Source organism: Vigna umbellata, chromosome 5, assembly GCF_029865625.1.
Source record: "Vigna umbellata cultivar VRB3 chromosome 5, Vumbellata_1.0, whole genome shotgun sequence".
NCBI classification, from domain to species: domain Eukaryota; kingdom Viridiplantae; phylum Streptophyta; class Magnoliopsida; order Fabales; family Fabaceae; genus Vigna; species Vigna umbellata.
This window is the reverse complement of record NC_142169.1, coordinates 55,124,628-55,196,716: the sequence shown is the minus strand read 5'-3', so window position 1 is coordinate 55,196,716 and position 72,089 is coordinate 55,124,628. Positions and strand designations below refer to the sequence as shown.

The 72,089-nt window shown below is 31.8% G+C and overlaps 2 protein-coding genes, 1 long non-coding RNA gene and 1 pseudogene across 4 annotated transcripts; 2 read left to right on the top strand and 2 right to left on the bottom strand.

Moving 5' to 3' along the window:
- The first annotated feature begins 14,894 nt into the window (after positions 1–14,894).
- On the top strand, positions 14,895–19,260 carry LOC148198657 (uncharacterized; annotated as a pseudogene). Its single transcript, XR_015786780.1, has 6 exons — positions 14,895–14,960; positions 15,193–15,441; positions 15,555–16,890; positions 17,563–18,307; positions 18,645–18,731; positions 19,145–19,260. The product of XR_015786780.1 is annotated as an uncharacterized LOC148198657 (transcript).
- Positions 19,261–41,004: 21,744 nt separating this feature from the next.
- Positions 41,005–46,025, bottom strand: LOC148198656 (uncharacterized). Its single transcript, XR_015786733.1, has 3 exons — positions 45,811–46,025; positions 44,943–45,051; positions 41,005–41,053 (listed from the first exon to the last, which is right to left on the bottom strand). It is a non-coding gene; the product is annotated as an uncharacterized LOC148198656 (long non-coding RNA).
- A 10,483-nt stretch (positions 46,026–56,508) lies between these two features.
- Positions 56,509–57,726, bottom strand: LOC124840925 (uncharacterized). The gene has a single exon (XM_047317065.2). The coding sequence runs from the start codon at positions 57,724–57,726 to the stop codon at positions 56,509–56,511; it is 1,218 nt and encodes a 405-aa protein (XP_047173021.2).
- A 4,651-nt stretch (positions 57,727–62,377) lies between these two features.
- On the top strand, positions 62,378–69,648 carry LOC148198655 (uncharacterized). Its single transcript, XM_088091830.1, has 9 exons — positions 62,378–62,485; positions 62,678–62,724; positions 63,754–63,819; positions 64,066–64,317; positions 64,431–65,705; positions 66,390–67,134; positions 67,458–67,546; positions 67,965–68,031; positions 69,433–69,648. Exons 2-7 carry the CDS (start codon positions 62,704–62,706, stop codon positions 67,520–67,522), a joined length of 2,424 nt encoding a protein of 807 aa, XP_087947956.1. The 5' UTR covers positions 62,378–62,485; positions 62,678–62,703; the 3' UTR covers positions 67,523–67,546; positions 67,965–68,031; positions 69,433–69,648.
- The last annotated feature ends 2,441 nt before the right edge of the window (positions 69,649–72,089 follow it).

Below are 72,089 nucleotides of genomic sequence, written 5' to 3'. Positions count from 1 at the left end.
ACTTAAGCATGTGAAGTTTGAGATGGTCCATTGTTGCATGTGTTTCACCCATACGATGCATGACCGTCATATATTGACATTATGTTGTCTCAACTGATATCTTGGCACACTCCAATTATTGTAAAGCTACATTGTTTTGTTGAACTAATGAAACATTTTGTTGCTACATTACTACCATAAAAAATTCCATCACCCTAACCAAATTGGGCACATTTATTTTTAATATTAAAATAACATAATCTCATTATTTAAATATTTTATCAATTCTTAAGACTTTATTTTCTAAATTTTTACATTATTTCTACAACAATATATACAATTATTTTTACTAATATAATTTAAGAGTGTGTTGGACATTATGCAATAGACCATATTCCACATCCTATGAATTTATTTGAATATTTAAAATTTTAATAAAAAAAAGTGTTTTATTCGAAATCAATTAACGAATGGTGTGGTACCTCTATATTCAAACATTAATTATTTAAAAGTTATGGCTACTGTTTAGGCATGGCATACATGATATTCGAGAGTGGTCATTCTATTGCATTGCATCCACTTTCAAAGTCTTCTCTAAAGCAATTTTCATGGTGGTCCACTTTTTCTTTTTTCCTTTCTCTTTTCTCATAAACTCCATCTTCACCACTACAAAAAAAGTCTTCACATGGACCTTCTGTGGTGCATATTATTCCATAATTTTAATAAATGTGAGGATGAATATACATTTATCGTATTTATAATCTTTAAATACTTATTTACCTTAATAAGTCCTCGTAATTAAATGTTTCAATCTATATATAATAATATTATTTACTAATTTACTAATCATAAGTATATTAGTCTCTTCTAAATTGAGATATTAATTCATTTTATGCTGAGATTTTAATAATATCACCTCAGTCATTTTAATATTTTGTGTAGAGAGAGACCACTATGTAACATAAAGGACATCAATAAAAAGAATAATAACATTTTAATATTATGTGTATAAGTTGTACTACTCAAGCCATTGGTTGAATCATGTGTGATAAAAAAATTTGTTTTGATTTTATGGGAATGTAAGTTTTTTTTTTAGAGGAGAGTAAAAAAAATCCCATCATAATGATATTCATTTAAGAACATTTTTTATAAACATAATTAGCATGACTAAATTTCTAATAAAATATAAAGAAGAAAATATCTCTCAATCATGTTCTACTATATTCTTTTGCAAAAAGTTTTACCATTCATATAATTTTATAATGTATTTGAATAAGATAATTTGAGAGAGCAATTTTTTTTTTGGTGAATTTAAAATTTTTTGGAGTAAAATGAATAGTTTAGATGAAAAAAGTTAAAAGAAAATTTAAATTTAGAAATTTATAAAAACTATTTTAAATAACTAAAATAAAAAATTTATTTTAGAATCGGAGATTAAAATTTTACAACTAGTTACTTTCTCTTTATATACACATATATATTGAAAATAATTAAATTGCTAAATATTATTTGAACATTAAATTTACTAATATTTTTTATTTAATTTTAAAAATAAAATTTATCTTAAAATCAATTCATTAAGATAAAAAAAACATACAAAATATTTTAATTATTTTATTAAAAAAAATATAAAGATATAATTATATAACTATTCAAATATCATACTTTTTAATTTTTTATCCAACCAAAAAAATATTAACTAAATTCAAACTCGTGTTTGGGTGGTTGAGCCTGAAAAATATTATTTTCCAACAACTCTTTTTACTTGATGAACTTTACAAGAAATTGTTAAAAAAAGAAAAAAGAGAGACCTAAATTTCACAAAAGATGCCACCAAGAACTTCACCAAAACAATATTTTAAGAAAGAAGGTATTATTTTCCATTTACTCTTAGGTCAAACCACAAAAAGTGTGACAACAATTTTTGACTGATAAGTAAGAAGCCAAACCTAGTTGACTTAAGAAAAATTATTTATTATGTATGCAGTGTGCTAATGTTGACCTTTGACAATGAAATTATTGTTGGACCCAATCTATTCAGTGTGGGTTGGGTCAGTCTTCTTCGAACATGACAAAATAACAAGGGCCCAATCTTTCCATCCAGTCCTTTATCCCTTCTATAATTGCTCTAATAAACCTTGCTTTATCATTTTTGTTTCATATTATTCAATGCAAAACTTTTATTGATACGTAAAATCAATAATGTATATATATATACCAATTTTTCTGACAAAAACCTGTAAAACCATTATATATATATTTTTTAATTGAAAATTACAAATTCTTCAATAACATATAACTATTTAAATGTCTTATGAATCCAAGAGATTTATTGAGTTAATTTGACAATTTTTAAATTAAATTTTTTTTCATTACTTTTCTACTTTTTTTTATTCATTTTATTGGATGTAAGACTTCCATAAATACTTTCTTTATATTTTATAAATCTATTATTTGTAAAATGAAAAGTACAAAACTTTATTTAGCTAAATGAGCATTTTGTACTATTCTTGTCTTTGATGCGATTAAATGTGGTTGATATCCCTGGCATGAGACAAATTCATGTGCAGGGTTGGCATTGGCAAAGGGTAAGTATATAAGGAAAGTTGTATCCAGATGAATGAGACCTAATAGAAAAGAAACAAAAATATTGGGAAGGACCATAGCTTTTAATTTCAGCTCACTTCTATAATCTTTACATTGTTTTTGACTCAAAGGGTCAATGTTGTCACTTAATGATGTCATGTTTTGGAACTTCAAATCACAAATTCTAATGTTGTAGATCAATATTGACTACAAGATTTTAGTGTTGTTCGTGTTCGCGTAGGTTCTAGGATTTGATAGGATTGAAAACTTGAATGAGAAGATAAGGTGCGTGTCGGTTTGGTGTTTGTAGTATTGGATTTATGTTTTCAAAATGAAAATATGTAAATTATTTGAAGTTGTTTTAGCTTGTACATTATGAATTCGTGTTTAACTTTATTATAATACTACACAAACAACATAATTAGTTTACACGAAAGATTTAAGTTATACTTACGGAAAATTAACAGCTTTTTTCTCTCTTTATCTAGTGATGGGTTTGGGTCTTGGTTGTTCAATCTGAAAATGTTCTTAGGAGGTTGAAATTTTAACATACTTTTATTAAAATAATGAACAAGTGATAAGCCTTTTTGAGACAACGAAAAAAGACAAAGAAAATGAGTTTGGACCTTTTTTTTTTTGTGATTGGAATTTTTTCTAACCGTTGAAAGTTTAAGACGTTTTTTCTATTAAAAAAATATAAAACTGACAATCTTGTTTTAGATAATAAAAAAGAAAAGGTATGTCGAAAGTAATTTCGATGTAGTTCACGGCGAGATTTCAAAGACAGAGACTGAATTCAAAGTCGGAGAAAGCATTTAGTGTTAAAATCCAACAAAGTGAAAAGCAACGTTTGACTATTCTTTCAAAAACTGAATATAATTTTCTATGCACTATATAATTGGTTGACACATACAGTGAAGGAAGTTTTAATTTTAAGAATGTTTATTTATTTTATATTGATTAATAATAATATAACTCTAAGTGAGACATTACACCATAAGTTAATTTTATCTTAAGAAAACTTATTTTATATAATTTATTCTTCTTTTCAAATAATGTTTTAGAAAAGTTTATACAATCCACTTGAGTTTCATTGCAGTGTACCCATGAATTTCTTATAGAACTATGATGTATTTTTATGTGAAATAAATTTACAATGACTGAATTTGTATCTCAAATTTGATTAGTATGGTTTGCATCGAGTATTTTAAGAAAAGAAATTAATTTCTATGGTAAGGGAACAACAAAATTTTCACATCCTCATTTCAGAATACTAAGTATACAATGTAAGACGAAGAGTTAGAAATAATGCCTAAGTTTCAAAAGGTTGATAGTTTAAGTCCATTGGATGTCACATTATCTAGTCAATAATAACACAAAACGAGGTCAAGAAATGTGAAGGAAATGATATTTCACAAGCTAAACTTTCAAAGCACTATTTAAAGTCTATTTTATTAAGTAGTTATTCTCTTTAATAATATAAACTTGATATCTATTAGATAAAATAGAATTTCAAATCTGAATTTACAATCCACAAGTCATTCTTGAAATCACTTTTAGATTGTACGATTATTTTTTTTTTAAATTGACTTTTAATTTATGCAATATGAAATAGACTTTTGGATTTCAAAATCATTCACAAATTTCTATTATGGATTGTATAGTTGAAAAATCATTTTATACATACTTATTTTGTTTAACACGTTTGAGGATATCTAATTGTGTTTTGGTATATAAACAATAACTTTTATCTCTACATAAGATAATTTTAGTTTTATACAAAGTTATATTTTTCAGTGAATGTTAATCCTACGTTTAAACACACTTAAATACTTTAGAGATTGTAAATCTAAAATCTAATTCAATTTTATAAAATTAATTTATAAGATGAAGTTTATATTCATTTATATATTATAAATTTATATATTATAAATTTACAAAAGCACGTTTGAAACAAATTTATAAAATGATTAAATTCACATTTTATAAAATTATGATATTAAATTGAATCATAATTTTAAAGATTGATTAATTTTAATTTTTATTAATTTTGATACTAAGAATATATTTAACTCAAATTTTAAATTATTGAAACTCGAAATAGTAAAAAATTAAATTATTAGAAAATAAAAATTTTGAAAAATTAAAGACTAGAGATGGAAAATTTCTATATTTTATAAAGGAAAAATTAATGATACAATACAAAAAATTTTATTTCCATTTACATTTTTATTTACTAGAGAGATAATTCTTTTTCTTGACTTCTCCTCCTTCAGCCTTTCTAGCCATTGGTCCAGAGGTTGGATGGTTTTCCATTTGTAATAGTGAATCAAACATGTGTAAGAATGCTTTTACATATTTTCTCTATTATTCAAATTGAAAAATCTTACGAAAATCACTTAATTTTCTAATAGATTCTCAACAAATTTCTCATAATTTATATTGGAAAAAAAAAACCTTCAATATTGACTTTAATTACTACCTACACCTATAATTTTTAAAATGACCAGTCTTCTTTTCATGTTCCATTTCAATGCTAACTTTTGGATTACCAATTTTGCGAATATTTTGGAACAAGCTTTTTGAAACAAACATCCTTGAATAAGCTTTCCAAAACATATGATGCTTTATGGGTTATCCAATGTTTCTAGAACCATTAATCTGGAACACTACATACACATCCTGCTAAAGGAAGGTGGCTAGCTTATCACTTTTTATATTTTATTTTAATTTATATATATATATATATATATATATATATTAAAGGCACGTCTAATTATATAGAGTTTTCTCAATTTATAATTAATTAATTAATATTTCTAATTAGATAAACTAAAATAATTATTACTTTTACTTGTTAAAGTATAATTAGTAATTGAAACTTAATTCATAAATTTAAATTATAGTTCCTTTAAATAAATAATAAAAAATTAATATTTTCAAATAATTTTCATTTAATTTTTAATTTAAAATAAAGTGGACTGATAACAACTACTAGCAAATTGAAAATATCAACATTGCACGATTCAAAAATAAATTTTTGCTTTGTGCTCCCCAACATTACTAAACGCACCTATATTAAAAGAAAATTCTTCTTCACTGTACTCATTGTTGTTTTCGACACTGTTGCCGCAATCATCATTATCACCGCTGCAGAGGAAGAAGATGAGAGAGAATGTGTTGAAAAAAAAAAAAAAACTCTTTCCAGAACATGTTTCAGAAAATTTATTGGAAAGCTTGTACCGGAATTTTTACTTCATAAAAGCTTGTTTCATAATTTATTTCTCGCATTTAAAAAATTCCGTTTCAAAAATCTTATTCCAAAATTCTAGCTCTAGAAATCATATTCCAGGTATTTTAAAATCCCTGTTCTGGAAATTTTCGGTAGCAGATAATCTGGAAGTTACTTTTAGAACAATAAAATAGTCCACTCTAAGTAAAAGCTTAGAAATACCATGTTAGCCCGGGATTTGAGTGGGGCTGCCGGACCTAAGGTTATTTCTTCCTGCGCCTCCATATTATCTTTCAGAACTCCCATAGTCCATTCTAAATGACTTAAATACCCTTGAATAAAAAATTATTGAAAATCCTAATTGAAAGTTACCTAACTCTATGTTTCTAAACTTAGCTGCCGCACCTCCATAAACTTATGCACCTCCATACCCATAGCTTGTGTACCTGTCGAAAGACTGCAATAGTTATCATCTTATGGAAATTAGAACTCTCCACACTTCCATTATTAAAACTTGAATGTTTTACACCTTTATAGCTTCAACGCTCCACCGCACGTCCATTGCTCAAAGTTCGCGGAGAAGAAAGTGGTTCATCCTTGTTGCATGGTGCATCTTGAAAAGTGAGAGACAATTGGTATGAGTGTTTGGTTGATGTGATATTGAACCCCATAGTTTAGTTAATGGAAGCAATTTGACTATGATATATTATAGATACATAGATAGAGAGAAATGAGTTAAATCGAGAGATATTCTCGGTGTGTTCAAGAATAGGAAGTGGTATAGAATGTGATACCCTTAATATTAAGGTCTCGTGTTTAAAAAAAATTCTTCAGACTGTGTGTGGGTAGTAATAATGGGTTTGCGTATCATGCTTTCTGGTCTTTGTTTAAAATAAGGAAAGTTGTTGACTTTTAAGGGGAACAAGTCCTTAATTGTGTGTGTAGGACTATTTAACCGTCTTGTAGGGTTGTTAGTCTGTGTGGCTGGAAATAGTCTATGTGATAAAGATTTGTTTGTGTGATAGTAAATTACCCTGAGGAGTCTATGTGATTTTAGTCTGTGTCACAAGAGATCAATGAGAGGAGGATGTGTGTTATTAGTCTGTATGACCTTAGACCTTTCTGAGTGACATTTGGGTGACATGAGACTAGGTGTTATATGATCACTAAGATGAATATGATATGAGTGGATATTGTTATATTGTTTTGATAATGTTATTATTTTTGCGTTTGATTCATTATTTTACCCATGCTTTTTGTGTGTACAGGTGTAGAAAGGAAAGTCGAAGCCAATGGATTGGAGATGAAACGAGAGGGATATGATTTTGAGAGCTTAAAGTTTAATTTAAGTTTTATGAAAGAATTTTATTTATAAGTTATAGTTTGACGTTTTAATCTATTTGAATTTATAGATATTTAAGCTTTTATTTGGAATGAAATTCAGTTCTTTTAGAGTTTTTAACTTTGTATTTACGAAATTTTCGACTTTGATGCGCTGAAGTGACTTTTGAAATTGGGATATTACATGAATCCTATTGTGAAGGACGTTGAAAACCTACTCGATGAACGACATTCTCTCTTTGTGAATCCTATTGAAGGATGTCGAAGCCACACCTTATTGCATGATGACTCACCCAATGCGAATCCTGTTGAGAAAACCTCCAAAGTCACATTTATCATAGTACTCTCAAAACATTCTGGACTCTTAATAGGATTTCACCTACTAGAGTCTAGGGGGCTAATGTACCACTCGTTTTTTCTACCCATATTCTCAACCTTGCCTTCTTGACAACCATTCTTAGCCTTGCCTTCTAGACCTTGCATTAAGGAAAAAACTTGTTGGCCTCGTCTTCTTGGTACAACTTCTTAGTTGTGCCTTCTCAGTATAGCTTCTTGACCTTGTCTTCTCGACATAACTTCATGACCTTGCCTTCTTGCCCTTGACTTCTTGACCTTGCATTCACGGTCTTGCCTTTTCGACCTTGCATTCTAAACCTTACCTTCTCAGCCTTTCCCTCTCGACCTTCTCTTCTCGGCTTTGCTTTCTTGGCCTTACTTTCTTGACCTTCTCAAACTTTCTACACTCTCGGTCCTCTTAGTCGAGAAACCAACTTGCACTTAACATAATCAAATGGAGATTAAATATAAAGCAAAGCTTGGTTAAACTTTGATTGGACTTTCTTTAATCACTTAAAGGGAAAAAGACAATAAGCAATGCTCTAAACTAGTAAACACTCAAGATAAAAGGAAAAAAAATTTGTAAACTATATTTGTCTGTTTGAAAACAAATTATGAAAAAAAAATACTAACTTGATCGTCAAAAAATGTTTGCAAAAAGGTATTTGCACTGCCTGTGATTAACACTTTCCAAAATTGACAACCAAAACTAAATTTAAAGATTAAAGAAAAAACCACATTTTATTGATTTTGTGGAGTCCATATGTTGTAAGAATACAATAATTTTGTTCTTATTTGAAAATGAAAAGCTATACTTTTAACATGTTCTTTTTTTTATAAAGAAAATGATAATTTCTAGAGTAATTTTGAATATATGTCCCAAAAATATATACAGAAATTTGATTAATAAGGAAACCTTGAAATATATGGTATAGGTTTTAAGCAAAGAATTACTACGTTAGCTAAAACAAAAGCAAAGAATTACTACGTTAGTCAAAACAAAAGCAAAGAATACGTGAAAGTTGATGCTGAGGAAAGAATTTAGAAAACTTGCAGAATCTATTTTAGAGGAAAACGAAATGAAAAAACAGAACCTTTCAATATTCTAATTGGAGATCTATAGAACCTCCATTTTCTTCCACAATTCCAATATCAGCGCAATTCCAACTTCAGCATAATACAACCTAAACACAGTCTCAAACAGGTACTATTTAAAATTATCAATTGGGTGAGTTAGTTGAAGTTTTATTTAGCTTCTTTATCTCACTGATCATGTGCTGCTAGACATATTAGGATTATGATTTGTTTAGATTATTTAAAAGGATTTTTAGAAGATAAAAATAAAGTATTTTTTTTATAAGTTATAAAAAGAAATTTATTCATAAAAGTATTATTTCAGGTTGCTGACGTTTTCCCTACTACTACATATATCTCGGCCTCCGAATCCGCTTGGGTTGAAGAGAGAGGTGAGAACTTTCAATTATAAAAAATTTAATGAATTACTTTACCTTTTTAAAGACAAATTTTTAAATACTTCATTGTTGTGTTATTTTTAGTATAGGATAGGTCCTTATTTAGGATGAGAATCTCAAATTATTCATTCTCTTTTTCGCTGTCTCAATTGGATTTTCATTTTTTATGAAAATTGTAACAATTACATCTTTGTCTTTAAATTGGATCAAACAGTGTTAATGTAAGGTTGATGTAGCATGTTGATCTTTGCTTTTAAATTACGTGGAGTTTCTTATTTGATATATGTGATTCTGACGTGTCTTTTTATTTTTTTAATAAAAAAAATTGGTAAAAATGAACTAAACATTAAACTGCATACTTTGTTCGAATGAAGGATTGGAAAAAAGGAAGTTTGATTTTAGGGTTCATACAAATTGGAAATTAATTTCAGAAGTTGTTCTAATTGATGCTCTGCCTTCGACTCAACTTTTGATGTTGGTTCATACAAGATCATCTTTTTCTTTTCTTCTTTAGAGGAAGATGATGCAGGATTTATATTTGAAATCATAATAAAGAGAAACACTTTTTGGTTGATTTTACATGGAATCGTTGAAATTTGTTCTTAGAAAGTGAACATATGACTAAAACAAAAGTCCATAACCTGCACAAAGGATAAAGTATATGCCAGAATTTCATCATCTTTGAAGGCATCGATGCCTTTTGTACAGAGAGCATAAAGAGAAATCAGTGAAGTTGTTGCGTGTTTCACCATGGAAGCTCACAAATACATTGTATCTGTTAATTGCATGAGATGAAGAAGCGATGTATTGGATGATGGCATTAAAAGACATTACTAAAAGGTTTGTTGAGAGAGAAGAGTATTATTGGAATGACAGTGAAACTGGAAAGAAAACATTGAAGAGATATAAATCCACCCAAATCTTTGTGGGAGACTCCAACTCATTTTCTTAACCTATCTTGAAAAATCGATTCAACTTTTTCTCCATCATAACTACAATTCAGTTCAAACCCATTTCAATTTATGTTTTTCCATCAAAACCTTTTACTTCTTTGCCGTCTTTATCGCCATCTTCTCCCTTTGTGTCCTCCCCCGCCTTTGACAGCTAATGATGTTGTCTCGACGATTCTCTAGGTGTCGTTCCAGGCCATTGGTGACGAAGGACAAAAAATATGTTGCTGGGTAGTGCCATCAATCTCCAATTTTTGAAATTGATTCCTAATTTGTATAAATCGTACAAAGAAGTAAAATGAAATTTTCTCAATCCCTAATTCGAACAAATTGAATTCCCAATGTTTAATTCTTTTTTCTCAATTTTTTTAAAAATAAAATAAAATAGACATGTTAGTATACACCAAAAAAGTCCACGTCATTTAAAAACCGACATCAATGTGCCACATCAACCTAACACTAACGTCGTTGGACCTAATTTAATGGCAGTGGTCTAATTATTGTAATTTTCACAAAATAAGAACCCAATTGAGACACAAAAAAAGAAATAGACCAATTTGAGATTCCACCCCAAATAAGGACCTCGCAAATGATTAAACCTTTCAGTATATTAACCTCTCTCTCCCTCTCTCTATTTGCACACACTCATTCTCTCTATGTATGTCTCTCTATTTCTCACACACTCTATCTATGTATGTCTTTAAAGTTTATTTGTAGTCTATTCTTTTGAAGAAAAAAAAGACACCTAATCAATGACCTATTAAGAAAATGTATATAAATTTTAGATGCTATTATATTTTTGTCTATACTTTTTTAATCATGTTTATTATTTATATCTTATATTTTCCTATTATCAATTAAAAGTAAGAGTTAATATTAAAAAATATGTTTTTTTCCTTTTAATGTGTTTTCATCTTTAATTTTATTATTATTAACTAGCATAAACACATATATTATCACATATGTACGTAATTTCAAAGGTCATAAAGCATAAATAAAAGTATTGAAAATGGTCAAAGAGTATAATATCCTTTAAAAAAAACGTTCAATTATTATTATGCTCCTATTTTCTCATCCAAAAATGAGGTCAGAGACAAATCAGAGAAGACAAAACAAAATGTAACAACCCCCATGCACCCTCCCCCTCCCACACACACCTTCTTTCCTTTTCCTTTTCCTTCCTAGACTCATATAACCACCCTCACCTCACACATAATCTTTCATACATACATTGGGCCTTCTAATCCCTACACTTTTTGGTTACTCACAATTGTAGGATTACTTGACATTTGTCCATTCTTCCTAACAAAATTATTCTCCTCTATTTTCCTGAATTGCCCTTATGTTATTACCACTTGTGGCAATACCTTCTCCATTAAAATCAACCTTTCCCTCAAGGTTGAAGTTAGCATAAGCGTTTTTCACATAAGAAATATCCTCCCAAGTAGCATGAAGAATATGTTGGCGAATAACTCTAGATTGTAAAATTCCATGTGGCTGTAATATAAGACCTTGGTCATTAGTAACTAGAGGAAGTGAAATATAAAATATCTGATGAACACCGTGGCATGGTTTTAACTACGATACATGAAAAACGGGATCAATGCGAGCAGTTAAAGGTAACAACAATTTATAAGCCACTGGACCAATACATTGGATAATAGGAAAAAGGACCAAAGTTTGTCATGCTCAATTTTTGGTTTTTTCTCAAAGCAACCAAAGCCTGTCTATAAGGTTGGAGCTTAACCAACACCATATCTCCCACTTTGAATTCCATATGATGCCTCCTCTTATCTTCCTGCTGCTTCATATACTGTTGGGCCTTATGCAAATGACCTTTTAGTTGATGCAGGACAACATCACGCTGTTGCAACAGTTCCTGTAAAGTAGGAGGACATGTGGAATCTGTAACATACTTATCAATCCTAGGAGAATACCGTCCATAGACTACCTTGAATGGTGTCATACCCGTACTGAGGTGGTACGAAGTATTATACCAAAATTCTGCCTAAGGTAACAATTTCAGCCATATCTTTAGATTGTCATAAGCAAAACAACATAAGTACATTTCCAAACAACGATTGACAGCTTCAGATTGACCATCAGACTGGGGATAATATGCAATGCTCATGGCCAATGAAGTGCCACTCAATTGGAAGAGTTGTTTCCAAAAGTGACTCATAAAAACTTTGTCTCTATCCGATACAATAGACTTAGGAAATCCATGCAATTTCACCAATATCTGCATGAACAATTGAACCACTTGCACACTATTGCAATCAGCTTTTAGAGGAGCAAAATGGGCATACTTAGAAATTCTATACCATTACCATGATCACTATAAACCCACGAGCATTGGGTAATCCCGTAATAAAATTCATTGCGATATCATCCTATATCTCTACTGGAAAGGGAAGAGGATGCAAAAACCCGAAAGATAGTGCATTGGAAGACTTAGCTTGTTGACAAATGAGACATTATTTAACAAAATTAGTTATGTCTTTATGTATACCTTGCTAGTGAAATTGTGCAGCAATCCGAGATACGATTCATGTAACACCCAAATGTCCGCCGAGTGGAGAAGAGTGGAATTCATGTAATATGTGTTGAATCAAGTCATGATTCCTAGGGATAACAATCTTCCATTCCAGTATAACAACTCATCATGTGTGGAATAATTAGGGTGGGGTGGGGTACCCTTGCGACATAGTTCACGGTGTTGTGTAATTCCGTATCTGCTGCAATCGCGACACGTAATACAGGTAAAAATGCCATGTTTGGTTGAGACCATGCCAAGAAAAATGATATAGACAAAGCATCTACTGCCAAATTATCCTTCCCTAATTTGTATTCGATAGTAAAGTCATAGCCTAACAATTTATGCAACCAAGACTGTTGTTCAGGCGTTTGTAATAATTTCTGGTTCAGGCTCTTGAGACTCTTCTGATCTATCCTAATTACGAACTTGTGTCCCAAAAGGTAATGTCTAAATTTTGCTATTGCTTGAGTGAAGGCATATAATTCTCGTGTATAAGCTGACTGTTTCTGAAGTCTGGGGTTTAATTTCTTCGAAAAGAAAACAATTGGATGATTGTTCTGACTAAGCACAACTCCTATATCAATCCCTGATGCATCTGTTTCTAACACAAAAGTAGTAGCAAAATCTAGAAGAGCGAGTATTGAAGCTTGAGTTAAAGTGGATTTGAGTGTTTCAAAAGTTGTATTAACAACAACATCCCAATTAAAGATTTCTTTCTTGAGGAAACTTGTTAAAGGAGTAGCAATAGATGCATAACTCTTGATAACCTTCCTATAATAACTCGTAAGACGCAAAAATCCCCCTAAGTGCTTAAGGTTAGTAGGAAAAGGCCAGACTAACACATCTTGTACCTTGGAAGCATCTACAACTATACCTTGACTTGAAACAATGTGTCCTAAGTATTCCACTTGAGTACGAGCAATTTAACACTTAGAGAACTTGGCAAACAATTTGTGCTTCCTTAGTAATTGCAAGATAACTTCTAATTGGTATAAATGAGAAGACCACGTTGGACTATAGACTAGTATGTCGTAAAAAAAACCAACACATATTTTCGCAACATCTCCTGAAAGATTTCATTCATCAAGCACTAGAATGTAGCTGGAGCATTCATCAACCCAAAGGGCATTACAAGTCATTCATAGTGTCCATGATGTGTTTTGAATGCTGGCTTATATTGATCTTCTTTCTTAAGAAAGATTTGATCAGAGCCAGATCAGAGACCAAGCTTGGAAAAGTTTTGAGTCCCAAATAACTCATCAATTAACTCATCAATAGTAGGAATGAGAAAACAGTCTTTGATGGTTATGACATTTAAGGCGCGGTAGTCTGCACAAAATCTCCAAGTACGTAATGAGTGAAGAGAAAGGGCTATTACTGGACACTATAATGCCTTCTCGTAACATCTCCTTGACCATCTTCATAATTTGTTCCTTTTGACTATAAGGGTATCTATAGGGTCTAACCTTAATAGGATCAACCCCTATAATCAAAGGAATACAATGATCATTGGATCTACTCGGTAGAAGAACAGTAGGAACTGCAAAAACATCATGATAAGTTTGTAATGTAATCTCAATGAAAGCACCAATGTAATGTTAAAGGTCACATAGCTGAAATAAAAGTAATGAAAATGGTTAAAGAGTAGAATATCCTTTCACAAAAAAAGTTCAAGTATTAATATGCTCCTCTTTTCTCATCCAGAAATGAGGTGAGAGATAAAATAGAGAAGACAAAACAGAATGTAACAACCCCTACCCCCACCTTTTCCTTTTCCTTTCCAGACTCGTTATAACCACCTCACCTCACACATAATCTTTCATATGTACATTGGATCTCCTCATCCTTGACATCTATTAGATTACTTGACATCTGCCCATTCTTCCTAACAAAATTATTCTTCTCTAGATTTTTTTTCCTGAATTGCCCTTATGTTATTACCAATTGTGACACTGTATATACAATTTTTTTTAAATATCTATAAATTATTTAAATTTTAAAGGTAGATATAAATAAAATTATTTAAATTTTAAACGGATAAAATTTTAAAAAAAAATACTATAAGTAATATTGTGTAAATAATTTGTTTATTATGAATAGTTATTTAAATTTTAAAAAATAGTTACTAAAATAATAAAAAAGTATATAATTATTTTATAATGAGCAATTATTTGAATTCAAAAATATAGTTATTAAAATAATAAAACTGAAAAATATAGTTACTAAAATATTTATTATTTAAATTTAAAAGGTAATAATTTAGAGGATAAAATTGGAAAAAAAAATACCAAAAAGGTGTATATATAATTATAGATAATTTTTTGTAATATTATTAAAGATAGGATATAACGAACTACCACTTTTATTTTTAAAATTAAAAAATTAAAATAAAATAATATAAACAAGTTAATACACAAACCAAAAACACGCTTCTAAAAGTGGTATTTCAGGTTGTCTGGATGGGATATGTTTCACTAAGATTGCTATCATTTGGATTCAATTTGCCGGCAGCAGAAAACATAACGGTGAGAACTTGCAGTCTCTCTCTATATATATAGATTTAATTTTCAATCAAATAATAATGAATTTTAAAAAAAATAATCCAATTAAAAATTTCTTATAAAAATGCATTAGGAAAAGAAGAAGTTCTCAACAATTTGTAATAAAATGTACTTATTATCAATGCATTAGGAAATAGTTATTATATATTTACATGTTTTTATTGCTTATTTGTTTACATATACTTGGATGGTACAGAAGTTATATGGAGAACTTCAACAAGCTAAAGAAGCGACGATTGTAATAGAAAATCCAGAAGCAAACCATTTACACTTTGAAAGCTTACCGAGTTTAAGGAAATATTCTTCTGGAGATATCATTGAGTGGCCATCATTAAAGAAAGTGACTGTGAACCATTGTCCCAACATAATAAAGTTTGGTTTGGGAAGAACAAAATCAGTAATCTTGGAAAACCAAGCGTCTCTGGCAGATATTTTCGAATCATCGGTTAGTTATTTCTGCAAGTTCTCATGATAGATGAAAGATTTAAGTTTAATTACTCTTTTGTAAAATTATTTTAAATGCAAAATAGTAACACGAGAAGAAATGATGTTTTACAGAATGATGAGTTTTCAACGATTGTTGAATATGAGATTGGTGACACTGAGGAATTACACAAAAGAATGCATAACCTTCGACCTTCACATTTCACTAACATTGAAGTGTTTCCAGCAAAAAACTGTGATGAAAAGTTGACTGAATTTATATCTATTTTGATGAAGAGGTCAAAAGAGCTTCAAGTTATTGAAATTCAGTGTTGTACAACATCAGGATATCTATTTGACGATTTGGTTTCTAATTTTACGGATGAAGAGTTTAATAATCAGTATTTGAGAGGAATAAAGGAATTAAAGGTAATCCAAGTATATGAGATGGTGTCATTATGCAATCGGAATATTGCAGAATATTGACTTGAAAAGTCTGCAAATTGTACACCTCAAAAGTTGTCCCTCTATAAAGGTTCTATTCTATCCATCATCCTTTTCCACAGGGCTTTCCGAACTAAAGGAATTAAAGTTAGAGGCATGTGAGGATTTAGAGCAAGTAGTAGATGACTACTACTTCCTACCTTTCTACTGTTCAGAGCAAGCAGTAGATGACTTCATGAAAAATTCTTTGTCCTTCCCAAGATTAAGTAAAGTGGAGCTAAAGTCTCTCTCAAAATTCAGGAGGTTTTCCAAAATTAGGAGAGATTTTTCAAGCTTGAAAACTTTGATAATAGAAGAATGTCCTTGTTTAAAAGAGTTCACAATCAACCAAGCAATTTTAGTAGATTTCTTAGGTCCAACGAATAACACTTTATCTGAGTTGGATGAATTGAGATTAGATGGTTGTCAACCGTTGCTCTACGTAGCCTTCTTTAAGACACCGCCCAAGAAGATGAAATTGAAGAAAGTCTTTGTGAGTAATTGCTATCAATTGAAAATGGTAATACTGGTGAAGGAAATACCTAACTCTATAGAGCTCCTCCACGAATTAGATGAATTGATTTTGATTAATCTTCCTGATTTAACTCACATCATCGACAAAGAATGTGTTAGGTTATATCAAAATCTACGTACCCTACAAGTAGAAAGATGTGGGTTTCTTCATTGGTTGCCAATTCCTGTAACTTTAACAAATATGAAAATTTTGGATTGTGATTCCTTGCATAAGACCGTGGTCATCAGAAAAGAAAAGGAAGAAAAAGAAAAAGTCATTTTTTCTCAATTAAAGGAAGTTATTCTTCAAAATCTAAGAAATTTATATACTGCATTTCCTTTTGGGTCAGAATTTCCATCCTTGGAAATACTGAAAATAACAAATTGTCCTTCTCTAATGACATTTGTTGAAGAACACAATGATTTGAAAGAGCATAAAGAACAAGCTGTTTCAACATGTTTCTTTCCAAATTCGGTACGTTTCAATTTTAAATTACATATGTATAATATTCATTATCATGCTGTGCATGCAAATTAAAATTTTTCTAGTTTTTATATTTCTACTCATGTTTATTATTATTATTATATATAATCAGGATAAATAGTTAGCTTAATAAAATAAATATTGTTATTTTTTATTTTTAGTACAACAAAAAAATAATAGAATTTTTAATTTTGTTAGTTTTGTATGGTCTTTAATATTAATAGATGAGGCGCATATATTTGATATTTATAAATTGTCATGTGTTTTTATCAGGAAACATTAACATTGACATATATGTAATAAAAACTGTGAATTTAAAATACATTTGCGTAGAGTTGAGATAATAGCAAGATTAATTGTATTAAGGTTAATTTTTTTTTATATATTTACTAAAGATTATTAATTTTTTTGATAAACAAAACTAACAAAATAATTTTTTTTAAAAAAGATTTTTATTTTTTTTTACTAAAAATGAGATGTGATAATATTTTTTTATACTAAACTCATTATTTATCCTATAATTTATTTACTTTTTGTATTGAAAATGGAATGAAAGTACAAAATGTATTAACTTGTAGGTAGTCATGGTTTTTAGTTTTGTTTTACTTTGATTTGTTGTTTCCTATTTTTGAAATTTAAAACTGTTAATTATTTTTTTTACAGTTGTCGTTGGAAAAGTTGAAGGTGCTTTATATAATAGATCAACATATTAAAGATCTTTGGCACTATAGTTTGTCTTCTGAATCATTTTGTCAGATAGAAAATTTGACTTTAAGCAACAATAATAAATTGTTAAGTGTCATCTCTTCTAGACTGATCATAAGATTCAACAACATGAAAGATTTGACTTTAGACAAATGTGAATCATTGATTACAATATTCATTCTTGAAGATGATCATCCTATGCAAGAAATGTTTCCTAATCTGAGGAAAATATCATTGAGTAACCTAAATAATTTGAAATTTATATGGAACAAAGAACCTAATGTTCCATTCTTCTCAAATTTGGTGTCACTTTTCATTGTCCATTGTGATAGCATTGAAAGTTTATTTTCACTTTCTTGCTCCAAATATCTTAAGAAACTCAAATTACTGAGGCTGTATAGTTGTAAAGAACTAAAGCAAGTGATCTCGAGTGATGAAGATGAAAATGTATCTACCATTTTTCCCCAAATGAAATGTCTAGTATTGAAGAATCTTCCAAAGTTGGCGAATTTCGGTCATTATCATGGAACTCTTGATTGGCCTAGTTTACAAACTTTAAGGGTTAGGAATGTTCCAAGTATGAAAATATTTTCAAGAGGCAACATCAACACACCACTGTTGAGATCAATAGATATAACATTTATTAAGAAGCTTTGGTTTGAAAATCTAAACGAGACTATATCATTTATTTACAAGAATCCAGGTATGCAATTTTAAATTCATAAAAATTAAATAATTATAATAGAATAATATACAACATGTTTATATATACATACATATATATATATATATATATATATATATATATATATATATATATATATATATATTCTTTATTTTGGAAAAGATGTTTCTTAAAAAACATTTATTTTCATATTTTAGATTATTTCTCTTCGTTACATTACATATCAAATTCTTTGCTTATGTTTATTTGTTTTGTATTCCTAAAATTTTCCTTTCTTTTTAAAATTAGCTTCTCGGAGGTCTTGTTCCAAAATTTTCTCATACATTACTGTATTTATATGCATGTGTTGATTAAGAATTAATTAAAGTGACTCATAAAAAAAGAGGAACAACTTCTACAACAAGACAGCAATGGATAAACGAAGGAACATTAATCTCTTGAGGTAATGTCCACTCTTATCAGTTATATAGATCATGCTTTTAAAATAAGTTATATTATATATTCAACATTCATATCAAATGATAAAGAAACATAATTTAATTTGTGATTTTTATGATTTTTAGTGTATTCTTTGTAATATAGAAAGTGTTTACTTATATATATATATATATATATATATATATATATATATATATATATATATATATATATATATATAAAAGAATCTATAAAATGATGTTTTATAATTGATAATATATTTAAAATAGTGAGACTTAATTATTTTAATAATAAAAAGCTTAAGAATAAATAAACAAGTTTTATTATTTTAAAACACGTCATACATTTAGAAATCACATTTTTAGAGTTCTTTATTTTCTCTCTAAGTTTTCTCATCCTTGGGTTATCTTTTTGAAGAATCAAGACATAGGATTACTCTTTGTGGCGACCTCTTCAAGATTAAGCGATGAATTTATCAATTTGAGTAAGTTAGTTTTTTTGTCTCTTTTCTAAGTTAAATCGGTTCTTCTTTTGCATATGGGTCTATCTAGTCTACATGTATTTTTAGAGTCATTTCTCTATTGATCTATTGTTCTAATGGCATACCATGATCAATTTGAACTGTTTAAGTTGTTACAAAGCTTAAGTAAGCTAATTACAACTATTATAAATTCTAAACTAGTTCAAATTGACTGAATGTGTAATTGCATATGTGATTGCATGAGAAATTGTTAATTTTAATGAACATGTGCAGTTGAACTAGAGAATACAGAATCTTAAGTTTACATATTTTAGGTTATATGATCAATTTTAGGAATTTGATGAATAGTATAATGAATGTGATGGCTTGAACTGGCTTTCACTGAAAGACATCAAATTTGTATGTTTGTATTATGATTGAAGTATTAGATTGAAACTTGATAGGTCTAAATCTGCAAAATTTTGTTTTTTGTAATTATACAAATTCATTGGGTTAACGGTTACTTCGGTGGGTGACACCAAAGTTAGAGAGCCTACTGACTTTGTGGTCGTTGGACAATAATATTTTCACTGAGCAACTCTAAAGTTAGAGAGTTCACTGACTTATTGTAAGATCCTTGAAAATATTTGTAAGTTAGATACTAGATAAAAAAAAAAATTTTAAAAAAAAAAATAGTGAATAGTAAATTGTGAATAGTAAATAGTAAAAAGTGAATAGTAAAAAAAAAAAATAAAAAAAAAATAAAATTATTTTTGGAAAGGATAAGTGTTACACGTAGCTTTGAGATCAGAATTCACCAATTTGCAAATAAAAAATTATTTTTGTAATAGTAAAATGAATAAAAAAATGAATAGTACAAATGAATAGTAAAAATGAATAGTACAAATGAATAGTAAATTTTTTTACTATAAATAGCCAAGGGGGGAGGCTGAAAATTTACACCAAAGAACTTAGAAAAATGTTGAGAGAAGAGAGTTGGAAGAATTTCTAACTGCAAAGGGGATATTCTGGAAGTTTTCAGAGAGCGAGGAGATTAAGTCTGTAATAGAGGTAAGGGAAACCACTCTTATACTTTGCTTTTCTCTAATCCTAAATCTTGAATATGTAGTATTTTGTTGCTGTATGGTCTTGAATTTTGAATGAGAACATTTATTTGTTTCTTTTGTATTTTTGGAAGGACGAGAAGTTGTCTAACCGGCTCTGCCAGATTCAACTTCTTGTTTCCCCAAAACTTTGGTTGTTTCTTATATCTTTATATTGTATTTTTGGAAGGACGAGAAGTTGTCTAACCGGCTCTGCCAGATTCAACTTCTTGTTTCCCCAAAGCTTTTGTTGTTTTTTTTTTATATCTTTATATTGTATTTTTGGAAGGATGTGAAGTTGTCTAACCGGCTCTGCCAGATTCAACTTCTTGTTTCCCCAGAAATTTTATTGTTTTATCTATTCTTTTTATTTCATCTTTGTGGAAGGATGAGAAGTTGTCTAACCGGCTCTGCCAGATTCAACTTCTTGTTTCCCCTAAATTTTTATATTAATATTATTTTGATGGTAAGGGCAACTAATTATTTTTGTATGAATTTATAAATATACGAATGTTGAACTGGTGTTCTCTTGCGAAACTGTTTTATGACTTTTATTATATTGGGTGTTATAACTGAAACTGTTAAATTGTACATGTTCTGATGTGATGAATTTATTGAATGAGTTTGTTGGCTGAAATTGATCTTGTTAGAAGGTCTGGAGTAAGGGTTCTGTAATAGCTTATATATGAGTATTAAATAGATATACAGATACTGTTTGAGGTTGTTGTGAGAGGAAGTAAAAATATTAAAATTAGGCATTTTAGATTTAGAGCATAAGACAACAAGGTAGATAAATTAAATAAATAAATTGATTAATTATTGAGGGCCTCCCTTTGTTGGTAGGATAGAGGAACCTTAAAAACCTGAGTTGGCACATCCCTGATCATAGAGCAGCCCTGGTCTGGTCCAGTCAGTTGTGACTAGTCATATGTGCTGGCGTCGAAGGTGAGTTTGATGCGTTCAGACATCTGGGTCCTCTCCGGTGACCAATTGGGGTAAAGAAAAATCTCTACTAGGATGAAAATAAAATAAAACAAGTTGATTGTAAATGCATAATATTATCATGGTAAAAATTTCATATATATTTTATTTATCATTACATTGAGCCCAGACTTTAATATGTAGTTCCTACGATATGTTGATATATTTTGGTTGATCCATGATCTTTGTTTGGTGAAAATATGTTGAGTTATACTCGTTATGGGAAAAATGAGTTTATAATATGAAGCATGATATATGGCAATATGTTTAATTTATTGATACCAAAACGGGTTATTATGAATTCATGATTAAAGAATGAACATGATTGAGTTAGGTGGATAAGAGGGTATGAATTGTTGGTTTTATGAAATGTTGGAGTGGATATGAGAAATCATTACTTATGAAATGATGTTTACTACCGGGAGTAGTATGTTCGAGTTATACCATGAGAGTTTGGTATGAGCAATGTAACACCTGAGGTTTATGAAAGCAGGCAGAAAGCGGTCTGACCATAAGGCTCTGACATAAACATATGATTCGTAAGTTATATAGAAGCAGGCAGAGAGGGGTCTGACCATAAGGCTTCAGAAAGTAAGACATAGTATATAAGTGAGGCTTAAGGAAGCAGGCAGAGAGCGGTCTGACCATAAGGCTTCATGAGTAAGCATGGTACACTTGTAAGATTTATGGAAATGGAAAAGATCATTTTGATAATGATGAATTAATGACATCAGAATAATGATATTTTATCAATTGCAGAAATACATGATTATAATATTTTTATTACAAGTTTAATGATTTTATGATATGGTTGGCTTACCCTTATTTGTTTGTACTATGATCATATAACTCATGTTATATGTGATTAGATAATGTTGCAGATGCGGTTGAAAAAGCTTAGAGATGAGAGAGATGCGGGGAAAAACTTTCAGGGATTTTTGTAAAAAGAATAAATTTGTATTGGGAAGATTATGTTGTGTAAAACTTATAAGTTGAAATTTCAATGGTGAAGACTATATTGTTTAAAGTTTGTAAGTTTGGTACTGTACTTTGGAGTTTTATGAAATAAAGTTTGATTGTTTATATGAGATATCAAATTAATTTAGTCTCTACTATTAGTAATACCCTTTAAAATATTAGGGTGTTACATTTTGGTATCAGAGCAATGGTTTTCGAAAATATTTTGGGACTCTGGGGAGTGAAATTATTATTCTTAGTAAAATATCAATTGAGTTGATTCTTGTTTTATTGAAAACTAGACTCAAAGAGCTTCAATTTGACTACTCATACGCATATTTTGGACTTCGGGAAGGAGTCTAACTGAGCTGGGGAAAACGTGACAGTTTTACTGTCCAGGGGCTAGCGTCCAACCTTAATTTTAGGTGTATTTTTACAAGTTGCAACTTTTTGGAGTGAGTAGGTTGTGTTCTGCACTGGGAGAACATTTTGAGACCCTTTGGAGACTTTCCTTCCATGTTTTAGGGCTGGAAAATGGTTTAGGATGGTCCATTGGTTGTTTATTATTGTTAAGTGCCAAGTGCATGGGTCCTTAGTTGTCTAAGGCATCTTCTTTTAATTCCAAATCAGATTTGGAGTTTTGGAGGAGAGTAGAGAGGTCCTTGGTGGGAGGTGAACGAAATCCTAAGTGTCCTAAGTGTGGAGGCTGACTTGGTCTAGCAAGGAGGAGAGGAGTTGCTCTTTTTGAAGAAGAGTTTAAGGTGTTTTAGTCTTCATGAGGTAAGGGGAGCTAACTCAACTTAATTTCTAGAATTTTGTAGTTAGAAATATGGTTCCAATTGCTTGACTTTGATGAAGGGGAGCTAATCCTTTCTTGTTATGATCATGAATAAGAATATGAATATGTTAAAAATTTGGTAATGGTAGTTATCTATTGATTTGTGTAAAATTTGGTTTTCATGATTATAATTTCTTATTTTCGAGTTACTGTGGTGATAAATTTCTATTAATTGTTTTCACCGTTGGATTTAGCTAAAATTTTAATATGTGAATCCTAAGACATATTACTAAACTTTGACTGTTCAGATTTGAAAATAGAAGTCTGTACTTGGAGAAATAAATCCTATAAGTTTGAGTAAATTAGTTACCCCTGTAATTACTAAGTTGTCTCAGTAAAATATAGAATTCTGACCTATTTGACCGTTAGATCAACCTCAAAATTTGATATAGAATCCCTAAGACATATTAATACACTGTGACCGATCGGATTTGAAATTTAAGGTCTATGCTTAGAGAAAGAAATTTCGAAAGTTTGAAATATTTGATGAACAATGTGATTCTGTTCTTAAGTTATAATGGTAACAATTTCATATATATTCCATTTACCGTTAGATTGAGCCCAAACTTTAGTATGGAGTTCATAAGACATATTAGGTGATCTTGACCATTCAGATTTGGAATTAGATGTCTGTGCTTAGAGGAATTCATTCCGTATTTTGAGTTTAACCGAGAATCACTTAAATTTCTGTCTCTGAGTTACCTCGGTAAAACCTTCATATCTACTTAGTTAACCGTTAGATTAACCTGAAACTTTAGTATGAGGTTTCTAACAGATAGGAACATACTTCGACCGTTCGGATTTTAGATCGGAGGTACCGATTTAGAGATATTAATTTTGTAACTTCTCAGGGATCTCAATATTGCTTAATTTATGTTTTTGGATCATTTATAAAAAAATTGATGATTTCCGCCTCATTAACTGTTGGATTGGACTGAAAAGCTTACCATATGATCTAAACATGTTGTTGATTAGTTTGATTGGTTCAGATCGTCGATAAATAATATGTTGAAAAAGGTAATTTGGTTAATTTGTGCTACTTTGGTAAGTAGGCAGAATTGAAACTGAGATATGTTGATTGGTTATTATGTGCTTGTTGAGCATGATTGGTTTGGTATTAGTGGTTGAGATGACATGTGATTGGTTATGAATGATATGTTAGGAAAATGTAATTTTGTTAATTTATGCTACATTGGTAAGTAGACAGAAGGGAATTGAGAAAAGTTCACCGGTTCTCTTATGTTGAATATGATTAGTTTTGGATGGGTTGTGGTTGATTATGAATAATTTGTTGAAATAATGTAAATGATGTTGGTTTGCGCTACCTTGGTAAGTAGGCGAGTAGATGTTGGGTCTGCGTTACTTTGGTAAGTAAGCAGGGTGATTTGCGCTACTTTGATAAGTAGGCAGGATGAGATGATGAATGAAGAGATAAAGAGAATGATATAAATCGGGCTACTTTGATAAGTAGGCAGATTAACTATGTGAGTATTGTCTTGCTGCGCTACTTTGGTAAGTAGGCAGAAGATCTTGTTTTATGCTACTTTGGTAAGTAGGCGAATTAATTATACCGTACTGCTTTGGTAAGTAGACAATAATGTCTTGCTGTGCTGCTTTGATAAGTAGACAATATTGTCTTGCGGTGCTACTTTGATAAGTAGAGAGAATAACTTGGTTTGTACTACTTTGGTAAGTAGGTCGGATGAGGTGAAGTTGTAACACTTTGATAAGTGGAATAGTAAAATTGTTGAGCAATGATATTGTGATAATATGTTGAGAGGGTGTGCTTAACTGTATTGAATACTGTGGATGTATTATTAACGAATTGTGAATGGATTGTATGCTTGTTTCAGTTAGCTCACCCTATTGTTTGTGTTTGTGTATGTGAATGCAATGATCGTATAATGTGTCATATTATACGGGAGCATAAACTATTTCAGATGAATTAGCATATGGTTCTAGACTTGCTTAGAAGATGAGAGATCTGTGAAAAAAAAAAAGAGACATGGGGGATTTCTAAATAAATATATTTTGAAATTTCAAACTGTGTGGAATTTTAAATTTAAGAAGTTTATGAACTGTGTGAAATTTTATTTTAGAAGACTTGTGTTGTAATACAACACTTAATATTTTGTTGGTGTTGAAAATTGTTAAAGAAAAATAATATATGCATTTTTGTGGAAAAATAAATTGTAACGCCTAAATCGGCGTGTTACACTATTGGGTATCAGAGCAATGGTTTTCGAAAATTCATATCTCTTTTGTAAGTAATCTTTTGTTAAATAGTCTTTGTTTAAATAAATAATTTTCGAGGACGAAAATAATTGTTGTTGGGGAGATTGTAAGATCCTTGAAAATATTTGTAAGTTAGATACTAGATAAAAAAAAAAAATTTAAAAAAAAAAAATAGTGAATAGTAAATTGTGAATAGTAAATAGTAAAAAGTGAATAGTAAAAAAAAAAATAAAAAAAAAATAAAATTATTTTTGGAAAGGATAAGTGTTACACGTAGCTTTGAGATCAGAATTCACCAATTTGCAAATAAAAAATTATTTTTGTAATAGTAAAATGAATAAAAAAATGAATAGTACAAATGAATAGTAAAAATGAATAGTACAAATGAATAGTAAATTTTTTTACTATAAATAGCCAAGGGGGGAGGCTGAAAATTTACACCAAAGAACTTAGAAAAATGTTGAGAGAAGAGAGTTGGAAGAATTTCTAACTGCAAAGGGGATATTCTGGAAGTTTTCAGAGAGCGAGGAGATTAAGTCTGTAATAGAGGTAAGGGAAGCCACTCTTATACTTTGCTTTTCTCTAATCCTAAATCTTGAATATGTAGTATTTTGTTGCTGTATGGTCTTGAATTTTGAATGAGAACATTTATTTGTTTCTTTTGTATTTTTGGAAGGACGAGAAGTTGTCTAACCGGCTCTGCCAGATTCAACTTCTTGTTTCCCCAAAACTTTGGTTGTTTCTTATATCTTTATATTGTATTTTTGGAAGGACGATAAGTTGTCTAACCGGCTCTGCCAGATTCAACTTCTTGTTTCCCCAAAACTTTGGTTGTTTCTTATATCTTTATATTGTATTTTTGGAAGGACGAGAAGTTGTCTAACCGGCTCTGCCAGATTCAACTTCTTGTTTCCCCAAAGCTTTTGTTGTTTTTTTTTTATATCTTTATATTGTATTTTTGGAAGGATGTGAAGTTGTCTAACCGGCTCTGCCAGATTCAACTTCTTGTTTCCCCAGAAATTTTATTGTTTTATCTATTCTTTTTATTTCATCTTTGTGGAAGGATGAGAAGTTGTCTAACCGGCTCTGCCAGATTCAACTTCTTGTTTCCCCTAAATTTTTATATTAATATTATTTTGATGGTAAGGGCAACTAATTATTTTTGTATGAATTTATAAATATACGAATGTTGAACTGGTGTTCTCTTGCGAAACTGTTTTATGACTTTTATTATATTGGGTGTTATAACTGAAACTGTTAAATTGTACATGTTCTGATGTGATGAATTTATTGAATGAGTTTGTTGGCTGAAATTGATCTTGTTAGAAGGTCTGGAGTAAGGGTTCTGTAATAGCTTATATATGAGTATTAAATAGATATACAGATACTGTTTGAGGTTGTTGTGAGAGGAAGTAAAAATATTAAAATTAGGCATTTTAGATTTAGAGCATAAGACAACAAGGTAGATAAATTAAATAAATAAATTGATTAATTATTGAGGGCCTCCCTTTGTTGGTAGGATAGAGGAACCTTAAAAACCTGAGTTGGCACATCCCTGATCATAGAGCAGCCCTGGTCTGGTCCAGTCAGTTGTGACTAGTCATATGTGCTGGCGTCGAAGGTGAGTTTGATGCGTTCAGACATCTGGGTCCTCTCCGGTGACCAATTGGGGTAAAGAAAAATCTCTACTAGGATGAAAATAAAATAAAACAAGTTGATTGTAAATGCATAATATTATCATGGTAAAAATTTCATATATATTTTATTTATCATTACATTGAGCCCAGACTTTAATATGTAGTTCCTACGATATGTTGATATATTTTGGTTGATCCATGATCTTTGTTTGGTGAAAATATGTTGAGTTATACTCGTTATGGGAAAAATGAGTTTATAATATGAAGCATGATATATGGCAATATGTTTAATTTATTGATACCAAAACGGGTTATTATGAATTCATGATTAAAGAATGAACATGATTGAGTTAGGTGGATAAGAGGGTATGAATTGTTGGTTTTATGAAATGTTGGAGTGGATATGAGAAATCATTACTTATGAAATGATGTTTACTACCGGGAGTAGTATGTTCGAGTTATACCATGAGAGTTTGGTATGAGCAATGTAACACCTGAGGTTTATGAAAGCAGGCAGAAAGCGGTCTGACCATAAGGCTCTGACATAAACATATGATTCGTAAGTTATATAGAAGCAGGCAGAGAGGGGTCTGACCATAAGGCTTCAGAAAGTAAGACATAGTATATAAGTGAGGCTTAAGGAAGCAGGCAGAGAGCGGTCTGACCATAAGGCTTCATGAGTAAGCATGGTACACTTGTAAGATTTATGGAAATGGAAAAGATCATTTTGATAATGATGAATTAATGACATCAGAATAATGATATTTTATCAATTGCAGAAATACATGATTATAATATTTTTATTACAAGTTTAATGATTTTATGATATGGTTGGCTTACCCTTATTTGTTTGTACTATGATCATATAACTCATGTTATATGTGATTAGATAATGTTGCAGATGCGGTTGAAAAAGCTTAGAGATGAGAGAGATGCGGGGAAAAACTTTCAGGGATTTTTGTAAAAAGAATAAATTTGTATTGGGAAGATTATGTTGTGTAAAACTTATAAGTTGAAATTTCAATGGTGAAGACTATATTGTTTAAAGTTTGTAAGTTTGGTACTGTACTTTGGAGTTTTATGAAATAAAGTTTGATTGTTTATATGAGATATCAAATTAATTTAGTCTCTACTATTAGTAATACCCTTTAAAATATTAGGGTGTTACATTTTGGTATCAGAGCAATGGTTTTCGAAAATATTTTGGGACTCTGGGGAGTGAAATTATTATTCTTAGTAAAATATCAATTGAGTTGATTCTTGTTTTATTGAAAACTAGACTCAAAGAGCTTCAATTTGACTACTCATACGCATATTTTGGACTTCGGGAAGGAGTCTAACTGAGCTGGGGAAAACGTGACAGTTTTACTGTCCAGGGGCTAGCGTCCAACCTTAATTTTAGGTGTATTTTTACAAGTTGCAACTTTTTGGAGTGAGTAGGTTGTGTTCTGCACTGGGAGAACATTTTGAGACCCTTTGGAGACTTTCCTTCCATGTTTTAGGGCTGGAAAATGGTTTAGGATGGTCCATTGGTTGTTTATTATTGTTAAGTGCCAAGTGCATGGGTCCTTAGTTGTCTAAGGCATCTTCTTTTAATTCCAAATCAGATTTGGAGTTTTGGAGGAGAGTAGAGAGGTCCTTGGTGGGAGGTGAACGAAATCCTAAGTGTCCTAAGTGTGGAGGCTGACTTGGTCTAGCAAGGAGGAGAGGAGTTGCTCTTTTTGAAGAAGAGTTTAAGGTGTTTTAGTCTTCATGAGGTAAGGGGAGCTAACTCAACTTAATTTCTAGAATTTTGTAGTTAGAAATATGGTTCCAATTGCTTGACTTTGATGAAGGGGAGCTAATCCTTTCTTGTTATGATCATGAATAAGAATATGAATATGTTAAAAATTTGGTAATGGTAGTTATCTATTGATTTGTGTAAAATTTGGTTTTCATGATTATAATTTCTTATTTTCGAGTTACTGTGGTGATAAATTTCTATTAATTGTTTTCACCGTTGGATTTAGCTAAAATTTTAATATGTGAATCCTAAGACATATTACTAAACTTTGACTGTTCAGATTTGAAAATAGAAGTCTGTACTTGGAGAAATAAATCCTATAAGTTTGAGTAAATTAGTTACCCCTGTAATTACTAAGTTGTCTCAGTAAAATATAGAATTCTGACCTATTTGACCGTTAGATCAACCTCAAAATTTGATATAGAATCCCTAAGACATATTAATACACTGTGACCGATCGGATTTGAAATTTAAGGTCTATGCTTAGAGAAAGAAATTTCGAAAGTTTGAAATATTTGATGAACAATGTGATTCTGTTCTTAAGTTATAATGGTAACAATTTCATATATATTCCATTTACCGTTAGATTGAGCCCAAACTTTAGTATGGAGTTCATAAGACATATTAGGTGATCTTGACCATTCAGATTTGGAATTAGATGTCTGTGCTTAGAGGAATTCATTCCGTATTTTGAGTTTAACCGAGAATCACTTAAATTTCTGTCTCTGAGTTACCTCGGTAAAACCTTCATATCTACTTAGTTAACCGTTAGATTAACCTGAAACTTTAGTATGAGGTTTCTAACAGATAGGAACATACTTCGACCGTTCGGATTTTAGATCGGAGGTACCGATTTAGAGATATTAATTTTGTAACTTCTCAGGGATCTCAATATTGCTTAATTTATGTTTTTGGATCATTTATAAAAAAATTGATGATTTCCGCCTCATTAACTGTTGGATTGGACTGAAAAGCTTACCATATGATCTAAACATGTTGTTGATTAGTTTGATTGGTTCAGATCGTCGATAAATAATATGTTGAAAAAGGTAATTTGGTTAATTTGTGCTACTTTGGTAAGTAGGCAGAATTGAAACTGAGATATGTTGATTGGTTATTATGTGCTTGTTGAGCATGATTGGTTTGGTATTAGTGGTTGAGATGACATGTGATTGGTTATGAATGATATGTTAGGAAAATGTAATTTTGTTAATTTATGCTACATTGGTAAGTAGACAGAAGGGAATTGAGAAAAGTTCACCGGTTCTCTTATGTTGAATATGATTAGTTTTGGATGGGTTGTGGTTGATTATGAATAATTTGTTGAAATAATGTAAATGATGTTGGTTTGCGCTACCTTGGTAAGTAGGCGAGTAGATGTTGGGTCTGCGTTACTTTGGTAAGTAAGCAGGGTGATTTGCGCTACTTTGATAAGTAGGCAGGATGAGATGATGAATGAAGAGATAAAGAGAATGATATAAATCGGGCTACTTTGATAAGTAGGCAGATTAACTATGTGAGTATTGTCTTGCTGCGCTACTTTGGTAAGTAGGCAGAAGATCTTGTTTTATGCTACTTTGGTAAGTAGGCGAATTAATTATACCGTACTGCTTTGGTAAGTAGACAATAATGTCTTGCTGTGCTGCTTTGATAAGTAGACAATATTGTCTTGCGGTGCTACTTTGATAAGTAGAGAGAATAACTTGGTTTGTACTACTTTGGTAAGTAGGTCGGATGAGGTGAAGTTGTAACACTTTGATAAGTGGAATAGTAAAATTGTTGAGCAATGATATTGTGATAATATGTTGAGAGGGTGTGCTTAACTGTATTGAATACTGTGGATGTATTATTAACGAATTGTGAATGGATTGTATGCTTGTTTCAGTTAGCTCACCCTATTGTTTGTGTTTGTGTATGTGAATGCAATGATCGTATAATGTGTCATATTATACGGGAGCATAAACTATTTCAGATGAATTAGCATATGGTTCTAGACTTGCTTAGAAGATGAGAGATCTGTGAAAAAAAAAAAGAGACATGGGGGATTTCTAAATAAATATATTTTGAAATTTCAAACTGTGTGGAATTTTAAATTTAAGAAGTTTATGAACTGTGTGAAATTTTATTTTAGAAGACTTGTGTTGTAATACAACACTTAATATTTTGTTGGTGTTGAAAATTGTTAAAGAAAAATAATATATGCATTTTTGTGGAAAAATAAATTGTAACGCCTAAATCGGCGTGTTACACTATTGGGTATCAGAGCAATGGTTTTCGAAAATTCATATCTCTTTTGTAAGTAATCTTTTGTTAAATAGTCTTTGTTTAAATAAATAATTTTCGAGGACGAAAATAATTGTTGTTGGGGAGATTGTAAGATCCTTGAAAATATTTGTAAGTTAGATACTAGATAAAAAAAAAAATTTAAAAAAAAAAAAATAGTGAATAGTAAATTGTGAATAGTAAATAGTAAAAAGTGAATAGTAAAAAAAAAAATAAAAAAAAAATAAAATTATTTTTGGAAAGGATAAGTGTTACACGTAGCTTTGAGATCAGAATTCACCAATTTGCAAATAAAAAATTATTTTTGTAATAGTAAAATGAATAAAAAAATGAATAGTACAAATGAATAGTAAAAATGAATAGTACAAATGAATAGTAAATTTTTTTACTATAAATAGCCAAGGGGGGAGGCTGAAAATTTACACCAAAGAACTTAGAAAAATGTTGAGAGAAGAGAGTTGGAAGAATTTCTAACTGCAAAGGGGATATTCTGGAAGTTTTCAGAGAGCGAGGAGATTAAGTCTGTAATAGAGGTAAGGGAAGCCACTCTTATACTTTGCTTTTCTCTAATCCTAAATCTTGAATATGTAGTATTTTGTTGCTGTATGGTCTTGAATTTTGAATGAGAACATTTATTTGTTTCTTTTGTATTTTTGGAAGGACGAGAAGTTGTCTAACCGGCTCTGCCAGATTCAACTTCTTGTTTCCCCAAAACTTTGGTTGTTTCTTATATCTTTATATTGTATTTTTGGAAGGACGATAAGTTGTCTAACCGGCTCTGCCAGATTCAACTTCTTGTTTCCCCAAAACTTTGGTTGTTTCTTATATCTTTATATTGTATTTTTGGAAGGACGAGAAGTTGTCTAACCGGCTCTGCCAGATTCAACTTCTTGTTTCCCCAAAGCTTTTGTTGTTTTTTTTTTTATATCTTTATATTGTATTTTTGGAAGGATGTGAAGTTGTCTAACCGGCTCTGCCAGATTCAACTTCTTGTTTCCCCAGAAATTTTATTGTTTTATCTATTCTTTTTATTTCATCTTTGTGGAAGGATGAGAAGTTGTCTAACCGGCTCTGCCAGATTCAACTTCTTGTTTCCCCTAAATTTTTATATTAATATTATTTTGATGGTAAGGGCAACTAATTATTTTTGTATGAATTTATAAATATACGAATGTTGAACTGGTGTTCTCTTGCGAAACTGTTTTATGACTTTTATTATATTGGGTGTTATAACTGAAACTGTTAAATTGTACATGTTCTGATGTGATGAATTTATTGAATGAGTTTGTTGGCTGAAATTGATCTTGTTAGAAGGTCTGGAGTAAGGGTTCTGTAATAGCTTATATATGAGTATTAAATAGATATACAGATACTGTTTGAGGTTGTTGTGAGAGGAAGTAAAAATATTAAAATTAGGCATTTTAGATTTAGAGCATAAGACAACAAGGTAGATAAATTAAATAAATAAATTGATTAATTATTGAGGGCCTCCCTTTGTTGGTAGGATAGAGGAACCTTAAAAACCTGAGTTGGCACATCCCTGATCATAGAGCAGCCCTGGTCTGGTCCAGTCAGTTGTGACTAGTCATATGTGCTGGCGTCGAAGGTGAGTTTGATGCGTTCAGACATCTGGGTCCTCTCCGGTGACCAATTGGGGTAAAGAAAAATCTCTACTAGGATGAAAATAAAATAAAACAAGTTGATTGTAAATGCATAATATTATCATGGTAAAAATTTCATATATATTTTATTTATCATTACATTGAGCCCAGACTTTAATATGTAGTTCCTACGATATGTTGATATATTTTGGTTGATCCATGATCTTTGTTTGGTGAAAATATGTTGAGTTATACTCGTTATGGGAAAAATGAGTTTATAATATGAAGCATGATATATGGCAATATGTTTAATTTATTGATACCAAAACGGGTTATTATGAATTCATGATTAAAGAATGAACATGATTGAGTTAGGTGGATAAGAGGGTATGAATTGTTGGTTTTATGAAATGTTGGAGTGGATATGAGAAATCATTACTTATGAAATGATGTTTACTACCGGGAGTAGTATGTTCGAGTTATACCATGAGAGTTTGGTATGAGCAATGTAACACCTGAGGTTTATGAAAGCAGGCAGAAAGCGGTCTGACCATAAGGCTCTGACATAAACATATGATTCGTAAGTTATATAGAAGCAGGCAGAGAGGGGTCTGACCATAAGGCTTCAGAAAGTAAGACATAGTATATAAGTGAGGCTTAAGGAAGCAGGCAGAGAGCGGTCTGACCATAAGGCTTCATGAGTAAGCATGGTACACTTGTAAGATTTATGGAAATGGAAAAGATCATTTTGATAATGATGAATTAATGACATCAGAATAATGATATTTTATCAATTGCAGAAATACATGATTATAATATTTTTATTACAAGTTTAATGATTTTATGATATGGTTGGCTTACCCTTATTTGTTTGTACTATGATCATATAACTCATGTTATATGTGATTAGATAATGTTGCAGATGCGGTTGAAAAAGCTTAGAGATGAGAGAGATGCGGGGAAAAACTTTCAGGGATTTTTGTAAAAAGAATAAATTTGTATTGGGAAGATTATGTTGTGTAAAACTTATAAGTTGAAATTTCAATGGTGAAGACTATATTGTTTAAAGTTTGTAAGTTTGGTACTGTACTTTGGAGTTTTATGAAATAAAGTTTGATTGTTTATATGAGATATCAAATTAATTTAGTCTCTACTATTAGTAATACCCTTTAAAATATTAGGGTGTTACACTTATCATTGAACGCTTTTGGACTTTATTAAGAGAATTATCCTAGTGCTACTATCGTTGGACAAGTTTTCCAGTCACTAACCGAGTGGATGATCTTGCTGAGTAAGACTAAAAGAGTGATTCAATCATTTCCATGATAAATTGTTGTAGTGGATATTAGTCATATGAGAAGTATTGGCCATATATATAAGCGTATGGATGATAATACGTATGGTTGGAATATGTTGAGATATGAACTATAAGTATGATAGGATTTTCAAGGGAAAATATTTATGAAGTATGTTTCTACGAAGTGCATTATTAAAGTAGGGACTAAGAGAGAAAGTTATCCTAACACTCTACTAGTCATTTAAACTCATATAGATGAGAACGAACTAGGGGTTCAAAGAGGTTCTGGTGAAAAGTTCTTTTTGAAGTTTTAGTGACTTGTATAGAGTTTATCTTGTGGGTTAATGTTATACATCAGAAGTGTTAAACTTCCTTGTAGTCCAATATGAATGTGTTTTATTCGAATAATTGAGTCTCGAATAATGTCTTTTGATGTGATTGGTGTTCTAAGATTGTGTTATTGACTTGGCTTATCAATCTTACTTGTTTAATGATTATATGATAAATTCTTTTGTGCATTAGTTTATCCATATTTTTGCTTATGTTTTTTTGTGTTGTTTCTCTTCTTTTTCAATCATCACCTTTATGGTGTGAGCAGATGAGGAATTAGGAATCGAACTACCTATGGAGGGAGACGATGGTGCAACTGTGTAGTTTAAGATTTCAGTTCTTCTGTTTAGAACTGTTTTGAAAAACTCAATTTATGTTTTATTCATAGTTTCTTAACATTGTAGATAAATCCTAAATTCGTTTCAGATGTTTAAAATAATTGTAATAGTATTCTGGATTTTCTGAATTATATTCTTTTGCTTGATTAATTATGTGTTGTTTCACTTAATGATTTATATTATTATTTGGCATGTTATATACATGGCATATATAGTTTTTTTTTCAATAATTTAAACTATTTGAATGTTGTTTAAAGGTTGCAAATAGTTTAAGAGAAAAACTATTTAAAAATTCAAGACAAATTAAAGATTTTACGTTAGATAAAAATAAAGAAGATGAACCATATATGAGTAAAATGAATCATAAATATATTATGTTAAAATAATATTTTGGTTTCTTAAATGAATTTGTTCATAACTTTAATTACCCTATCTTTATCAATAATTTAATTATTTTTATATTTCAATAATACAAATGAAAACACAAGATAGACAAAAAAGAAACAGATTTATACATTCCTTTTATGTAATTCATATATATATATATATATATATATATATATATATATAATTTTAGAAAGTGTGGAATAGTCACTAGTACAGTAGGGGGAAATGGCATCAGTTAAATTTGCTTATAGGCATCGGTTCTAAAACCGAGGCATATACAGACGAGGTAAAAAGAGATTGGCTTTATGCCTCGGTTCTGAACCGGGTTAAAACGAGATAGGATTATGCCTCGGTTATCTAAGAACCGAGGCAATAGCGTTTAGGATTATACCTCGGTTATCCCAGAACCGAGGTAATAGCGTTTTCTTTTTTCATTTGGATGGTCCAGCGTGATTCAATCCCTTTCACAGTCCAGCCTTGTCATCCATCAACAATATGTACGTGTGTTCTCTAGAAAGCAAAAACATGTATGTGTGTTCTCCAGAAAGCAAAAACAACTGCGTGATGGAAGGATTTGTTTGGACAAGGATGTCTTTGGCAACAACATGTATGTGTGTTCTCCAGAAAGCAAAAACCACCAGAAAGCAAAAACCAGCAGCAGGTGCAAAATGTTGGTGGTACCAGTGGCTACAATTTGAATGCTGAAGTGTCCAATGTTGTCCATGGCAATTTGTCAACATCGATAACAGTGGATTCCCCCTTTGCATAGGATTCAAACAATTCCCAAGCTGAATTTTTGGGCTCTCCTCTGTTGACAACAGCAGACCAGGATCTCCTTTGGCCATAGAGTTCAGGAAAAAAAAAGTTAAAAAATAACACAGAAAAAAAATAACAGAGATTTTGTAAGAATCACCATGCGCCTCTGCCAATCCAGGATCTTCTTCTTCAACGCTTCACAACCACCATGCGCCTCTGCCAATCGAACCCACACAGCCCACACAGCCTACTCCACTGGCGCAACCATCAACAACCCTCACCGGATCCCCAAAAAAAAATTCCCCACATTAAAAACCCTAACTTTCTCAATCGCCGTGTCCCGCCGCTCCTTCGCCACACTTTCACCGTGCTCTCGTCGCCTCCGCCACTGAGACGCCTACTCTGTCGATTTCGCGTCCTCTTCCCTGCAACCAGAATAGAACCAAAAAGGGAAGAGGGAAGAAGAAGTATGCCAATAGCACCGCCACGAGCCACCACGAGCGCCGCTGTTAGCCACCACGAACGCCGCCTGTGAGCCACCACAAACGTCGCTTGTCGCTCCATCTCCACACCGTCGTTGCAGATCATCCTTGCTCCGTGGTCGTCTACGGTGAAGAGAAATGGAAGAAGGAGAGGAATTCTCCTTGGCTTGTGCGGGATGAGGAGAAAGAGAGAAAAGTATTTTTAGGGTTGGATGCGCGAGAGGTATTCTCCCTGGTGGACGTGACCCATGGGCTGGTCCGTGAAGAAATGAGAAGTCCAGTGTTATGGAATCGAAAGGGTGTTAGGCCTCGGTTAGATTATTAACCGAGGTCATATGATGTGTATATGTCTCGGTCCCCAATAAACCGAGGCAGTAGATCAAGATTAAAAAAGTTGTCAGGACAAAAGTTAAATCAGCAGAAATTTTGCAGAATATTATGCATCGATTGAATATTTAACCGAGATCATATGATGTATATGTCTCGGTTCTCCTTGAACCGAGTCAGAAAAGTTCGACTAAATTACAAAATTGCCACCGCGTTCTGATATGCTTCGGTTGCTCCTAAATCGAAGCATATTGTGCGATTTTAAATCCTCTTTTTTTACTAGTGAGTGAAGATGGAGTTTGCATTGTGACGCATTAATCAATAAAAGAAAACATCTTCATGTTTTTTTATATATTTTTCATATTAAATACTATCTTATATTTATCAAAACAAATAAAATATTATCTCATTAAATTTATGTTAATATAGTAGTATATTTATTTATTTCTTATATTTATTTTAAAAACTAATAACTTATGTTTAAAAAACAAATAAAAAACATGTCCTTTTACAATTTTTTTTTCTTTTTCAAAAGTATAAAAAAATATCATTTTATAAATTATTTTGATATAATAATAAAATAGTATAATTTAAGTTTAATTCAATTTTATACAACAGTTAAAAAAGATTAATGTTTATTATAAATTGATTCTATTGATAACAAAATCTTCAAAGTTTGAATAGTTTGAATTGTTTTTTTCTATTCTAATATTTGTTTTTTTTTTATAATTTTAACACATAAATTTGGAGTAGAAAGAAATAATTGTTAACTAAAGAAAACTTCAAAATTGTCTCTTCTATTTTTTTTAGTGTATAGAACATTTACTTTATTATTTTTTACTTAGAACTTATTTTTCTTCAAAAGCAGCACATCTAGTTGGTATAATATATATTGTACACTAGTTCGTTGAGCTCAAAAATTAAGCCAATTATAAACTCTTAGCATAATAGTTGTAATATCTCATTTTCATGGTATAAAATTACTAAAATATTACGTTACAAAACCACTTAGATTAAAATGAACTTATAAGAAAACAATAGATCTACCTCTATAGATCCATGTACCAACTCATTTGTTTCACCCTCCCCTCTCGCTAGAATAACTGAAAATATATTGTCTCCTAAGCTTATACCATTAAGGTGATCATTGCAAAAGAAAAAAAATACACAAAAACAAACAATACAAAAGTAAGGGTAAGCTAATGATGCAAAACATTTTCGTAATACATCAAAAACATATTAAACATTTTACTTAATGATACATATCTCACACCAAATCAACCAAACACTTTATGCATGCCAACCGTTTGACTTGACTATCTGGATTAGTATGAATATCGTGCTATGACAGTTCGTGTACTTGTTGTGGTGAAACAGTTGGCCCACCGCAAGCCACTACACAAGGTTAGTCTGTTATCACTCGCGTTAGGCCAAGGTAAAGCCCCTAAACTAGGACCTCCTACTATTCTCACGACATGCGCAACCCCTCTCTACTTGAGAATGAGTGACCATTAGAATGTTAGGTTGAACTCCAAGACTGAACTTCCCATATTCATACTTACAATACTTGAAACCACCATTGAGAAGTTCCTCCTTGGAACTCTCTTTACCAACCTTGAAAACCATTTGAAATCATACATATGTCCATACACTTTAACATTGAATACCAAGATATAACACCACTGATCATACATCAAAGTACCATAAACATAAGCATGGAAGTAAACAAGGTGATTCAAACTTTGAAACCAGAGAGGTCCACAACATAGGTGTGAACGTTTCTACAACCTGTGGATTTGTCTCGAGAGAAACAAATTGAAAACCAGCAAATTTAACAACTGAGTTGTCGCTTTTTCAACAACTTGTGGATTTACTTTAGGAAGTGTGAAATTGAAAAGAGATAAGAGCATTAGCAAGTTGTGGATTTTTCCATGAGTAGTGGAATTTTTCAGAGTAGTTACTAACCTCTCATAGATACACTTCAAATCTCAAATTGGATACTTTCGTCACACATTCTAATGTTCCTTAAGGCCTCCTATGCGCTGAGCAACACTGAAAAACACTTTCCTAACTCAATTTTTATATCTCAAGCTAACTTAACTACTTTAAACCACTCAAACTCAATTTTATACCTTTCAACACAAATTTTCTACAACTAACAGCTTGAACAAGTCTTAATAGTTTGAGCAAGTCTTAATAGACTTAACAACAGTCCCTACATCATCCAATTCAACACATACCTACTCCTTTAGAGATTCACTACTCAAAACTCCCTTAATTGTACCTAAAATCATGCAACACAGCCTTACCAACTCTCTACTTCAAAATAGTCCCTAAAATTTGGTTTTACCCAACCAACCTTGTACTAAAAAACTCACCAATCAAAACTGCAAATTTCACTCCAAGACAATTAGTAATTGATCTCAGATTCTTTCTCTCAACTCAAGATCATAACTTAACCATCACTACAAGAAAAATTACAATTACATACGGCCAAAATCCGTATATAATGTCAAAAATCCGTATATAATATGATGTTACATACAGATTACATACGGTCAAAAATCCGTATATAAAAAAGGCATAGCTAAGTTATATACAGATATATCCATATATAATTTATATACGAAAAAATCTGTATATAAAATTCGTATGTAATTATATACGAAAAAATCCGTATATAATTATATACGGAAAAATCCGTACATAACGTGTGATTTTATAAAAAAAAAAATTGGTGATTCCACATCTACACTAAATAATTAAATAATTAAAAGGTTTATATAGCAAATAAAAGTAAAACACTATCCAAATTTTCAAATAGTAAGAATTGATTATCTTTTATAAATAGAATTCAAATAAACAAATACAACTCTTTTTCTTTAAGAAACTCAAACAATTACATTAATGAATCTATTATAATGTGTTACTATTCAACAGCCACAATTTTAATATATACTCATAATAAACAAACTTATCAATCTAAGTTGGTACTATGTCAAAATCATTTACAATGATAAATACCATACTGGACAGTAGTAGGTTTATTAGATCAACTAAGACTACAAAAGTATCACTTGCTTCTCTTTTGCTTCTAGAGACTCCATGTACTATGAATATCTTGTCAGCTCATCTTCTACATTTGTTTGCTTGTCATGAAGGAAAGAACCTTGGTATTCTTCAGAAAAGGCATTGTTTTTCATTCTGCTAAGCTGGTTGTATGTTGCTCATTCTCCAACTCTTATCATAGTGTCCCACACCAACCAACATGTTTTCATCACAAAAATATTTAAGGTAAGGATTTGCATCCATCATAATATAATGATGACAATTCATTATGAACTTACAAGATAACTAACAAGCCTAAAACCAATCCAATATCATTTATGAATAATGATTATAAACGTGATCTCAAATTCCATTGACAAATAATGATTATAAACTAAAATCATTGCCTTTATAGTTCAACTTACCTTGGTATGTTGTGGCTTGGACCCATATTAGCTGGCAGAAGACCACTTTGTCACTATTTGCTGGTTGACATGCCTGTAGTAAAAAAAATAAAAAGTTACTAATTTGATTTTTTATTTTTAATTTAATAAAAAATAAAGAGTTTACGAGTTACCCACTTTATCTCACTTTTATTGGTCCACCATATTGATTCTAAAAACACCAATATAAAATATCAAATTTTGAAAAGTTACGAATCGAACATAATAATAATCCTGACTCACTTTTAATATTTAAGCAACTCTAGTTCCTTTTATTCTTATTATTCATGGTGGATTTTTTTTTATCTAAAAAAGTAAAATTTATAATTATAATAAAGTATTTAGGATATTCTAAGCCTTTTATGATATGTACGTAGGTAGACAATAATTTCAAAATCCTTGCTTGCCATAGGATAAATATATCCTTATCTTGTATGTGATAATATTTTATGGGTTTAATAGTATACATTATATGGGAATCCTAAATTTGAAATAGCTTCTAGTTTAGAAATGAGGTAGTGCTCATTTTATCTTGTCTCTTCATTAACGTGAGATGTCATGACTTACTTGGATTTACTAGTGACTTTTAGAAAAGCAAATTACAATGATTAAATGCTACTGTTAAAGTTTATGGGTTATCAGATGTGGTGGGGACACCATTTTATCGGATTAGTTTCAAGCTATACAGATTGTCTTTTTTACTATTTGAATTCAACATGTATTTTTCCTTTGGACTTCTATATTTATAATGAAAAAGGTGGATTTTAAGATTGGGAGGACAGACAATTGTCAATTGGTTAAAAGGTAACTTTTAAGATATGTGGAATTATTCCATGCATCTATGTTTGAGTTAAGATGTTAAAGGAGATTAATTATTACGGATTTATAATGGAAAATTTTATCACCAAATGCTTTGATTAGATTTCTTTTAATATTCTCAGCCAGGACATGAGTTCCAAGCAAGGAATTACCTCACTATTTGGGAGCAGAAGCATTTACGGGCACAAAAAGTTGAGCATATATGGGACCATCTTCAATTTCTGCAAATAATTAGAAACATCATTTTGTCTTAATATATTAAAGTGATAAGTTTAAAATATAATTCACATAAAACCCTTAAAATAAAAAAGATGAAAATATAAAAGAAAGAACTTATAACAGGTGTGAGGACTCTAAAAAAAAAAAAAAACGTGCACAGTGGAGTCCACGTGGCAGCAGGAGGACGAGCCACCTCAGCCCCGCACATGGACGACAGCAGCGCCTGGCATCCACTGACGGACGCCAGCTGTCGCACGCCGAATTGAGTCAGAGCATAGTGGGAACGTGCGTTCGGCGTAGTGCAGAACACGTGTCCGGCTCTGAGTGGACGTCCAAGAGTCGACAGAAATCTTACGCTGACAAGAGGAGAAGACCCTTAGAGTTCGATGCAGGAGATCATGTTTTCCTTAGACTGCATCCGACCACGGGAGTTGGGAGAGCCATTCGACCCAAGAAGTTGTCTCCCAAGTTCATCGGACCTTATCAAATCTTGAGGAAGATCGGGCCAGTTGCGTACGAGTTGTCTTTGTCGCCTCAGTTATCAAACTTGCATCCAGTCTTCCACGTTTCTCAACTTCGGAAGTACGTATCCGACCCTTCTCACATATTGGAGTTAGAAGATATTCGTCTTCGTCAAGACCGTACACTGGAGATGCAGCCGGTACGCATTGAAGATAGCAACACCAAATACTACAAGAGGAAAGCAGTCAGATTGGTGAAAGTCGTCTGGGACGATAAGACGGGCGACTCTACTTGGGAAGTGGAAGATGCCATGAAGGATTTGTATCCCCATCTATTCGAGACTTCGTCCTAATTTTCGAGGACGAAAATTTTTGTAGTTAGGGGGAATGTGAGGACTCTAAAAAAAAAAAAAAAAAAACGTGCATAGTGGAGTCCACGTGCCAGCAGGAGGACGAGCCACCTCAGCCCCGCACATGGACGACAGCAGCGCCTGGCATCCACTGACGGACGCCAGCTGTCGCACGCCGAATTGAGTCAGAGCATAGTGGGAACGTGCATTCGGCGTAGTGCAGAACACGTGTCCGACTCTGAGTGGACGTCCGTCCAGCGTGGCTTAGTGGAGAACGTGCTGCCAGCGTATGAACGTGCGATCGGCGATGGTGGAAGACGCGTGGCAACTGTACAGTGGTCGACCGTCCGTCATGGGCTGTCAGAGGCGTAGTGGAGTGCGCTGGCTAGTGCGGACGTGTGCTGGCGGAGTGCGGACGAGCGCTGGCGGGGTGGAAAGCAGATCTGAGATTCTGAACTTATTCTCCACTCCCCTTCACGCACCCCTCTTTCCTTCATTTCTGAAACTCAATTCTCTCCTCCTTCTCTCTACACCTCTACACCTCTTTCTCTCTCTAAGATACCACCGTAGCATCCCCTCCGTTCTACTTTCCGGCACTGTTGAAGGACGCTTGGCGTCAAGGAATTCTAGGAGAAACGTTCGGTTCGTGAATCAGGACCGGTAAGTCCTTTCCCTTCATTTCTGACGTTCGTTTCCCTTGCATGCAAACTCAGTTCTGAGTTGTGCGTTCGTTATTTTCTTAGAGTGGGATAATTATGAATTTAGTGTTGGGGTTCGCTCGTATAGTGGATTAACGAGCGTTGACTAGTGGAATTTGAGTGGAGAAGCGTCTGTGTGCGTCTGTGAACGTTCGTTCAATTCCAGGTAAGGGAAGCTTACTTAATTTAACTATTTTTGATGCATGTTATGTGTGAACATTCGTTATTTTACTGTATGGGAGTAATGCATGATGAATGATATAAATGATGGTATGATCGTTCGTCATTTCACTGTATGATGTTGTTATGGTTGATTTGCATGACCGTTCGTTATTTTGATTATATGAGGTTGATATGCTTGATTATGTGAACGTTCTTTTTTATGGAATGAAAATGATATATGATTAAGTTACGTATGATGCATGAGATATTGGATGATATGAGATATATGAAATCTAATATTTGAGCTGATATGAACGAACGTAATTATGTGATTTTGATGAGAAATGAATCTTTCCTAAAAATTTGTACGTTCGTTCTGGACGGTCATTGACCGTTCGGTTTCCCTTAGCAATGTGTTAGGAATGTTAATTCCTTCATTTGAATGAAACTCTTGTTGAGGACGAGCGTCCTCGTGGTAAAATGTTATGCTTGAGCGTTCGGCCAAGCATTGTTTGGATCTTCCCTTTTTAATTCCTATGATATTTTACGTTCGTTACTGAGACGGTCTCTGACCGTTCGGTTTTCTTAGCCAACATGATAAAATCCCTGGTTGAGGACGAATGTCCTCATCCTAAAATGCTCTGTTTGAGCGTTCAGTCTGGCACTGTTGAATCTAGTACTTTTGATAAATTTCTCTCTTTTGTACTTGTGTAATTATATGTAACAGTGCATATTTTCGTTCGTAATACCTCTTCAAAAGTCCTTAGTTTATTTTTCAAGATCTATAAATCTGAGTTACTGAACGTTAGGTTTTACACCTGACGTTTGTACTGGGAAGCATTCGGTCTTACACTGAACGTACGTTCAAATTGACGTTCGGTCTTATATCGAGCGTTCGCTGTAAGTGAGGCTCGGCCTTATGCTGAGCGTTCGTCCTAAATGACGCTCGATATTATTTTGAGCGCTCGTACTCTTTTCCCGCAAAATAGTGTTCGTCCAATAAACAGTACCATACTTGGCATTTTCGAACTTAACTATAAACTCTGTCGTTCGTTCTTTGATTCGAACAAACGTCTCTTGGTCTCGCTCACTGCATTCGTTCTCGGTCTCCTTGGGTTGGAACGTTTGGTACATGATATTAATGAATAGTACATGATGAACAGTAAAGGATGAATAGTGAATGATGAACAGTAAATGATGAATAGTAAATGATGAAAAGATGAATGGAAAGTTGTGACTTTTGAAAGAGCATTCCGAGGAGGAACGACTCAGAACTTGATTATTGAGATTTGTAAAGTATGAATGTGGTAAGCTTAGCCGGTTGATTCATCCTGATGTTCCGTGAGTACTCGTCCTCATGTAGAGGGGGTACTTCATGTGTGGGAACGGCAGGAGGTCCTAGTCCTGGTGGTTATTTGGACAGATAGGACTAACCTCGGGTGGCAGCTGATGAGAGTTCCAGTTACTACATCACCCGGGTGCACGAACACCGAAGCTACACAGAATTCATACAGTCCGGACAGTCAGTCGTGTCGAGTTTTATTTAGTACGTACGTTAAAGTGGGTTGTTATGTAATGAATGCGTGTGTTGAAATATGCATGTATGTTGAATTGTTTACCTAAATTCGTATGTTGATGCATGAGTTAAATTACGTAAGCTTACCCTGTGTTTTCCTTGTGTTGTCTCGTCATGTACATCCGTCTTGTCATTGCAATGATAATCCGTGTGGATGTGAGCAGAGGGAGACGAGCGTTTGGAAGAGGCGCTGAACGAAGAGAACTTGGTTGAAGTCGAAGTGAAGACAGAGCAGTGAGACGCTCGGCCGGTAGTATAGGTGCTTGTTAGAGTGGTCGTTCGACCTACTCATTTGTCTCTTTTGAGTTTATAGACTGTTCGGTATTTTCGTGTGTAAACCGTTCGGTCAGATTTCTTGTACGTTCGGTTTTAAATTTGTAACTTTCTTATGGACGTGCCGTTGTGTGCGCTCGTCCTTTAAGTTTGGTACTATACTTAAGGACGTTCGTCCTTGAGCGTTCGTTCTCATTGTGGATTTTTGTTTTTAGTTGGAAAACTGTATTGAATTTATTATTAAATGTGATTTTCTCATTTTATGGTTTAATACTGTATTTTTGGGATGTCACAACAGGCACACTATTCTTTAAGAATTATGATTTCTTTTATTTGATACTAAACGTTATATAAATGTAAAATTTACTCACATTATTTTGATCAACTTCTTGGATGATTTCCTCAAAGCATACATTCTCAATAATAAATTCTTCACAGGCTTTTTGAAGCTCATCTTGAGTGATGTATCCGCTTCCACTGCTATCATAAAAGAGCAAAAGTTGAATCAAAGTTCAAAATTAAAAAGTGCCTCTCCCTGTTATGGTCACACTCTAAACTAAAAGTATAAGGCTACATGACAAAATGTGCATGAGGCAACATGACATAATGCCTTGCCTTGCTATAGTCACACTCTAAACAATTAAAATCCTCCCTTCCACTGTTGAAACATGTTTCCAATTCACTTATGCATCTCGACACAACCTTTGCTTCTAATTCAATCTTGAACTGATTATGTATAACTTGATTCCTTGCTTATAAGTTACACTGACCATGATGTGGATGAGAACCACAATAGATCAAAGTGTAAAAAAACACAACTTGTGACACGGGTCAGGCACATAAAATGGTTTAAATTAGCTTAATACGTACAAATGGGTGGCTGCCATGGTGAAGCAGCAGCCTTCAAAACAGAAATTGGGAGAAATTGATACAAACCAATCTCTCCCCATTACATAATTCCATGAACATTCATACAATCATTTCATCAAAAACCTAAAGTGCATTTAAGCTTCTCCTACGAATTTCATCAAACATTTTCGTAGAGTTTGTTTCTCTTCACATTTTAGGTATTGTTATAGATTGGATTAGTTTACATATCCACATCTTATACATTCTCATCATCACTTTATACATAGCATTTGCATTTAAAAATTAGAATAGAACAAAACAAGAAACATTTTTGCATTTGTGATTCATTCAATAATATTCTCAATCACAAACGCATAAAACAAAACATACCTTAAAAGCCCTCTGAATCTTCCCTAAACGCAACATCGGTGGCACAATGGAGATCTCCTAAAAATGCACCACAAGAATCCCATAAAACTTAACAAGTATTATGCATCCGAAAAACTTAACAAGTGACAATATACCAAACTTTCTTCATCAAATCAAATGCTACCTAAACCCTAGAGTTTTTAAACATACAAGACAAATCAGCAACACCAAAAGAAACAGAGAATAAAAATAACCAACTTGATATCGATGATAATTCGAGAAAACAGAGAAAGAATTTGAAAAAGCACATATCCTAACAGGAGAAGCGCAGAAAACGGGCTTGGAGCATTCCAATTTGAAGAATTTGAAGAAGCACAATTCCTTGTCGACGCGCAAGCAGTAGTTGCGACTGCCGCGAATGAGGTTAAAGATGGTGAGGCAGTTGTCATGAGCAACGGTGAAGGCGCACTCACCGGATGGGTGCAGAGTGAGGTCGTTGATAGCGGCGTTCCGATGGACGAAGAGCGTGGTAAGATCGGCGAAGATGAGGTTGCAGGAAAAAGGGAGATTGAGAAGGGTGTAAAAGGAGAGGGTAGTGATAGAGTCAAAGTGTTGGTTGAGGGAACCGAGGGAAGAGGCAGTGGAGAGGTCGTAGAGGTAGATGGTGTCATCGTCACACTCCTCGCTCTCCTTCCTAAAACCCTAGGGCTTTTTAACCACGGAGGCAATGAAAATGTCCAAGCACAAAACAACCAAAACCAACATTTTAAGTTTTACTTTTTATTAATTTTTAATAATTTATTTTAACATTCCGTATATAATATCGGTAGATAATGTAATTCTGAATTACATATGAATTTTAAATGGTTATATACGGATAATATCCTTAGATAAAATTCCCGCCTAAACGCGCCAACATTATATACAAATTTTACATACGAAAATATCAGTAGATAAAAATCCGTATATAAAATCCGTATGTAACTTATTTTTTGTGATCCGTATGTAAAATTCGTATGTAATACCTGTGTTACATACGGATCAAAATCCGTATATAAATATCAGTAGATAATTTTTCTTTTTCTTGTAGTGTAAAACACCCTTAACTGTAGGTTCCTCTTTAAACTCAATACTCCAAGAAATTGTATACCAATACTCCTCAATTTAGACCACCAATTGGTATATTTTCCTCCCCTTTTTACCAATAACATCATCAACAATGTTTTACAATTCAACCATTTTCATTTCAGCAAACATACACTTGCATAACATTCATATATTCATACAATCTCCAGGCACATCATTAATCACACAAAATATTATTTTTATCAATTCAACACATACAAACTATCACATAATCGCATGCACACCAAAACAACAGATTTAAAATCTTCCTAATACATATATGAAAATGAATTTGCTTCCCTTACCTTATATTGATGATACCAAACTCTAAGAAGACCCCAATTACTTCTCACACAAGAAATTTTTAGAAACACCTACAAAACACCAAATTGAAGAAGGAAAAAGTCCTTAGAACCTTAGAATTACCAAGAAGCTCAAAGAACATCACAAGACACACATGCAATGAAAACTTCCATGCATTGACGCGATTATAGAGTGGAAAGCAAAAAGGAACTGAAATTTACTTGCTCTATTACAAAAATTGATTGGATAGAAATGTAGACCTCGTCACCGTGGTTGATTAGACACCTCCTGATTGTCAAAGAGATGACTCGGAAGTTAGAACTCTTAGAAAGAAGGTATATAACTCTAGAAAAGTATTTTCTAAAAATATGGTACATTTAAAAATAATGAAACTCGTTTATAACAAAACTATTTATAAATAAATCATTTAATATTAAAATAATCGAGTCTCAATATTTTTAAACTATCACCACCTTTAAAATACCAATTTATGGGGTTTTACAATAACAAAAGACATTATTATCTTAAATGGTCTCGGACACTAAATAGAATATATCTCATATTAAAAAAAAATAAGACCTAAATTAAATAAATAGCTTATAAAAGAATAGGAGTTATATATCTTGCGAAGTTTGTTAAGAACAATATAAATATATGAATTCTTTCGAAAATTTGTCTTTCTTTTATGCCTTCGTAATATATACATACCATAGTAAGATACTTCAACTAAAAAAACTCTTTCTTTATGGAAATTGTTTTACGTGGGATAATTTCTTGAAAATTATATAGATTTTTTATTTAATTGCTCATATATGAAAAAAAAAATGCTTTCACTTTCCAAATGATAAGTATTTAACATTGTAAACGTCTAAAGTGAAATATGCTTTAACATAAGAATCAAACACGGGTGAGAGCAGTGTAAAAGTTAATGATTTTATATATAACAATATGAGGTTTTTGTTTTGTTTTTTTTTCTCTTAAATTTATGTGAAGAAAATTAATATAATTTATTTATATAATTATATTTAAGTGTTATAATTATTTATAATTATAAATATAATATTTAGATAAAGGGTTTGATAATAAGATAAAATAAATTAATCATTTGTATTTTTCTTTTTTTATATAACAAATTAATTAAAATAAATACTATTATTTTAATATTGATTTTTGTATGTTAAAGTAATAGATTTTTGAAAGATTTTAGAAAGTTTAACTAGAGATGGTAATGGATCGGGTCGGACATGATCTCACCTTCAAGAAAGAAATTTACTTGTTACCTGTCTGCTATTCGGACGGATACTTGTTTAAAAAATACTCACAAATAATTAAAAAATATATTTTTATAAAAATTTAAAATAAAATTACAAAAAATATATAAAAATAGAATATAAATTAAAATTTAATTTTATTTAAATTTAACTTAATAAAACATAAATTAATTTTAATTTAATTAAATTTAAATTAATCAAATATAAATTAAATATTTTTTTTATTTTTTGCAGATAACAAATACTTGTAAGTACGAATAATATAATACTCACACCCGATTCATTTATAAGCGGATAATAAAATACCTGCTACCCACGTGATTATTTTACCCGTAAAACATTATAATGAAAAACAACTTGCGCATAGGAATATAATATAAGATGCAAACATATTTTATCTCTATTAAAAAGGTTAGAGTAACATGAAATTGAAGTTAAGAAATTTAAACAAAAGTATGAGTAGATATTATTATTAATGTAGACATTCAGTTTATAATAACAAATTATTGATGCATAGGTACATGTTTCTTTGTTTGAAATGGTAATATTAAGATTATAAAAAGTAATATTTGTATATGAATTTGGTTATATTAAATTATAGAATTAATATAATAATTGATTATCTATGTGTAATAAAATAATATAATTATATAATTTTGAATCAGAATTTTGAGTTATATTGTTGTTCCTTAAATTTCCATGCCTCAAACACCAATTTGGGACAATTTCTAACAAAACTGTAAAATTTTCTAAAGCATAAAAACATCACAATTGGCAAACCATATTTGAAAAAAAAAAAAAAACTTCTAATGTTCAAGAGGCATTAACTTTAAAGAAAACCAAAAGACACAAGTGATTATATTTGCACAAATTCCATGTCACCTGAAAAATGAAAAACATAAAAAGCGTTAAGGAAAAACTAATTATAATTAAACACTAGTATTGAAGGACTTTGACACTACTTCTTTTGTTATTATACTTTGATTCTACAACTAAAGCATATTTAAGTAGGTAAAAAAGGGAAAGTTTAGGCTTTGGTTTTCAATTGAGTCTGACTATTTCTTTAATTTAGGTCTTTATTTTTTTAATATTAGATACATTTTCATTATTTAGTGTTTGAGACCGTTCAAGATAATATTATGTTTTTACTATTGTAAAACTCAGAGAAACTGATATTTTAGAAGTGATGATAGTTTAAAAATAGTGAAATATTAAATGATTTCTTTATAAATAGTTTTGTTATAAACGAGTTTCATTTTAATGTATTTGCTATTATACTAACAATCTATAATTGGCATTAACTTTGAAAATAATTTCTAATGTTCAAGAGACATTAACTTTGAAGAAAACCAAGAAACACCTTTAGACATTGATTATATTTGCACAAATTCCATGCCACCTGAAAAATGAAAACATAAAAAGCGTAAACGAAAAACTAATTACAATTAAATACTAGTATAGAAACACTAGTATAGTAGGGGTTTGACATCAGTTTTTTTTGTTATATTTTGGTTTTATAACCCAAACATATTTAGGCAAGATAAAAAAGAAGGAGTTTAGGCTTTGGTTCTCAATCGAAACCTATAATTAAGAAATAGGCTTTGGTTGGTAAGACAACCGACACATACAAGTAAAAAAATAAAATAATAGTTTTTTGTCAAATGCGAACAAGAACGAGAACAAGGGCTATAGCAAGAGCGAGAGTAAGAACACGAGAGATCAAGACCAACCACTCAAATGTGAACTAAGAACCAAGATAACAATAATAATGTGGCATCCCAAACACAACAAATCAAGACCTACACAAACCTACAATGAACACCAAAATGTAGCGACAACACCAAAAAGAGAAGAAAAACAATGTTATGAGAAGGAAGAGAAAAACAAAAAAGAAAGAAAGAGATAATCGAGAAACAAGAAGGAAGATAAATGATAATGGACATAAAAACAAATCTCAACAAAGGCTATAATGAAGGAAAACATGAAATTGCAATGATGTAAGAGAAGAATGCAGTGACATTGTGCAAAAGGACCTTTGCAAAAACTGACAAATTTATTCTATGTAGATGGCATTAGTAAAAAACAGACTTTCTAACTCTCACAATACGCTTCAGATTTGGGAAAACTGAAGCATAAGAAAACGCGGTGGCATTTTTGTAGTTTCAACGAACTTATAGGCATCAGTTCCTACTCAATCGAGGCATAAACGAGTTATGAAGTAACCGAAGCGTAAAAACCTGCTTCAGTCCACCTTCTCTTCTTGAAAAATAAACTTTTCGCCTGACATCTTTTCTAGGATGAGATATAGCCTCGGTTAGTCAGACAACTGAGGCATAAAGCCCATTATAATCCCTCTACAACTTTGCAAATTCACTAACATGGCAGGTCTAGAGGTCGTACTGCCCTGGTTAGTTAGAGAATCAAGGAATAAAGCCCATCAGAATCCTTCTACAACTCTGTGAATTCACTAACATGGCAGGTTTGTAGGAGATACTTTCTCGATTAGTCAAGGAACCGAGGCATAATGTCCTACCAATTCTGAAACCAGACTTTTTAATGCTTTTTGTCAACTTCTTTTGCCTCGGCTCTGCTAGAACCGAGTCTACCTGAGGCTTATAGGTTGAATATAATTTTTTCATATCTTATTTTGAATTCTTTTTAATAGTTTAGGCATCGGTTGCTTAAATAACCGAGGCACTAAGGTGTATATTGCCTTGGTTATTTGCTTAATTAAGGTAGTATCTCTTTCGTCACTTAAAATAAAAAACGTAAGAGAAATAACCCTACTTCTTCTTCTCTCTCGCACGAACATAACAACGTTTTCCTCCTACTGCAAGTTGCTCCCTGCATATTGCGGTGCGGTGCCTTAATTGTCTTGTGCAAAGGTTATCCCTGTTGCCTCCACTTCTATCGCGCGAACAACTCTCCATTTTGCTGCCTCCACTTCTCTCATGTGAATGCCCCTATTTTACTCTCCAAGTGTTGCATCCACAACTGTCACTGCTGATAAGTGTGAAAAAGAGTTGTTTTTACACTTATAAATGATCTCAATCTTATAGTTATTCATGTTATTACTCAGTGAAAAGTTGTAATAGAAAGTAGATTGTTATGTAAATTATTGTACAGGAAAGGGTCTATAATTTAGAGTCTGTCAGCCAATTCTCGCATAGCGCAAGCCAAAATTCGCACAGCCAGATAAAGGAAATTCGCATAGCGCATCAGTACCTGTGCGTTGAGCGAATAACATCAGTTGAAGTGCAACAATTAAAGGAAATTCGCACAGCGCACACACATGTGTGCTGAGCGGATTAATTAAGTTAAGTGGCTTAAAAAGACGTGACAGAAAGGAATAAATCATTTTCTGACACAAGAACAGAGCAAGAAAAATACTAGAGAACTCAGGAGATTGATGAATCATTATTTTCTTCACTTCACTTAGCTTATTGTACTAGATTTAATTAGGGAATTGTGCATAATTGTCCAGTATTTTCCCATTTTACTGAATTGAGCTTAATTCGATCAAAAATTCTTATTTTAATTAATTCGAATTATCTGAGACTAATTATTTACATTATTAATTGTAGAGAAAATATTGGATAATATTTTGGGACATTTGAAACAACATTCATTTGCACACGGTTATTTACTTGGAAGAAATATCATTATTAACTTTGAACTAATACACCACACGGCTGAAGAATTAAGTGCTATGCGTGTCACAGGTTATATTATTGGTTTATTCACTCTTGGAAGAAAACCACTGAGAGGTGCACGGTAGAAAATAGTTGATGCCATGCCTTTGAATGGAAAGTGTCACGACATTGGATGTAATAGGTTACATGGCCCATAGACAATTCACATTGGCAAACACTAATGCATGAGTGAAAGATGGAGGGGGCCACCACTTTGTTCATAGTTCACGGGAGAAGCTCATGTTGAATTTTATTGATTTAATATTGAGTTACTGGAAATGATGTCACGGCACATTCATTTTGTAAGCACATGTTTTGACATAATGGAGTGGCCACAACTTTGAAACTTACGTGAAAACGGAGAGAAGTAATGATATTCCAGGGGTCCATTCACCACTTTGAAAGCTTACATACATCCAAAATTCTTTGCTTTACACGGCCTTGTTGGACAATTTAATTCATTTTTTGGGCAAAGCATTCAGTGTTGAATTAGAAAAGGGGCCACCACTTCTTAATATTGGAGAATTCATTTTTGGAGTGTGCAGCCGTGAAGCTTGTTGAATGAAGGGGCCACCTCACGGTTTCTCTATTATTTTGCTGTAGCTCACGTAAAGGAGTTCAAGGAGTATCTACCGAGTTGAAGAAGAAGAAATCCAGCAGTTGAAGCAACCACCAGCAGCAAATGAAAGTGCAGCCCCACACAAGAACACAGCAGCTGAGGTTGTGTTCATCAATATGAAGAAGCATCAAGCAATAAGCACCATGGTGATTGATGAAGAAGCTCTTGTTGCAGCATTGCAACCAGCCACACGCACATCTTGGAGTGTCCAGGGGCAGTTCACGGTCAGCAGGAGAAGAGGTGGGGATCACGGCCAAAATAGAGAAGGAAAGGACAAATGGTGATTCAGCTGATTGAAATGGAGAAAGGAGGGGACCACATTGAATCAAAAGAAGGTCACGGTTTTTACATTTGTTCACGGGCTGCCAATCCAAATTGCTGAATTGAAGGAGGATGTTCAGAATGTTGACACTATAAAATGCAAGCAGCAGCAGAGAATGAAAGGCAGTAGAATTTATTAGATTTTAGATCAAATTTTAGGAGTAGTTAGTACCACTCACGGCTTGGAAGAGGCTTCTGCCTCTTCCTCTTCCTTTTTCCTTTAAGCTCTCTTAGTTTCCATTTTCAACAGTGCAAAGTGCAAAATGTAGTGTTTTATTTCGGAAGTGTATCAGTGTTTCGAAACAGTTTGTTAATTTTATTTTCACGGCGTTTTATTTCAAGTTTTGTGTCTTTGCTAAATTTGATTTCCAAGTTCTTTTAATTTTACTTGCTCTTTTATTTTACCCTGTTTTATGAACCGTTAAATTCTGTCAATGTATTTTTCTGTTCATTTTATTTTCAAACGTCAATTTTACGGTTTATTTCTGTCAATGTATTTTCACTGGTGTTTTTATTTCTGTATTTAATTTTACCGTTTCTGAATATTTACTGTTCCGTTTTTATCGTCTGTTACTGCTTGTTTTTACCGTTGTTAAAATTTATTTCAGTATTTTTAAATTCAGTTATCTTATTTAAATTCCAGTCAGTTTTATTTTTTTTCGCATCGACAAAACTTACAAACCCCCCACTTCGTGTAAAAAAATCTGAGACTGAACCGACACAAATTGGTCCTTGAGAGACGACCTAGGAGTCACTTCCTAGTAACTATACAACATTCTTTTATGCACAATTTTTGTGGGAGGTGCGACCCTCCCATCAACGCTCAAGAGACCTTTCCAAACATCATGACTTCACTTTCTGCAAGGAATTGTTGTAAAGAGTACGTTTGACATGTCTAGGATAGGCTAAATTTTCTGTTCATTGGAATTAGTTGTATGACGACACGTTAATGTAAATTTCATGTGCGATATATGTTTATGTTCTTGTTCTTTTCTTGACTTGCTTTTGATTATACGAAAGTATAAATCTCTTTAAAGGTTCTTTTGTACTGGGAAGTATTTTTAGAACCAGAAACATAAGAAAATAAACTAAAAGTAACTACGCTAGGAATAGCTTCTATGCTTTTGGTTAATCTAAACATCTGAACTTCATGCAAAATTATTTGTTGAATTAATTAAGGAATTAATAATTTAATGGATAATTTTAGAACTTGTTTTAAGGAATTAAACCAAGATACTCTTTTGTGAATGCTTGAACAGAGAATGTATGTGTCCAGGATTTTACTGTAATGTTAGTCAAAGACCATTTCCAGTGATCTTTTATCATACTTTTCAATCTTAATTTTTTTACGTTGTTAATTTCATACTAATTTCCAAATTGAAATCACAAATGTTATCATCAGTAATTGATCTTGATAAATAATTTTTAATTGAATAACATAACTCAAATTCCCTTGGAAGAACGATACTCTTGACTTAATTCACTGTATTACTTGAACAATTTGGTATACTTTCCAAAGAGGTATCAGCCACCACGGTTCATTCATTTTGTGGGCATCGCCGTTGTCATCGCCCAATCCTCCTTGTTGTTCTTCACCGTTTTGTCTTGTCTTGGCTTGGTATACCCCGACTCGTCCGGACTAGAATGATTATCGAGCTATTGCGGGTCTTGCACTCGTGGTGGCTTTATGAAACTTGGGCACTACCGCCTTACCAGACTCACGAGGTTAACCCGTCATCACTCACCTTGGATCATATTGGAAGCACCCAAGACTAGGACCTCCTGCTACTCCTCACCACATGGTTCAATCTTCTCTACATAAGAAGAAAGACCATTGGAGTTTCAGGATGACCCCCAAAACTGAGCTACAATGCAATCATTCTATACACCCCCAGATCACCACCATGTATCCTCTCCTTAAGGATCATGGAATTACGTATATGAAACATATTGTGACTTTGAAACTTAACCCAAGACATGAATAACCAAATACCCTCATATTATCATAGTGAATCTAACATATCTCATACATTCACATACTTTCCACATAAATCACATCATTATAGTTCACAACCATGTTCAGATACATATATTCAAATCCAATAAAATCCAATCATTTCAGAAATCACACTGTTTCTGCTGAATGAGACCGGGGAAAACTCCTGCTGCTCCCGCTCGGAAACACTCCATCTCGCCCGATCGGTCCGTCGCCTTTCCTCTCCTTTCTCTCGTGTTGAACTTGAGTGGGTTGACCTGCAGGCAAACACTCCGACGCTCAAGTCAGAATGGGCTCTCACAAGTCTATAATTATCAGAATGAACAGAGAATTTACCTTCCCCTTTGACTTCTATTTATACAATTACAGGGAATATTATTCATTAATTTACCTTTTAATGGCTTTCAATGCTCACTTTAAATACTCGACAAGGAACGTTACCTCATTAACCCTGCATTCATGAGCATTTAACGGCTGTCTGCAGTCTACTTTCTTTGTACGCCCGATCGGCTATGTTTGACATACCCGATCGGTTGTCTACCTTCGATAGTAACACCCTCTGCGGTCGGCTGCCTACCCTTCATAGCAATAGTTTGCCCGCTCGGTGATGAACGCCGTTTTGTCGCTGTCCGGTGGGAACATGGGGATTTGGTTATATCCTGAATAGGCATCCAGGAAACTTAATACTTGAAACCCGGAAGCTCCATCCACCAACGCATTGATACTTGGTAGTGGATAGGAGTCCTTGGGACAAGCTTTATTCAGGTCGGTGAAGTCGGTACACATCCTCCACTTTCCGTTCATCTTCTTTACCATCACAACGTTCGTCAGCCACATTGTGTACTTGATTTCCCGGATGAAATCAGCCTCCAACAGCTTCTTCACCTCAATTGCAACTGTCGACCGCTTTTCCTCCCCCATTCTTCTCTTCTTCTGGGCTACCGGTCGGGCTTCCTTGAATAATGCCAGCTTGTGTGACATTACCCTCGGATGGATTCCTGGCATATCAGCTGCAGTCCAGGCGAACAAATCCTTGTTGTCTTTCAACAAAGTGCCAATTAGATTGGCCTGGTCTTCCTCCAATTCACTCCCGATGGTTGTACTTTGTTCTTCCTTCGGCCCCAAGCGGAAGGGCTGCGTCTCTCCCATCGGTTCCATACGATCGTCAGTATTTGTCCTTGGATCTAAGTCTGCCATGGCTACCTCCGACCGTCTTCTCCTACTCCGACTGCGTGAACTCGACAATGAAGGTTGAACCTTCAATCCTGCCATATAGCATTCTCCCACGATCCTCTGATCCGACCGAACGACACAGATGTTTCCATTGTCCAATGGAAATTTCAATGTAAGGTGAGGCGTGGAGACGATTGCCCCAAATGCGTTGAGACATGGTCATCCCAGTAACACATTGTAGGAAGTGTTAGCATCCACTAGCAAGAACCTGGTTTTCACTTCCTTGCTCCGTTCGGTGCCCAAACATGTTCTAAGGTCCACATACCCCCTGGAGTCTACGCGCTCCCCTGAAAATCCCACTATCTGCTCGTTATATGGGGCGATCAGGTCCTCGGATATGTCCATTTGTTGGAAGGTTTTCCAGTACAAGATATTGACCGAACTACCTTGATCCACCAACACCTTTCCCACGCTGTACCTAGCAATAACTGCCGTTATCACCATCGGATCATCTTCATCCGGGTCAGGAGCATGGAAATCTTCATCTGTAAACGTGATAGGTGGCATGTGCCGCTTCCTCACGTCTACCCTATGGACGCTCTTAAGCTCCCTTAGGTTCCTTTTTCTTGCAGATGCCGACGATCCTCCCGCAAACCCACCTGAGATAGTGTTTATGGTCCCTCGCAGCGATCGGTCATGGCTGCGGCTTCTACTCCTCCGGCGTTCGGGACGCCGGTCTTCTCTTCTATCACCTCTTTCCACCCTCGTCCTCCTGGGTGGGCTTCTTGTCTTCCTTTCTTCCTTCACAAACCTCCTTAAATGACCCGCTTGGATCAATTCCTCCACCTTATCCTTCAACACCGTGCACTCCTCGGTGTTATGCCCTATGTTCAAGTGATAAGTACAGTGTTTAGTTCCATACGCCTTCAGTGATGACTTAGACGGTCTCACCTTCAAAAGATCTGCACTTAGAGCTTCTTCCAGAACCCTCGCTCTTGGTGCGTTCAATGGGGTGTATTGATCGTACCTTCCTCCCCTAGGGCCATCTCTAAATTTCTGGCCCTTTGGCCGTTCGCTCAGGACGAATGGTTTCTTGCCTTCTTTCTTTTCTTGCCCCGCGCTCGTCCCTTGCTCCTGCTGCCTTCGCTGGACCGCCCTCATTTCTTCAATTCTAATGAAACGAGCGACCCTTTCTTGTAACTCGTCCAGGGTTAATGGAGGCTCAGCGAACAGGTTATCAGTAAACGGGGAGGGTCTCAATGCGGTCGCCAAAGTACTGATGGTGAACTTCTTGCCCACCCCCCTTACTTGCCGAGCGGTTCGGTTGAACCTGTCCATGAAAGCTCTAAGACTTTCTCCATTTTCCTGCTTTATATTAGTTAATTCCAGGTACGTCAGATTTCGCGCTCGTCCCACCGAAAACTGCCGTTCGAACATGTCCCTCAATGTTGTGAAACTATTGATGGTTCGTGGCTTCAGTGAGTGGAACCAAGCTAAGGCTTCTCCTTTTATTGACAAAGAAAAAACCCTACACCACACATTTTCCCTAGGTGAATATATAGTCATTGCGTCCACAAAGGACCTCAAATGCTCCTCCGGATCACCCGAGCCGTCATAGTCGGTCCGGGATCTGTTCCTCCATAATCGTGGCCGTAAACAGATGCAGTGCTCTAACCCGATCAGCTGGAGCCGGACGGTTAGCAGCCCGATGCGAACCGGCCTCACTATGCTCCTCCCCCTGACCATAACTCTCCGTTATAGGTTCGGTATCATCTTCTGAATCCGGATCAGTTTCCGGCATCTCCACTACTAGAGATTGGGCTCGCGCCGAAGATGGTCGATTAGCTTGCGCCCCTCGGGCTGCATCACGCTCAGCCCTCAGGGTCTCTATCTCCGCCTGCATAGCCTCCATTCTCCTCCTCATCTCCTGTATAAATGCTGCTGGGTCTTGGTCCATCCTTATGGTCGTTAAGGTTGTCTTCTACTTCCCTCGGTCCCACGGTGGGCGCCAAAATGTTTCTGCTGAATGAGATCGGGGAAAACTCCTGCTGCTCCCGCTCGGAAACACTCCCTCTCACCCGATCGGTCCGTCGCCTTTCCTCTCCTTTCTCTCGTGTTGAACTTGAGTGGGTTGACCTGCAGGCAAACACTCCGACGCTCAAGTCAGAATGGGCTCTCACAAGTCTATAATTATCAGAATGAACAGAGAATTTACCTTCCCCTTTGACTTCTATTTATACAATTACAGGGAATATTATTCATTAATTTACCTTTTAATGGCTTTCAATGCTCACTTTAAATACTCGACAAGGAACGTTACCTCATTAACCCTGCATTCATGAGCATTTAACGACTGTCTGCAGTCTACTTTCTTTGTACGCCCGATCGGCTATGTTTGACATACCCGATCGGTTGTCTACCTTCGGTAGTAACACCCTCTGTGGTCGGCTGCCTACCCTCGGTAGTAACACATACAAACTGCATATATTCCAACAAGATATATTACACAATAATTTAACAGTACATAATATGTTCAATAGGATTTAAGTTAAAAACTTGTCGAGTAGACTTCTAGGAAAGAGAGGTGCGTCACAATGGACAACTTAAGTACCAAGTCTTTCTTAGCCAAAGTGTTCCTCAACTAGTTTTTAACAAATTTCTTATTTACAGATTTAAAGCAACAACATATAATATTAACACTGAAATTAAATATAATTAAATTTTCTAATATATAATACATTGTATTACCCATCTTCCAATATTCAAAATACAACTTCACATAAAAATTTTAAGAATATAATTATTCAAGATTTTACTTAATTCAAATAACTTTACTATCTCGTAAAAACATTTCTCTTCACTCATATCATTAATTAAATATCTGAACCCATAAAACTAATTAACAACATGTTTAGATCATGTGGTAAAAGTTTTAGCTCAATCTAACGGTTAATAAGGTAGAACTCATAATTTTTGTATAAATGGTTCAAAAATAGAAATTAGCAATATTTACATCCCTGAGAAGATACGAAATTAATATATCTAAATCTGTAATTCCGATTTTAAATCTGAACGGTCAAAGTAATTCACTATGTGTTATAAACTACATATTAAACTGTAAGGTTGATCCAACGGTTAACTAGATAGATATTGAGGTTTTACCGAGGTAACTCAGGTGCAGAATTTAAAGTGGTTTTCGGTTATAATCAAAATGTGGAACAAATTCCTCAACGCACAGACATCTAATTACAAATCCGAACGGTCAAGATGACTTAATATGTCTTATGAACTATATACTAAAGTTTGGGCTCAATCTAACGGTAAATGAAATATATATGATGTGTTTACCATGATAACCTAACGACAGAAATAGTGTTCATAAGATTTTTCAAACTTTCAAAATTTCTTTCTCACAACATAGACTTCCAATTACTAATCTGATCGGTAAAACTGTAGTAATATATCCTAAAACTCATATATCTAATTTTCAAATTTATCCAATGGTTAAATAGGTCAAAATCTATATTTTACCGAGAGTACTCAGTAATAGAACTATAGGGGTAATTAATTTACTCAAACATGTAAGATTTATTTATCTAAGTATAGACTTCTAATTAATGATCCGAACGGTCAAAGTGCAGAAATAGGTTTTAGGATTAATATATTAAAATTTTAGCTAAATCCAACGGTTAAAATAATTAAAAGAAAAGTTTTACCACAATAATTCGAAAATAAGACAATTATAATCATGAAAACTAAATTTATACAAGTGAATAGATAACTACCATTACCAAAATTTTCACATGTTCACAACTCATATTCATAATCATAACATGTATAAAAATCATTTATAAGAAGGATTAGCTCCCCTACCTCTATTCCAGACGTAATCTCGTGCTTAGAAATTGTTTCGCGAAAACTTCTAGAATTTCTCCTTTGCAACTAGAATTTCCTCCAACTCTCTTCTCTCAAAATTTTTCTAACTTTTTGGTGCAAGTTTTAGCCTTCCCCATGTTTGTTATTTATAGTCCAAAAATTTTACTATTCATCATTTTTTTAATATTATTTATTATTTTAATTTCACCACTTACATAATGGATTTACCACTTACATAATGGATTCCTTAATTATGACTTCAATTATGAATGTTTTCTCCATTATCAATATTTTAAATTTTATTTTATTTAATTATATTTCTTTTCTTTTTACAAAAAGGTAGAAAAGAGTTTGAACCGAACACCAAAATTTTCTACCAATTAAGCTACCAAAATTTCTTATTAAATTTCCACATTTTATAAACTTATTATAATTTCCATTCACAAAGAAATTTATTACTACTAGAAATAAAATTATTACTATTAAGGTAATTATTTTTAAAGGGTCTTACATTGTAACATCCCAAATTCTCACACTTGAAAATTCACAATTCCTATATATAAACATTACATTTACGGTAACATCACGTAATCTCACCCTTTAAAATTTTCTAGCTGATATAACTCTATTCATGTTAAAAAAAAATCCTAATTATAACTTGAGTTCTTCTACTCCTCCCTTCCTTGGCACTGAGTGAGACGACATTCCTTCATTTGCTCCCGTATAACGAATTATACGATCATCGCACATACCCAAACACAAACAAGTAGGGTGAACTAACATGCAACCAATCATTTATAAAACATGCATGCAAACCTCATATAATAATTATGTCAGACATACTCATACCATCATACAATAATCACATTATACATACTCATTCATTACTTTGATTCACATGTTTATAACTCATATTCATCATTACTGATACAGAATATAGAACATCAGGTAAGCTGTTTCATTTTTATTTTATATTACTATATAGAGATATTACTAAGCACAATATCATCATGCTTTAATCCCTCTGTTTCTTAAAATGACATTTTAAACGTCACCAACAAAACAGGGGTCTCTTTAAGTTCTATTCTATACTTTCCATCTAGAAATGCCAATTTTAGGAAAAAATCGTAATGAGTTGGCAGTCACGAAATTTAGGTAAGAGCTTTTATTAAAGGATTCTCAAGTGTTTTTACTTTTTTGTAATATTTAATATATTCCTATTTAATATTTATGTCATTAAAAAATAATTTGTTATATTTATTTTCAATATAATAAATATTTATGTTTTAACTTGCAATAACGAATATAAAAAAAACTGCTTAATAATCCATGATTAATTATTCGTTAAAAAGTTCATTCTTTTAGCTCTTTGTATTTGATTTGATATTTATTTTTGTCTTTTTCTTTTCTTTGGTGGATTCTTCATATCTCTTTTCATTTAGATTTTTACTAATTATAATATTTCATAATTTTGCCCCGGAATAAAAATTCAAACTGACCGTTCAAAGGTCTGTACTTGGGACATTTTTTACTAAGTTTTCATTCATTAATTATAATATTATATAATTATACTAAGTTTACTAAGTTTTCATTAATTATAAAATACATTCTACAGCAAATCATATAAAAGTTTTGTTTTGAATAATTGAATGGATTAGATTAGAATAATAGAATATTGCAGTCTCCGATTATAACTTATGCTGTAGCAACCTTTCAATTATATGATAGCGTGGTGAGGAAGCAGAGCACCGAAATCTATAAATTGGTGTGTATTTTATTTGTAGTAGTGATTTATCCGAAAACAAAGTATGGAAAAATATTAACTTGATTTTCAAAATATCTTTACAGATATCTACACAAAATATCTTTACAGATACTAACCTTGTAAGAATGCAATAATTTTATTTTTCTTTGATAATGAAAAACTGCAGTTTTGACATGTTCTTTTTTTTATAAAGAAAATGATAATGTTTAGAGTAATTTTGAATTTATGTTCCAAAACTATATACAGAAATTTGATTAATAAGGGAAACCTTGAAATATATGGTATAGGTTTTAAGCAAAGAATTACTACGTTAGCCAAAACAAAAGCAAAGAATTACTACGTTAGTCAAAACAAAAGCAGAGAATTCGTACAAGTTGATGCTGAGAAAAGAATTTAGAAAACTTACAGAATCTATTTTGGAGGAAAACGAAACGAAAAGAACAGAACCTTTCAATATTCTAATTGGAGATTTATAAAACCTTCGATTTCTTCCACAATTCCAATATCAGCGCAATTCCAATTTGAGCATAATACAACCTAAACCGTCTCAAGCAGGTACTATTTAATATTATCAATCGGATGAGTTAGTTGAAATTTTATTTAGCTTCTTTATCTCACTGATGATATGCTGTTACACGTATTAGGATCATGATTTGTTTAGATTATTTAAAAGGATTTTAGAAGATAAAAAAAGTATTTTTTTTATAAGTTATATAAAGAAATTTATGCATAAAAGTATTATTTCAGGTTGCTGACATTTTCCCGACTACCACATGCCAACTCTGGTGTTCCAGGTAGCCATGATAACTTTTAACTATTAAAAGAAAAATATTATTTGACATATTTAAATTTTTTACGTTGATTGAATACATTTTTTAAAATATAAAAATTTTTGCTTTTATAATTATTTTATTCTTTATACATGATGAATATAAAGGTGTGTTACGGTATTATTGTTTTAAAAATTTAATGAATTACTTTACTTTTTTAAAGACAAATTTTGAAATACTTTGTTATAGTATATTAACCTCTCTCTCCCTTCTCACACACTCACTCTCTTTATGTATGTCTTTAAAATTTATTTGTATACTTCTTTTAGTCTATTCATATTTGAAAAAAATAAAACACATAATCATTGACCTATAAAATATATATAAATTTTAGATGATATTATATTTTTGTCTATACTTTTTAATCATGTTCATTATTTATACCTTATATTTTCCTGTTCTCAATTAAAAGTAAGAGTTAATATTAGAAAATATGTTTTTTTTTTCTTTTAATGTGTTTTTATCTTTAATTTTATTATTATTAACCAGCGTAAACACATATATTATCATATATGTATATGCAACTTTTGTAAATATCTATAAATTATTTAAATTTTAAAAGGAAAAAATTAGAAAAAAATAAAACAATATTATAAGTAATATTGTGTAAATAATTTTTTTATTATGAATAATTATTTAAATTTATAAAAATAGTTACTAAAATAATAAAAAGTATATAATTCTTTTATAACGAGCAATTATTTGAATTCAAAAATATAGTTATTAAAATAATAAAACTGAAAAATATAATTACTAAAATATTTATTATTTAAATTTAAAAGGTAATAATTTAGAGGATAAAATTGGAAAAGAAAATACCAAAAAGGTGTATATATAATTATAGATAAACTTTTGTAATATTATTAAAGATAGGATATAACGAACTAACACATTATCCCATTTTTATTTTTAAAGTTAAAAAAATTAAAATAAAATAATTTAAACAATTTAATACACAAACCAAAGAACACGCTTCTAAAAGTAGTGTTTCAGCCTTGGAAGACTATTGGATTGCTGCAACGGTATGGATTCAATGAGCAGGCAGCAAGAAAGATGATGGTGAGAACTTACAGTCTCTCTATATATATGTAGATTTAATTTTCAATCAAATAATGAATTTAAAAAAAATTAATTAAATTAAAAAATACTTATAAAAATGCATTAGGAAAAGAAGAATCTCAACAATTTGTAATGAAATCTACTTATTATCAATGCATTAGGAAATACTTATTATATATTTACATGTTTTTATTCCTTTTTTTGTTTTTTATTTTTTTTTTGTTTACATATACATGGATGATACAGGGTCTACATAGGAATCTTCTTCTTGCTAAAGAAGAGACGATTATTGAAATAGAATATCCAGAAGCAAACCAATTACACTTTGAAAGCTTACCGAGTTTAAGGAAATATTTTTCTGGAGATATCATTGAGTGGACATCATTAAAGAAAGTGACAGTGAACCATTGTCCCAACATAATAAAGTTTGGTTTGGGAAGAACAAAATCAGTAATCTTGGAAAACCAAGCGTCTCTGACAGATATTTTTGAATTATCGGTTAGTTATTTCTGCAAGTTCTCATGATAGATGAAAGATTTAAGTTTAATTACTCTTTTGTAAAATTATTTTATATGCAAAATAGTAACAAGAGAAGAAATGATGTTTTACAGAATGATTGGTTTTCAACGATTGTTGAATATGAGATTGGTGACGCTGAGGAATTACACAAAATAATGCATAACCTTCGACCTTCACATTTCACTAACATTGTAGTGTTTCGAGCAAAAAAATGTGATAGAAAGTTGACTGAATTTATATCTATTTTGATGAAGAGGTCAAAAAAGCTTCGAGTTATTGAAATTCAGTGTTGTGAAACATCACGATATCTATTTGAAATTTTGGATTCTACACTTGTGGATGAAAAGCGTAAGTATTTTAGAGGAATAGAGGAATTAAAGTTAATCCAAGTATATGAGATGGTGTCATTATTCAATTCGGATATTGCAGAATATTTTGACTTCAAAAGTCTGCAAATTGTACACCTCAAAAGTTGTCCCTCTGTAAGGGTTCTATTCTATCCATCATCCTTTTCCACAGGGTTTTCCGAAATAAAGGAATTAAAGTTAGAGGCATGTGAGGATTTAGTGCAAGTAGTAGGTGACTTCATGGAAAATTCTTTGTCCTTCCCAAGATTAAGTAAAGTGGAGCTAAAGTCTCTCTCAAAATTCAGGAGGTTTTCCAAAATTAGGAGAGATTTTTCAAGCTTGAAAACTTTGATAATAGAAGAATGTCTTTGTTTAAAAGAGTTCACAATCAACCAAGCAATTTTAGTAGATTTCTTAGCTCCAACGAATAACACTTTATCTGAGTTGGATGAATTGAGATTAGATGGTTGTAACCTGTTGCTCTATGTAGCCTCCTTTGAGACACCGCCCGAGAAGATGAAATTGAAGAAAGTCTTTGTGAGTAATTGCGATCAATTGAAAATGGTAATACTGGTGAAGGAAATACCTAACTCTATAGAGCTCCTCCACGAATTAGATGAATTGATTTTGCTTAATCTTCCTAATTTAACTCACATCATCGACAAAGAATGTGTTAGGTTATATCAAAATCTACGTACCCTACAAGTAGAAAGATGTGGGTTTCTTCGTTGGTTGCCAATTCCTCTAACTTTAACAAATATGAAAATTTTGGATTGTGATTCCTTGCATAAGACCGTGGTCATCAGAAAAGAAAAGGAAGAAAAAGAAAAAGTCATTTTTTCTCAATTAAAGGAGGTTACTCTTCAAAATCTAAGAAATTTGTATACTGCATTTCCTTTTGGGTCAGAATTTCCATCCTTGGAAATACTGAAAATAACAAATTGTCCTTCTCTAATGACATTTGTTGAAGAACGCAATGATTTGAAAGAAGCTGTTTCAACATGTTTCTTTCCAAATTCGGTACGTTTCAATTTTAAATTACATATGTATAATATTCATTATCATGCTGTGCATGCAAATTAAAATTTTTCTAGTTTTTATATTTCTACTCATGTTTATTATTATTGTTATTATTATTATATATAATCAGGATAAATAGTTAGCTTAATAAAATAAATATTGTTATATTTTATTTTTAGTACAACAAAAAAAATAATAGAATTTTTTAATTTTGTTAGTTTTGTATGGTCTTTGATATTAATAGATGAGGCGCATATATTTGATATTTATTAATTGTCATGTGTTTTTATCAGGAAACATTAACATTGACATATATGTAATAAAAACTGTGAATTTAAAATACATTTACGTAGAGTTGAGATAATAGCAAGATTAATTGTATTAAGGTTAATTTTTTTTTTTTATATTTACTAAAGATTATTAATTTTTTGATAAACAAAACTAACAAAATAATTTTTTTAAAAAAAGATTTTTATTTATTTTTTTACTAAAAATGAGATGTGATAATATTTTTTTATACTAAACTCATTATTTATCCTATAATTTATTTACTTTTTGTATTGAAAATGGAATGAAAGTAGAAAATGTATTAACTTGTACGTAGTCATGGTTTTTAGTTTTGTTTTACTTTGATTTGTTGTTTCCTATTTTTGAAATTTAAAACTGTAAATTATTTTTTTACAGTTGTCATTGGAAAAGTTGAAGGTGCTTTATATAATAGATCAACATATTAAAGATCTTTGGCACTATAGTTTGTCTTCTGAATCTTTTTGTCAGATAGAAAATTTGACTTTAAGCAACAATAATAAATTGTTAAGTGTCATCTCTTCTAGACTGATCATAAGATTCAACAACATGAAAGATTTGACTTTAGACAAATGTGAATCATTGGTTACAATATTCATTCTTGAAGATGATCATCCTATGCAAGAAATGTTTCCTCAACTGACGAAAATGTCATTGAGGAACCTAAATAATTTGAAATTTATATGGAACAAACAACCTAATGTTCCATTCTTCTCAAATTTGGTGTCACTTTTCATTGTCCATTGTGATAGCATTGAAAGTTTATTTTCACTTTCTTCCTCCAAATATCTTAAGAAACTCAAATTACTGAGGCTGTATAGTTGTAAAGAACTAAAGCAAGTGATCTCGAGTGATGAAGATGAAAATGCATCTACCAATTTTCCCCAAATGAAATGTCTAGTATTGAAGAATCTTCCAAAGTTGGTGAATTTCAGTCGTTATCATGGAACTCATGATTGGCCTAGTTTACAAACTTTAAGGGTTAGCAATGTTCCAAGTATGAAAATATTTTCAAGAGGCAACATCAACACACCATTGTTGAGATCAATAGATATAACATTTATTAAGAAGCTTTGGTTTGAAAATCTAAACCAGACTATATCATTTATTTACAACAATCCAGGTATGCAATTTTAAATTCATAAAAATTAAATAATTATAATAGAATAATATACAACATCTTTATATATATATATATATATATATATATATATATATATATATATATATATATATTCTTTATTTTGGAAAAGATGTTTCTTAAAAAACATTTATTTTCATATTTTAGGTTATTTCTCTTCGTTACATTACATATCAAATTCTTTGCTTATGTTTATTTGTTTTGTATTCCTAAAATTTTCCTTTCTTTTTAAAATTAGCTTCTCGGAGGTCTTGTTCCAAAATTTTCTCATACATTACTGTATTTATTTGCATGTGTTGATTAAGAATTAATTAAAGTGACTCAAATAAAAAAAGAGGAACAACTTCTACAACAAGACAACAATGGATAAAAGAATGAACATTAATCTCTTGAGGTAATGTCCACTCTTATCAGTTATATAGTTATAAAGATCATGCTTTTAAAATAAGTTATGTTATATATTCAACATTCATATCAAATGATAAAGAAACATAATTTAATTTGTGATTTTTATGATTTTTAGTGTATTCTTTGTAATATAGAAAGAGTTTACTTATTTATTTATATATATATATATATATATATATATATATATATATATATATATATATAAGAATCTATAAAATGATGTTTTATAATTGATAGTACGTATATTTAAAATAGTGAGACTTAATTTATTTTAATAATAAAAGACTTAAGTATAAATAAACAAGTTTTATTATTTTAAAACACGTCATATATTTAGAAATCACATTTTTAGAGTTCTTTATTTTCTCTCTAAGTTTTCTCACTCTTGAGTTATCTTTTTGAAGAATCGAGACATAGGATTACTCTTTGTGGCGACCTCTTCAAGATTAAGCGATGAATTTATCAATTTAAGTAAGTTAGTTTTTTGCCTCTTTTCTAAGTTCAATCGGTTCTTCTTTTGCATATGGGTCTATCTAGTCTACATGTATTTTTAGAGTCATTTCTGTATTGATCAATTGTTCTAATGGCATACCCTGATTAATTTTAGGATTTTGAACTGTTTAAGTTGTTACAAAGCTTAAGGAAGCTATTTACAACTATTATAAATTCTAAACTAGTTCAAATTGACTGAATGAGTAATTGCATATGTGATTGCATGAGAAATTGTTAATTTTAATGAACATGTGCAATTGAACTAGAGAATACAAAATCTTAAGTTTACATATTTTAGGTTATATGATCAATTTTAGGAATTTGATGAATAGTATAATGAATGTGATGGCTTGAACTGGCTTTCACTGAAAGACATCAAATTTGTATGTTTGTACTATGATTGAAGTATTAGATTGGAACTTGATAGGTCTAAATCTGCATAATTGCAAAATTTCATTTTTTGCAATTATACAAATTCATTGGGTTAACGGTTGCTTCGCTGGGTGACACCAAAGTTAGAGAGCCTACTGACTTTGTGGTCGCTAGACAATAATCTTTTCACTTAGCAATTCTAAAGTTAGAGAGTTTACTGACTTATCATTGAACGCTTTTGGTCTTCATTAGGTGAATTTTGGCATATAAATTTCTGGGAGCTCCAATGGTGCTCTCATTAGGCGCGTACTAAGCTTGTCGAGAGATTTATTAAGAGAATTATCCTAGTGCTACTATCGTTGGACAAGTTTTTCAGTCGTTAACCAAGTGGATGATCTTGCTGAGCAAGACTAAAAGAGTGATTCAATTAATGCCATGATAAATTGTTTTAGTGGATTTGAGTCATATGAGAAGTATTGGCCGTATATATAAGTGTATGGATGATACTATGTATGGTATGAATATGTTGAGATATGAACTATAAGTATGATAGGATTTTCAAGGGAAAATATTTATGAAGTATGTTTCTAGGAAGTGCATTATTAAAGTAGGGACTAAGAGAGAAAGTTATCCTAACACTTTACTAGTCACTTAAACTCATATAGATGAGAATGAACTAGGGGTTCAAAGAGGTTCTGGTGAAAAGCTTTTTTTGAAGTTTTAGTGACTTGTATAGAATTTACCTTGTGGGTTAATGTTATACATCACAAGTGTTAAACTTCCTTGTAGTCCAACATGAATGTGTTTTATTCGAATAATTGAGTCTAGAATAATGTCTTTTGATGTGATTGGTGTTCTAAGATTGTGTTATTGACTTGGCTTATCAATCTTACTTGTTTAATGATTATATGATAAATTCTTTTGTGCATTAGTTTATCCATATTTTTGCTTATGTTTTTTTGTGTTGTTTCTCTTCTTTTTCAATCATCACCTTTATGGTGTGAGCAGATGAGGAATTAGGAATCAAACTACCTATGGAGGGAGACGATGGTGCAACTGTGTAGTTTAAGATTTCAGTTCTTCTGTTTAGAACTCTTTTGAAAAACTCAGTTTATGTTTTAATCATAGTTTCTTAACATTGTAGATAAATCCTAAATTTGTTTCAGATGTTTAAAATAATTGTAATAGTATTCTAGATTTTCTGAATTATATATTCCTTTGCTTGATTAATTATGTGTTGTTTCACTTAATGATTTATATTATTATTTGGCATGTTATATACATGGCATTATATAGTTTTTTTTTTCAATAATTTAAACTGATTTGAATGTTGTTTAAAGGTTGCAAATTAGTTTAAGAGAAAAACTATTTAAAAATTCAAGACAAAATAAAGATTTTACGGTAGATAAAAATAAAGAAGATGAACCATGAGTAAAATGAATCATAAATATATTATGTTAAAATAATATTTTGGTTTCTTAAATGAATTTGTTCATAACTTTAATTACCCTATCTCTATCAATAATTTAATTATTTTTATATTTCAATAATACAAATGAAAACACAAGAAAGACAAAAAAAAACAGATTTATACATTCCTTTTATGTAATTCATAAATATATATAATTTTAGAAAGTGTGGAATAGTGAAGATGGATTGCATTGTGACGCATTAATCAATAAAAGAAAACATCTTCATGTTTTTTTATATATTTTTCATATTAAATACTATCTTATATTTATCAAAACAAATAAAATATTATCTCATTAAATTTATGCTAATATAGTAGTATATTTATTTATTTCTTATATTTATTTTAAAAACTAATAACTTATATTTATTTTAAAAACTAATAACTTATGTTTATAAAACAAATGGAAAACATGCCCTTTTACAATTTTTTTTTTCTTTTTCAAAAGTATAAAAAAATATAATTTTATAAGTTATTTTGATAAAATAATAAAATAGTAAAATTTAAGTTTAATTCAATTTTATAAAACAATTAAAAAAGATTAAGGTTTATTATAAATTGATTCTATTTATAACAAAATCTTCAAAGTTTGAATTGTTTTTTTCTATTATAACATATTTTTTTTATAATTTTAACACATAAATTTGGAGTAGAAATAAATAATTGTTAACTAAAAAAAACTACAAGAATTGTCTCTTCTATTTTTTTAGTGTATAGAACATTTACTTTATTATTTTTTACTTAGAACTTATTTTTCTTTAAAAGCAGCTCATCTCGTTGGTATATATTGTGCATTAGTTCGTTGAGCTCAAAAATTAAGCCAATTATAAACTCTTGGCATTAAGTTGTAATATCTCATTTTAATGGTATAAAATTACTAAAATATTACGTTACAGAACCACTTAGATTAAAATGAACTTACAAGAAGACAATAGATATACCTTTATAGATCCATCTACCAACTCATTTGTTTCACCCTCCCCTCTCGCTAGAATAACTGAAAAGATATTGTCTCCTAAGCTTATACCATTAAGATGATCATTGCAAAAGAAAAAACATACACAAAGACAAACAATACAAAAGCAAGGGTAAGCTAGTGATACAAAACATTTTCGTAATACATCAAAAACATATTAAACATTTTACTTAATGATACATATCTCACACCAAATCAACCAAACACTTTATGCATGACAACCGTTTGACTTGACTATCTAGATTAGTATGAATATCGTGCTATTACAGTTCGTGTACTTGTTGTGGTGAAACAATTGGCCCACCCCAAGCCATCATACAAGGTTAGTCTGTTATCACTCGCGTTAGGCCAAGGTAAAGCCCCTAAACTAGGACCTCCTACTATTCTCACAACATGCGCAACCCCTCTCTACTTGAGAATGAGTGACCATTAGAATGTTAGGTTGAACTCCAAGACTGAACTTCCCATATTCATACTTACAATACTTGAAACCACCATTGAGAAGTTCCTCCTTGGAACTCTCTTTACCAACCTTGAAAACCATTTGAAATCATACATATGTCCATACACTTTAACATTGAATACCAAGATATAACACCACTGATCATACATCAAAGTACCATAAACATAAGCATGGAAGTAAACAAGGTGATTCAAACTTTGAAACCAGAGAGGTCCACAACCTAGTTGTGAACATTTCTACAACCTGTGGATTTGTCTCGAGAGAAACAAATTGAAAACCAACAAATTTAACAACTGAGTTGTCGCTTTTTCAACAACTTGTGGATTTACTTTAGGAAGTGTGAAATTGAAAAGAGATAAGAGCATTAGCAAGTTGTGGATTTTTCAGAGTAATTACTAACCTCTCATAGATACACTTCAAATCTGAAATTGGAAACTTTCGTCACACATTCTAATGTTCCTTAAGGCCTCCTATGCGCTGAGCAACACTGAAAAACACTTTCCTAACTCAATTTTTATATCTCAAGCTAACTTAACTACTTTAAACCACTCAAACTCAATTTTATACCTTTCAACACAAATTTTCTACAACTAACAGCTTGAACAAGTCTTAATAGTTTGAGCAAGTCTTAATAGACTTAACAACAGTCCCTACATCATCCAATTCAACACATACCTACTCCTTTAGAGATTCACTACTCAAAACTCCCTTAATTATACCTAAAATCATGCAACACAGCCTTACCAACTCTCTAC

Coding starts and splice junctions, on each gene's coding strand:
- LOC148198655 (XM_088091830.1), top strand. CDS start 62,704: ATGCCAACTCTGGTGTTCCAG. Junction 63,820..64,065: donor AGGCAGCAAGAAAGATGATG/GTGAGAACTTAC, acceptor TGGATGATACAG/GGTCTACATAGGAATCTTCT. Junction 67,135..67,457: donor ATTTATTTACAACAATCCAG/GTATGCAATTTT, acceptor GTGTTGATTAAG/AATTAATTAAAGTGACTCAA.
- LOC124840925 (XM_047317065.2), bottom strand. CDS start 57,726: ATGTTCGAACGGCAGTTTTCGGTGGGACGAGCGCGAAATCTGACGTAC.